Source organism: Salvelinus fontinalis, chromosome 13, assembly GCF_029448725.1.
Source record: "Salvelinus fontinalis isolate EN_2023a chromosome 13, ASM2944872v1, whole genome shotgun sequence".
Lineage (NCBI taxonomy): Eukaryota > Metazoa > Chordata > Actinopteri > Salmoniformes > Salmonidae > Salvelinus > Salvelinus fontinalis.
This window is the reverse complement of record NC_074677.1, coordinates 33,346,472-33,418,560: the sequence shown is the minus strand read 5'-3', so window position 1 is coordinate 33,418,560 and position 72,089 is coordinate 33,346,472. Positions and strand designations below refer to the sequence as shown.

Here is a 72,089-nt window from a genome sequence, read left to right as displayed (position 1 = left end):
TATTTTATTGTGCAAAGTTTTATTTTAATTTGTGATGCTTACAGAGAAGGCAGAGGCAAAAAAACAAAATCTGTTGGTACACTTTATTTGACAGTGTGCTATTTCCCTGATATTTAGAAATAATATTGCGAGATTGTAATTACACAATAATCACCTAACAATTACTGTTGTTTCTTTGGTATTGATTAAAAACAAGTATAATCGCATACCATTTAGTACTGTATCTGGTAGTTGTACAATGCGATTGAACAGGACTGTATAGTTGTTATTTCATTTTTGTGGTTCTTATCAATAAACTTAAAACTATTAAACAGTTGTATACAGTTGTGTAACCTACACCATGAACCAAATGGTTAACACGAATATTGTTCGGTTTCGTTTATAAGTGCATGATAATGAAACATTTAGCTGTTCTGCCTTCCAAAGAACAAACAATAATTGGAATTATTTTGGAATCTCTGAAAATTATCACTCTTTTTAGCCCATACTAATCTATTTTAAAGGAGATTGTATTGAATGTTTTGCTGTCAGGACAGTGTGCTGAGTGTTTTGCGGTCCCGCGATGAGACGTCTCTGTGTCGGCAGAAGGCCCTCTTGAAGGCCGCTCTCAGCTCCTTGTTCCTCAGGCTGTAGATCATCGGGTTCAGGAAAGGAGTCAGAGCCGAGTACAGCACCGACACGATGATACGCACCTACAACAATAACACAACATGAATACAACATTAAGACAACCACAATGCAACAATGATACCCACAACCACAATATAATAAACTAAAAGTTACACATTATTATACAACAACGATACGCACTAACAACATCAACACAACGTTATCTAACCTTATCACAACGTTATTAACAGTATGACCTTGATCATATTCAACCATAAACATATACATAAGATTATTAGGGATGGTTGGATTCCATTTAAATTCCAATCAATTCAGGAAGTACTCTGAAATTCCAATTATCCTCAATGCTTTTCAATTAGGAAAATGGAATTACAATTGGAATTTCGTATACTTTCTTAGTTGACTGAAATTGAAATGGAATTAGACCCCAACTTTGTTATTAGGATTTTCACAGTACTGCCACCATGACACAAATCTACAATGACTGAAGAGCATCAGTATGTTACATACAATTAATACAACAGTGCCATCTCTTGGTGGGAATGCCTTTTGCGTACCATTAGACATCAACAGTGAATGACAAATCAGAGAGGACATGGGTAACCAGAGTAATGGCACAAATATCAGTCAAACTCTTCAACTGGTGAATGTAAGATTCACAGTGTTGACTGAAGGTGACTGATGGTAGAGTTAAACAGTCAATAGAACAGAGAAAGGAGGAGGGGGAGAAGGAGGATGAAGAGGAGGGTCACCTCTGGAGAGAAGTTTCCCACACGGTAGGAGATGTAGACAAATGAGGCAGAGCTGTAAGAAATGGACACAACCGTCAGGTGGGCGGCACAGGTGCTAAATGCCTTCAGTCGCTCTGCGGCGCCCATTTTAGCTATCTTCACACCGATGAGGATGTAGGAAGTGAGGATGAGCACACCCGTGGTGAGCAGCGCTATGAGGGCAGAAGACAGTGACACGATGCTGTCCACCTGAGTGTCCCCACACACCAGCAGCCTCACTGAGGACGGGTCGCACCAGCAGTGGCGCACCACGTTGGGTCCACAGTATGAACGCTGCAATGCCATGCTAATGGTTGGGAAGGTGCAAATGGCGCCGAAGGTCCACGCCCCAATGATGAGTAGCAGGCAGATGGGGCGGGTCATCACAGCGGCATAGCGGAGAGGATTACAGATGGCCACATAGCGGTCATAGGCCATAACGGTCAGCAGGGCGCGGCCAGTAACAGACATGTGGATGAAACAGTACATCTGGAGGAAGCAGCCGGGGACGGACACAGTCTTGACCTCAGTCAGGAAGCCTGACAACATGTTGGGGATGGTGACCGTTGTGTAAATCATGTCCACGATGGACAGGTTGTGGAGGAAGAAGTACATGGGGGAGCCCAGCTTCAGGTCGGTCCGGACCTTTAGGACGAGATAAAGAAAGTGGTTAGACAGTGATGTCATAGATAGGCCCAACAGAGAGTTTTTCCTGACAACATGTCTTGACCAGGGGAAAATCTGGGCCCAAGCCATAAATCTCAAGAGTACAAAACTCCTGACTCCTGAGGAGTATAGTGTAGTCTACGGGCACTTAGAGCAAATTCTAAGTGAGAGGACCTGAACAAAACCTTTTGATTACTTACACTAACTACACCTCATGGTCTCTCTTATAACATAATCTCTATTTAATGTTATTGTGATCTGGTTCTGGCTGTGCGTGTACAATGTACAGTACCAGGTAGATGATCATGATGTTTCCACCAAGGATGATGATGTAGGCCAGCAGGAAGATGATAAACAGGACCATCTTCTTCTCCCCCATACTGGCCAGGCCCTGGATGATGAAGAAGGCGACAGGGCTGGACTGGGTGCTGTTCATACCTCTGGGCCAGTGGGCCTGATAGGACCTCAGACAAACCTGGTGCAGACAGAGAGATACATTGATACCTTGTAGCCTACAGATAGAAGAAGCTCTTTCTTAACAAACATGGCTTATTACAGTTCTATTCTTGGTACGAATGTATCTACAAAAATCCATGGTGTAACTATAATTTCTATGAAAAGTTGTTGTCTATAGAAGCAAAAAATATAACTCTTATTATTTCAGATTCTCAACCTGGGTGGTGTCAGAGTGGGGAAATCTGTGATATATTCAATGAGATAACGCAAACATGTATAATAATTCACAGCAAGTGGCTCTCAATTATGTTTCGTTACAGGCCCAATGCAGTCAAAATTCTGTTTCCTGTGTTTTGTATCATATTGTACAACAGCTTATAAAACGCAGACTGTACAAGTGTGAAGAAATTCGATCAGTGTTATTTCCTGATAGTTGCTAGTTGAAAATACAATCTACACAAGACCTTCTAATCGGGAGGTTTTGTATGGGTGGAGATTTGTATGGATCGAGGCAGTATAATGCCTCGATCTATACAACTGGGAACTTGGAACTCCAACTTCCATCTTCAAGTTGGAAACCGACATCTTTCTAGACCTCTGACTTTGCCACCTGGAGATCACTGACATCATGATTTTACCTTGTTTTTGAGTTCCCAGTTGTCCTGAAAGTAACATTTTTAAAGGTCAGCTTTAATATTGCAGATAGATTGTAACTTCCATCAATGTAATTGTCTGCATAATTTCTAATCCCCCATATATATTTTTTTGTAAATATATATACACATACATACAAAGCCACATATGCACAAATATACATATATATAGTAACATTCGTTAATATAGACCAATAACAAACAGTTCCAAACCTTTTTGCCAATAACAGATTACCGTTCAGATGACATATTCATCCCTATCCCCACTCAGACCACTACCAGACAGTCCAAGAAAAATTATTGCTTGAGAAATAGTTTTTTGCTGAAAAGCTATTTTTGTTTCTTTTTGACAATTTTTATGGAAAAATATTACAGTAAGGTACTTATTTGTTAGCCAGAAATGATTTGATATTGAAATGAAAATGCCTGCATTCGGCCTTTAACACTTCCAGCCAAAAGATTGAACACTAATCTGTTGAAATCTGATTACTATAACATAAAAGTTTGTAAACAAAACACACATTTACACTTAACGCTCATTTATAAATAATATCTCTATGAGTTATCTATACAAATTCACATAGTGTTTCCTACGGAAATATTTTCAGACAAATCCAACTGTTAAAAAACAAAATCTAAATGGTAATTTTGCAGTATTGGAGGGTTAACCTCTTACCTGAGTGAGTGCAGGTCACACTCAGTGATCTTGAAGCTGAGCAGCTTCTTAAATACAATTATTTTACCAGTATCCCATAGTCCCTGTTTTTCCACAGGACGATGTGAGAGGCCGAAGGGACTTGTTATTTATCTAGTTTGTACGTCTACACTACATTCATTAAGAACTTTCCCTGGATTAATTAAACAAGAGAACTCCAATGCAACGTATGTTTACATTAAACTCCAGGTAAATTGCATCATTACAGAATATTAATCATAAAAAGTAATTTAGCTACTGTATTTAACTGTAATTGGTGGTGTTTGTGTGTATGTGTTTACTTCTCTTGTGAGTAATTATGTATGGCCTCATTAGCTGCAAACAGGTGTTAAATTTGGATTTTGTTACTGGTAGAACTGTCCGTAAAATCATGTTTAACAACTCTTTCTGTGCACTGTCTTCTATTCCTACGGTGGATGAACAAAGGCCAGAACTGTAACACATGGCATTGTACTTGTGACTCTGAGAATATACATGTTTTACTTATGGAACAGAAACAGATAAATTAACAACTGGACATAAGCAGAAGAAAAAGAGGCCTCAAGGCAAATTTCAAATGACGTCCTCCACATTCAGTGTACACGTTTTGGGCCTCATTTGTTCTCTTGTCAAAAGTTAGGAATAAGGGCTCATTTGAGACAGACCTTCAGATAAAACAACAGGTTTACCTCTCCCACAGCCTTGTACAATATCAACATTAGAATACCCTGCTGTAACGTCCTCTTCCTTTATGTTCTCTGGTTTATCAGAGTTCTTAAATTTACAGTGCCTTTCGAAAGTATTCACCCCCTTGGCATTTTTCCTATTTTGTTGCCTTACAACTGTTAGGATTTGTTCCTTATGTCCTTCTTTGTCAATCATTGGTTCATTGGTGAAATTAGCATTATGACAATATCTTTAATTAAATCATTCAAAAACCTTTATTAATGCAATTGCAGACAGAAGTTGGCAAACAGCAACATAGCATGCATGTTTCTGAGTAAGTTCTGCCCCCACCAAAAGGTCTCCAGTGGTTTTATTAAACCCTAAGTCGCGCCCTGGTGATGTCACTGCCCTAAGTCGCGCCCTGGTGATGTCACTGCCTATATCATCATCCTCTACTCCTGGGACTAAAACCTTGCCTACAAAGCTGTATTAACAGGGCCTTTATTGTTAGCTAAACATTTAGCAGTAAATGTCCCTTCCCCCAAAGTTGACCTATTGTGGAATGTTTACCTAGTCTTATCTCGTTCACTCCCCTGCAGAGTTCTGTCTAAGGGCCTCTTTATAATGAGGCAGAGAGATAGAGAAAACTAAAATACAACTGTAGAACAATACTAAACTTCTACAATGAATATATCTATTGTTAATCAGTAGTCTAAAATCCTATGAATGTAAGGAGGGAGGGGTCTTTTAACCCCGCCCTTCTTTTAATAAAACATAAGCATAATACATTTTTTCTAATACATCAAACATTTGGGTAAAACCCTTTTTATGACCCCTAGGTGAACCCGACACAACCTGGAATTAAAACAGATTTTTTGGGGAGGTTTGTATCATTTGATTCACACAACATGTCTATCACTTTGAAGATGCAAAATATTTGCAAAACAAACAAGAAATAAGACAAAAAAACGTAAAATTTGAGCGTGCATAACTATTCACCCCCCCCTAGAGTCAATACTTTGTAGAGCCACCTTTTGCAGCAATTACAGCTGCAAGTCTCTTGGGATATGCCTCTATAAGCTTGGCACATCTAGCCACTGGGATTTTTGCCAAAACTGCTCCAGCTCCGTCAAGTTGGATGGGTTCCTGCTGGTGTACAGCAATCTTTAAGTCATACCACAGATTCTCAACTGGATTGAGGTCTGGGCTTTGACTAGGCCATTCCAATACATTTAAATGTTTCCCCACTTGAGTGTTGCTTTAGCAAAATGCTTAGGGTCATTGTCCTGCTGGAAGGTGAACATCCGTCCCAGTCTCAAATGTCTGGAAGACTGAAACAGGTTTCCCTCAAGAATTTCCCTGTATTTAGTGCCATACATCATTCCTTCGATTCTTACTATTTTCCCAGTCCCTGCCGATTAAAAATATCCTCACAGCATGATGCTGCCACCATCATGCTTCACTGTGGGGATGGTGTTCTCAGGGTGATGAGAGGTGTTGGGTTAGTGCCAGACGTTTTCCTTGATGAACAAAAAGCTAAATTTTAGTCTCATCTGACGAGAGTACCTCCTTCCATATGTTTGGGGAGTTTCCCACATGCCTCTTGGCAAACATCAAACATGTTAGCTTATTTCTTCATTTAGGCAATGGCTTTTTTTGGCCACTCTTCCATAAAGCCCAGCTCTGTGGAATGTACGGCTTAAAGTGGTCCTGTGGACAGATACTCCAATCTCCGCTGTGGAGCTTTGCAGGTCCTTCATGGTTATCTTTGGTCTCTTTGTTGCCTCTCTGATTAATGCCCTCCTTGCCTGGTCCGTGAGTTTTGGTGGGCGGACCTCTCTTGGCAGGTTTGTTGTGGTGCCATATTCTTTCCATTTTTAATAATGGATTTAATGGTGCTCCGTGGGATGTTCAAAGTTTCAGATATTTTTTTATAACCCAACCCTGATCTGTACTTCTCCACAACATTGTCCCTGACCTGTTCGGAGAGCTCCTTGGTCTTCATGGTGCCACTTGCTTGGTGGTGCCCCTTGCTTAGTGGTGTTGCAGACTCTAGGGGCTTTCAGAACAGGTGTGTATATATACTGAGATCATGTGACAGATCACGTGACACTTAGATTGCACACAGGTGGACTTTATTTAACAAATTATGTGACTTCTGAAGGTAATTGGTTGCACCAGATCTTATTTAGGGTCTTCATAGCAAAGGGGGTGAATAGACATGCACGCACCACTTTTCCGTATTTATATATCTTTTTTTGGGATAGGGGGCAGCATTTTCACTTTTGGATGAATAGCGTGCCCAGAGTGAACTGCCTCCTACTCTGTCCCAGATGCAAATATATGCATATTATTATTGCTATTGGATAGAAAACATTCTGAAGATTCTAAAACTGTTTGAATGATGTCTGTGAGCATAACAAAACTCATATGGCAGGCGAAAACCTGAGAAAAATCCAACCCGGAAGTGGGATATCTGAGGTTGGTCGATATTCAACTCAGTCCCTATTGAATGCACAGTAGGATATGGATCTGTTTGCACTTCCTACGGCTTCCACTAGATGTCAACAGTCTGTAGAACCTTCAATGAGGCTTCTATTGTGATGTGGAGCCGGGTGGGAGCTGTTTGAGTCAGTGGTCTGGCAGAGAGCCAGGTCCTGGTCATGCGCATTTCACATGATAGCGACCTGCGTTCCATTGCTTCTCTACAGACAAAGGAAATCTCCGGTTGGAACGTTATTGAATATTTATGATAACAACATCCTAAAGATTGATTCTATACTTAGTTTCTTCGACCTGTAATATAACTTTTTGAAGTTTTCGTCTGACGTTCGGCTGGACCTGCACGAGCATTTGGATATGTGTACTAAACGTGCTAACAAAAGTAGCTACATGGATATAAATAATGGACAAAACAACAATTTACTGTGGAACTAGAATTCCTGGGAGTGCATTCTGACGAAGATTATCAAAGGTAAGGGAATATTTATAATGTAATTTCTGATTTCTGTTTACTCCAACATGGCGGGAATTGTATTTATTTTCTGAGCGCCGTCTCAGATTATTGCATGGTTTGTTTTTTCCGTAAAGTTCTTTTGAAATCTGACACAGCGGTTGCATTAAGAACAAGTGTATCTTTAATTCTATGTAAAAACACGTATCTTTCATCAAAGTTTATGATGAGTATTTATGTTATTTGACGTGGATCTCTGCAATTTCTCTGGATATTTTGGAGGCATTTCTGAAAATGGCGCCAATGTAAACTGAGGTTCTTGGATATAAATATTAACTTTATCGAACAAATCATATATGTATTGTGTAACATGAAGTCCTATGAGTGTCATCTGATGAAGATCATCAAAGGTTAGTGATGCATTTTATCTCTATTTCTGATTTTTGTGACTCCTATCTTTGGCTGGAAAAATGTCTGTCTTTTTTTGACTTGGTGGTGATCTAACATAATCATATGTTGTGCTTTCGCTGTAAAGCATTTTTGAATTTGGACACGATGGCTAGATTAACAAGATGTTTATCTTTCATTTGCTGTATGGGACTTGTTAATGTGTGAAAGTTACATATTTCAATAAAAAAATATTGAATTTCCTTTTCAGCTGGATGTTGTCGAGGGGTTCCGCTAGCGGAATGCATGTGTCACGATAGTCAACGGGACTGAGAGAGGACCAAGGCGCAGCGCGTGGAAAGTACATCTTCTTTTATTTTAAAGAAGGAAAAAACAAAACAACAAACGTGAAGCTATACAAACATAAGTGCTGACACAAAACACTTCGACATAGACAATTCCCCACAAACAGCTAAAGCCTATGGTTGCCTTAAATATGGCTCCCAATCAGAGACAACAATAACCAGCTGTCTCTAATTGAGACCCAATTCAGGCAACCATAGACTTTCCTAGATACCTACACTCAACCATAGACACAGCTAGACTACTATACTAAACATAAACCCAACTACTCTAATAAACCCCCTAAACCTTACAACCACCCTAGACACTACAAAAAAACACATACATTCCCCATGTCACACCCTGACCTAACTAAAATAATTACGAAAACAAAGAATACTAAGGCCAGGGCGTGACAGCATGTCCTAGACAGGATAGATTTTAGTTTTTCAAACAAGTAATTTTTCTAATTTCACTTCAACAATTTGGACTATTTTGAATTTGGACTATTTTGTGTATGTCCATAACATGAAATCCACAGGTTGTAATGCAACAATATAGGAAAAACGCCAAGGGGGTGAATAATATTGCAAGGCACTGTATTCCAATGAAGACAAGTGTTAGATTTTCATGTATTGGTCACCTATGAATATAAGGACACAGATGCAGCCACAGAGAGTACATTTCTGAACAGGATTAGTTTCAGAATGAGGGGTGCTGTAGGTCTGCTGGTTTTGCTGTTCGGTCTGTTCGGGACATAGGCTCAGGGAGAGAGTGGAGGGGTCTGACATCACTCCACAGGCCTACAGCGAACAGGGAGTGGGGTCAAGTAACGGAGTCTGAGGAGACAACTCACAAACAGATGAAAGGTCAGACCTCTGCTGACATCTGGGCTGAACTGAGAGTGCTGAGAGACGTGGTGGTGGAACGGAGAGGGGAGCTGAGGAACATGGAGTAGCAGGTTGGGGAGCTGTAGAGAGAGAGACAACAGGCAATAAATACCCTGTTGGGGATTTGAAGTAATTTTGCAACCTATTTAGTTATGATGAAGATTCACATACTGATCCATGTCATTCATTTTGTTTTCCAGCTCAAGTAGCAGCCTTGGAGGCCAGAGTGACCACCACTGAGAGTGAAACTGTGGGTAAGAATATGTGATACAGTTGAAGTCGGAAGTTTACATACACAAGGTTGGAGTCATTAAAACTCGTTTTCAACCACTCCACAAATTTATTGTTAACAAACTATAGTTTTGACAAGTCGGTTAGGACATCTACTTTATGCATGACACAAGTCATTTTTCCAACAACTGTGTACAGACAGATTATTTCACATATAATTCACGGTATCACAATTCCAGTGGGTCAGATGTTCACATAAACTAAGTTGACTGTGCCTTTAAACAGCTTGGAACATTCCAGAAAATTTGAGTCAATTGGAGGTGTACCTGTGGATGTCCTTCAAGGCCTACCTTCAAACTCACTGCCTCTTTGCTTGACATCATGAGATAATCAAAAGAAATCAGCCATGACCTAAGAATAAAATTGCAGACCTCCAGAAGTCTGGTTTTTTTTATTTATTTTTATTTATTTAACCTTTATTTAACCAGGTAGGCAAATTGAGAACACGTTCTCATTTACAATTGCGACCTGGCCAAGATAAAGCAAAGCAGTTCGACACATACAACAACACATAGTTACACATGGAGTAAAAACAAACATATAGTCAATAATACAGTGAAAAAAAATAAGTCTATATACAATGTGAGCAAGTGAGGTGAGATAAGGGAGGTGAAGGCAAACAGATATATGTATAAATAAATAAAATATAAAAAGGCCATGGAGGCGAAGTGAGTACAACACAGCAAGTAAAATAAAAACTAAAAAAACACTGGAATGGTTGGTTTGCATTGGAAGAAAGTGCAAAGTAGAGACAGAAATAATGGGGTGCAAAGGAGCAAAATAAATTAATAAATAAATACAGTAGGTAAAGAGGTAGTTGTTTGGGCTAAATTGTAGATGGGTTATGTACAGGTGCAGTAATCTATGAGCTGCTCTGACAGCTGGTGCTTAAAGCTAGTGAGGGAGATAGGTGTTTCCAGTTTCAGAGATTTTTGTAGTTCGTTCCAGTCATTGGCAGCAGAGAACTGGAAGGAGAGGCGTCCAAAGGAAGAATTGGTTTTGGGGGTGACTAGAGAGGTATACCTGCTGGAGCGCGTGCTACAGGTAGGTGCTGCTATGGTGACCAGCGAGCTGAGATAAGGGGGGACTTTACCTAGCAGGGTCTTGTAGATGACCTGGAACCAGTGGGTTTGGCGACGAGTATGAAGCGAGGGCCAGCCAACGAGAGTGTACAGGTCGCAGTGGTGGGTAGTATATGGGGCTTTGGTGACAAAACGGATGGCACTGTGATAGACTGCATCCAATTTATTGAGTAGGGTTTTGGAGGCTATTTTGTAAATGACATCACCGAAGTCGAGGATTGGTAGGATGGTCAGTTTTACAAGGGTATGTTTGGCAGCATGAGTAAAGGATGCTTTGTTGCGGAATAGGAAGCCAATTCTAGATTTGACTTTGGATTGGAGATGTTTGATGTGGGTCTGGAAGGAGAGTTTACAGTCTAACCAGACACCTAGGTATTTGTAGTTGTCCACATATTCTAAGTCAGAGCCGTCCAAAGTAGTGATGTTGGACAGGCGGGCAGGAGCAGGCAGCGATCGGTTGAAGAGCATGCATTTGGTTTTACTTGTATTTAAGAGCAGTTGGAGGCCACGGAAGGAGAGTTGTATGGCATTGAAGCTCGCCTGGAGGGTTGTTAACACAGTGTCAAAAGAAGGGCCAGAAGTATACAGAATAGTGTCGTCTGCGTAGAGGTGGATCAGAGAATCACCAGCAGCAAGAGCGACATCATTGATGTAAACAGAGAAGAGGGTCGGTCCAAGAATTGAACCCTGTGGCACCCCCATAGAGACTGGTTCATCCATGGGAGCAATTTCCAAATGCCTGACGGTACCACATTAATCTGTACAAACAATAGTACGCAAGTATAAACACCATGGGACCACGCAGCCGTCATACCGCTCAGGAAGATGTTCTGTCTCCTAGAGATGAATGTACTTTGGTGCAAAAAGTGCAGATCAATCCCAGAACAACAGCAAAGGACCTTGTGAAGATGCTGGAGGAAACAGGTACAAGAATAAAACGAGTAAAGCGAGTCCTATATTGACATAACCTGAAAGGCCGTTCAGCAAGGAAGAAGCCACTGCTCCAAAACAGTCATAAAATAGACAGACTACGGTTTGCAACTGTCCTCTGGTCTGATGGAAAAAAAATAGAACTGTTTGAACTGGCCATCGTTATATTTGGAGGAAATAGGGGGACGCTTGCAAGCCAAAGAACACCATCCCAACCGTGAAGCATGGGAGTGGCAGCATCATGCTGTGGGGGTGCTTTGCTGCAGGAGGGACTGGTACACTTCACAAAATAGATGGCATCATGAGGAACAAAAATTATGTGGATATATTGAAGCAACATCATTCAGGAAGATAAAGCTTGTTCGCAAGTGCGTCTTCCAAATGGACAATGACCCCAAGCATACTTCCATAGTTGTGGTGAAATAGCTTAAGGACAACAAAGTCAAGGTATTGGAGAGGCCATCACAAAGCCCTGACCTCAATCCTATAGAAAATGTGTGGGCAGAACGTAAAAGCATGTGCGAGCAAGGAGGCCTACAAACCTGACTTCGTTACACCAGCTCTGTCAGGAGGAATGGGCCAAAATTCACCCAACTTATTGTGGGGAGCTTGTGGAAGGCTACACAAAACGTTTGACCCAAGTTAAACAATTTAAAGGCAATGCTACCAAATACTAGTTGAGTGGATGTAAACCTCTGACCCACTGGGAATTGTCACGCCCTGGCCTTATTATTCTTTGTTTTCTTTATTATTTTAGTTAGGTCAGGGTGTGACATGGGTAATGTTTATGTTTTGTTGGATTTGGGTGTTTATTTGGTAAAGGGGTTATGGGGTGTAATATATGGTTTTGTGTTGAGTGTAGAAGTCTAGCGTTGTCTATGTTGGTGAGTGATCTAGAAGAGTCTATGGTTACCTGAATGAGTTCCCAATTAGAGACAGCTGATTTCGGTTGTCTCTGATTGGGAGCCTTATTTAGGGTAGCCATAGGCTCTCATTAATTGTGGGTAATTGTCTATGTCAGAACGTTTGTAGCCTGTCTGTCTATGCACAACGTTTGTAGCTTCACGGTCGTTTTGTTATTTTGTATAGTTTGTATTAAGTGTTCGTCTTTCATTTAAATAAATTCATTATGACTTCATACCTTGACGCGTATTGGTCCGACCCATGCTTCTCCTCTTCAGACGAAGAGGAGGAGAACGATCGTGACAGAATTACCCACCATAGGACCAAGCGGCATGGAAAGCGGCAACAGGACCTACCTACACAGGATTCATGGACATGGGAGGAGATACTGGATGGTAAGGGGCCGTGGGCTCAACCGGGAGAATATCGCCTTCCTCGTGAAGAGCTGGAGGCAGCTAAAGCCGAGAGGAGGCGATATGAGGAGGCAGCACGGAGACAAGGCTGGAAACCCGTGAGTACAACCCAAAAATTTCTTGGGGGGGGCCTTAAAGGGAGTGTGGCGAAGTCAGGTAGGAAACCTGCGCCTACTCCCTGTACTTACCGTGGAGAGCGGGAGTACGGGCAGACACCGTGTTACGCAGTAGAGCGCACGGTGTCTCCTGTACGCGTGCATAGCCCGGTTCGGTACATTTCAGCTCCACGTATCGGCCGGGCTAGACTGAGCGTTGAGCCGTATGTCATGAAGCCGGCCCAACGCATCTGGTCACCAGTGCGTCTCCTCGGGCCGGCGTACATGGCACCAGCCTTACGCATGGTGTCCCCGGTTCGCCTACATAGGCCGGTGCGGGTTATTCCACCTCCCCGCACTGGTCAGGCGACGGGGAGCATACAACCAGGTAAGGTTGGGCAGGCTCGGCGTTCAAGGGAGCCAGTACGCCTGCACGGTCCGGTATTTCCGGCGCCACCTCCCCGCCCCAACCCAGTACCACCAGTGCCTCCTCCACGCACTAGCTATATGGTGCGTGTCTCCAGCCCTTTACCACCAGTGTCTAAACCACGCACCAAGCCTCCTGTGTGTCCCCAGAGTCCTGTGCGTCCTGTTGCTGCTCCCCGCACTAGCCCTGAGATGCGTGTCCCCAGCCCGGTGCCACCAGTCCCGGCACCACGCACCAGGCCTACAGTGCGCCTCAGCCGGCAGGAATCTGCCGTCTGCACAGCATTGACTGAACTGCTCGTCTCCCCAGCGCCATCTGAGCCATTCGTCTCCCCAGCGCCATCTGAGCCATCCGTCTCCCCAGCGCCATCTGAGCCATCCGTCTGCCATGAGCCTGCAAAGCCGCCCGTCTGCCATAAGCCTGCAAAGCCGCCCGTCTGCCATGAGCCCACTGAGCCGTCCGCCAGACAGGAGCCGCTAGAGCCGCCAGCCAGACAGGAGCCGCTAGAGCCGTCCGTCAGACAGGATCTGCCAGAGCCGCCAACCAGACAGGATCTGCCAGAGCCGCCAACCAGACAGGATCTGCCAGAGCCGCCAACCAGACAGGATCTGCCAAATCAGTCAGCCAGCCATGAGCAGCCAGATCCGTCAGCCAGCCATGAGCAGCCAGATCCGTCAGCCAGCCATGAGCAGCCAGATCCGTCAGCTAGCCATGAGCAGCCAGATCCGTCAGCTAGCCATGAGCAGCCAGATCCGTCAGCTAGCCATGAGCAGCCAGATCCGTCAGCTAGCCATGAGCAGCCAGATCCGTCAGCTAGCCATGAGCAGCCAGATCCGTCAGCTAGCCATGAGCAGCCAGATCCGTCAGCCAGCCATGAGCAGCCAGATCCGTCAGCCAGCCATGAGCAGCCAGATCCGTCAGCCAGCCATGAGCAGCCAGATCCGTCAGCCAGCCATGAGCAGCCAGATCAGTTAGCCAGCCATGAGCAGCCAGATCCGTCAGCCAGCCATGAGCAGCCAGATCAGTTAGCCAGCCATGAGCAGCCAGATCCGTCAGCCAGCCATGAGCAGCCAGATCAGTTAGCCAGCCATGAGCAGCCAGATCTGTCAGCCAGCCATGGGCTGTCCCTCAGTCCGGAGCTGCAGTCCCTCAGTCCGGAGCTGCAGTCCCTCAGTCCGGAGCTGCCATTCCTCAGTCCGGAGCTGCCCCTTACCCTGGAGCTGCCCCTTCCCCTGGTGCTGCCCCTTACCCTGGTGCTGCCCCTTACCCTGGTACTGTCCCTGACCCTGGTACTGTCCCTGACCCTGGTACTGCCCCTGACCCTGGTACTGCCCCTGACCCTGGTACTGCCTCTTACCCTGGTACTGCCCCTTAGTCTGGAACTGCCCCTGAATGCAATAGGGTTAATGTGGAGGGGGGTCGTTTGGAGGAGGCCTAGGAGGTGGTTAGGTACTGTGGTGACGTGGGGACTACGACCAGAGCCGGAGCCGCCACCGTGGAGGGGAGCCCACCCAGACCCTCCCCTAGACTGTGTATGGTGCGCCCGGAGTTCGCGCCTCAAGGGGGGGGTTATGTCACGCCCTGGCCTTATTATTCTTTGTTTTCTTTATTATTTTAGTTAGGTCAGGGTGTGACATGGGTAATGTTTATGTTTTGTTGGATTTGGGTGTTTATTTGGTAAAGGGGTTATGGGGTGTAATATATGGTTTTGTGTTGAGTGTAGAAGTCTAGCGTTGTCTATGTTGGTGAGTGATCTAGAAGAGTCTATGGTTACCTGAATGAGTTCCCAATTAGAGACAGCTGATTTCGGTTGTCTCTGATTGGGAGCCTTATTTAGGGTAGCCATAGGCTCTCATTAATTGTGGGTAATTGTCTATGTCAGAACGTTTGTAGCCTGTCTGTCTATGCACAACGTTTGTAGCTTCACGGTCGTTTTGTTATTTTGTATAGTTTGTATTAAGTGTTCGTCTTTCATTTAAATAAATTCATTATGACTTCATACCTTGACGCGTATTGGTCCGACCCATGCTTCTCCTCTTCAGACGAAGAGGAGGAGAACGATCGTGACAGGAATGTGATGAAAGAAATAAAACTTAAATAAATAATTCTCTACTATTATTCTGACATTTCACATTCTTAAAATAAAGTGGTGATGCTAACTGAATATTTACTTGGATTAAATGTCAGGAATTGTGAAAAACTGAGTTTAAATGTATTTGGCTAAGGTGTATGTAAACTTCCGACTTCAACTGTATGTGTTAAGTAATACGTTTATGATAGGCTAACATATTTTGAGGGTGGGAAAGGTGGTCTACAAATTCATAATAATAATAATTATTATTACTATTATTATATTTTGAATAAGATGGTTAGGTTTGTCCATGTTTCTCTCCATTGCAGCATTAGCTGTCAGATTGAATGTCAGCGAGAACCAGGTAGATGAGCTGAAGAGAGAGAATACAGGCAAAATGACACAAACTTGAGTTAGGCCTATTTAAATCACTTCACATTGATTGTTATTCAATTGTTATTGAACTGTCAGCCTTGCAGGACAGAATGACCGAGTAAAAGTGAAACTGCAGGTAAAGCATTGCTAAACTTGTTTTATCTAATATTTGTGAGGGGCTTCGATTATAAAAAAAATATTATTATGATTATAGTCTTGGAAGGTAGACAGTGCCAGTGAGAGCAAAGTGGAGATAAAAAAGAATTAACGTGTATTTAACCTCTACGGGATCGGTGTCCCTCCACCAGGACGGCTGAGCTAACGTGCACTAATGTGATTAGCATGACGTTGTAAGTAACAAGAACATATAAGACATAAAAATATCTTATATGGGCAGAAAGCTTAAATTCTTGTTAATCTAACTCCAATTTACAGTAGCTATTACAGTGAACAAATACCATGCTATTGTTTGAGGAGAGTTCACAACAACAAATAACTTTTATCACGGCAACCTTTTTGATACATTCACCTCTGAAGGTAAATAATGTGCTTACATTCAGTAATCTTACTCTGATTTGTCATCCTGGGGGTCCCAGAGATAAAATATAGCATAGTTTTGTTTGATAAAAGCAATTTTTATGCTCAAATGTAGGAACGTTTGAACTCCTGTTGTTCTTAGGCAAAATGCCACAAGGAGTGCCTGGATACAGCCCTTAGCCATGGTATATTGGCCATGAACCCCCGAGGTGCCTCATTATAATGATAAACTGGTTACCAACATAATTAGAAAAGTAAAAAGTAATTTTGCGTCATACCAGTGGTATATTGTCTGATATGCCACAGCTTTCAGCCAATCAGAATTCAGGAGCAAAACTACCTGGTTTATAATTTAAAATGCAGTGCCTTCAGAAAGTATTCATACCCCTTTACTTATTCCACATTTTGTTGTGTTACAGCCTGAATTCAAAATGGATTTAAAAATATTCTCACCTATCTACACACAATACCCCATTATGACAAAATGAAAACATGCTATTGAAAATGAAATTCAGAAATATCTCATTTACATAAGTATTCACACCCCTGATTCACCTTTGGCAGCAATTACAGCTGTGAGTCTTTCTGGGTAAGTCTCTAAGAGCTTTCCACAGTTGCATTGTACAATATTTGCACATTATTCTCAAAAAAAGTATTCACGCTCCTTCAAGTTGATTGTTGCAATGGCTGGACAGCCATTTTCAAGTCTTGCCATAGATTTTCAAGCCAATTTAAGTCAAAACTGTAACTAGACCACACAGGAACATTCAATGTCGTATTGGGTAAACAACTCCAGTGTATATTTAGCCTTGTGTTTTAGGTTATTGTCCTGCAAAGGTGAAATTGTCAGCCATTGTCTGTTGGAAAGCAGACAATCAGGTTTTTTTCTATGATTTTGCCTGTGCTTTGCTCTAATGTGTTTCTTTTGTATCCCCCCAAAAAACTCCCTAGTTCTTGCCGACAAGCATACTCATAACATGATGCAGCCACCACTGTCACGTTCCTGACCTATTTATGTTAGTTTTTGTGTGTTAGTTGGTCAGGACGTGAGGTTGGGTGGGCATTCTATGTTATCTGTTTCTATGTTGGTTTCGGTTTGCCTGGTATGGCTCTTGATTAGAGGCAGGTGGTTTGCGTTTGCCTCTAATTAAGAGTCATATTTAGGTAGGGCATTCTCACTGTTTGTTTGTGGGTGATTGTCTCCTGTGTCTGTATGTATGTTCGTACCACATAGGACTGTAGCGTTTGTTTGTTTCGTTTCGTTTCGATGTCGTCTGTTTCCTGTACGTAAGTTTATGTTTAGTTATGTAAGTTTATGTTCAGGTTTCGTCAACGTCGTTTTGTTATTTTGTAGTTTTGCAAGTGATTGTTTCGTTTCGTGTTGCCATCTTTATCGTTGTGTTAATAAAGATGGCTTATTTCCCAAAGCCTGCGTTTTGGTCTTCAGATCCCTCTCTCCTCACCTCGTCCGAGGATGAGGAGAGCGTCACCCGTTACAGAATCACCCACCAACACGCTAAGACCAAGCGGCAAAGGAAAACGAAACGGAGTAAGGGACAGGAGAGAAAGGAGCAATGGACATGGGACGATGTTTTGGATGGAAAGGGTTGCTACACTTGGGAGGAGATCCTGGCTGGGAGGGATCGCCTCCCATGGGAACAGGTGGAGGCATTGAGGAGAGCAGAGGCTACCTGGGAGAGGAACCGGAGCTATGAGGGAACGCGTCTGGCACGGAAGCCGAAAAAGCCCGTAAGTAATTCCCAAAAATTTCTTGGGGGGGGGCTAGGAGGTGGTGGGCCAAGGGCAGGTAGGAGACCTGCGCCCACTTCCCAGGCTTACCGTGGAGAGCGGGAGTACGGGCAGGCGCCGTGTTACGCAGTAGAGCGCACGGTGTCTCCTGTACGAGTGCATAGCCCAGTGCGGGTTATTCCACCTCCCCGCACTGGTAGGGCTAGATTGAGTATTGAGCCAGGTGTCATGAGGCCGGCTCAACGCGTCTGGTCTCCAGTGCGTCTCCTCGGGCCGGCATACATGGCACCTGCCTTACGCATGGTTTCCCCGGTTCGCCTACATAGCCCGGTGCGGGTTATTCCACCTCCCCGCACTGGTCGGGCAACCGGGGGTATTCAACCAGGTAAGGTTGGGCAAGCTCAATGCTCAAGAGTGCCAGTACGCCTCCACGGTCCGGTATTTCCGGCACCACCTCCCCGCCCCAGCCTAGTACCTACAGTGTATACACTACGCACTAGGCTACCAGTGCGTATCCTGAGCCCTGTTCCTCCTCCACGCACTCTCCCTGTAGTGCGTGTATCTAGCCCGGTGCCTCCAGTTCCGGCCCCACGCACTAAGCTACCAGTGCGTCTCCAGAGCCCTGTACACACTGTATATTCTCCCCCTACTAATCCTGATGTGCTTGTCCTCAGCCCGGCGTCACCAGTGCCGGTACCACGCATCAGGGATAGAGTAGGCTTTGAGAATACAGTGTGCCCTGTTCCTGCTCCCCGCACTAGTAGGAAGGTGCTTGTCATTAGCACGGTGCCTCCAGTTCCGGCACCACGCACCAGGTCTACAGTGCGCCATATCCGGCCAGAGCTATCCGTCTCCCCAGCGCCATCTGAGCCATCCGTCTCCCCAGCGCCATCTGAGCCATCCGTCTCACCAGCGCCATCTGAGCCATCCGTCTCCCCAGCGCCATCTGAGCCATCCGTCTCCCCAGCGCCATCTGAGCCATCCGTCTCCCCAGCGCCATCTGAGCCATCCGTCTCCCCAGCGCCGTCTGAGCCATCCGTCTGCCAGGAGCCTGCAAAGCCGCCCGTCTGCCACGAGCCTGCAAAGCCGCCCGTCTGCCATGAGCCTGCAAAGCCGTCAGCCAGACAGGAGCCGCTAGAGCCGTCAGCCAGACAGGAGCCGCTAGAGCCGTCAGCCAGACAGGATCTGCCAGAGCCGTCAGCCAGACAGGATCTGCCAGAGCCGCCAACCAGACAGGATCTGCCAGAGCCGCCAACCAGACAGGATCTGCCAGAGCCGCCAACCAGACAGGATCTGCCAGAGCCGCCAACCAGACAGGATCTGCCAGAGCCGCCAACCAGACAGGATCTGCCAGAGCCGTCAGAGCGCCATGAGCAGCCAGAGCCGTCAGAGCGCCATGAGCAGCCAGAGCCGTCAGAGCGCCATGAGCGTCGAGAGCCGTCAGCCTGCCATGAGCGTCGAGAGCCGTCAGCCTGCCATGAGCGTCGAGAGCCGTCAGCCTGCCATGAGCGTCGAGAGCCGTCAGCCTGCCATGAGCGTCGAGAGCCGTCAGCCTGCCATGAGCGTCGAGAGCCGTCAGCCTGCCATGAGCGTCGAGAGCCGTCAGCCTGCCATGAGCGTCGAGAGCCGTCAGCCAGCCATGAGCATCGAGAGTCGTCAGTCAGCCATGAGCTGCCCTTCAGCCTGAAAAGGCTAGATACCCAGAACTGCCCATCAGTCCAGAGCTGTCTCTCTGTCCGGAGCTGCCTTTCAGTCCGGAGTTGCCCCTCTATCCTGATCTCCCTCTCTATCTTTATCTACCTCTATAGTCTTATCTATCACTCTGTCTTGGTTTATCTCTCTGTCCCGGTATTGTCATTATTAGATTTGTTATTAGGAGGATTTTGTGGGGGAAGTAAGAGGGTGGACATTCTTGAAGGGAGGGGGCTAGGATGGATTATGGTGGGGTGGGAACCGCGCCCGGAGCCTGAGCCACCACCGTGGTTAGATGCCCACCCAGACCCTCCCCTAGACTTTGTGCTGGTGCGTCCGGAGTTCGCACCTTGTGGGGGGGGTACTGTCACGTTCCTGACCTATTTATGTTAGTTTTTGTGTGTTAGTTGGTCAGGACGTGAGGTTGGGTGGGCATTCTATGTTATCTGTTTCTATGTTGGTTTCGGTTTGCCTGGTATGGCTCTTGATTAGAGGCAGGTGGTTTGCGTTTGCCTCTAATTAAGAGTCATATTTAGGTAGGGCATTCTCACTGTTTGTTTGTGGGTGATTGTCTCCTGTGTCTGTATGTATGTTCGTACCACATAGGACTGTAGCGTTTGTTTGTTTCGTTTCGTTTCGATGTCGTCTGTTTCCTGTACGTAAGTTTATGTTTAGTTATGTAAGTTTATGTTCAGGTTTCGTCAACGTCGTTTTGTTATTTTGTAGTTTTGCAAGTGATTGTTTCGTTTCGTGTTGCCATCTTTATCGTTGTGTTAATAAAGATGGCTTATTTCCCAAAGCCTGCGTTTTGGTCTTCAGATCCCTCTCTCCTCACCTCGTCCGAGGATGAGGAGAGCGTCACCCGTTACAACCACCATGCTTGAAAATATAAAAAGTGATTGTCAGTGATGTGTTGTGTTGGATTTGCCCCAAACATAACGCTTTGTATTCAGGAAATAAAGTAAATTTTTTTGCAGTGTTACATTGGTGCCAATTGCAAACAGGATGCACGTTTTGGAATATGTTTTATTGTGTACAGGCTTTTTTCTTTCCACACTGTAATGTAGGTTAATATTGTGGAGTAACTACAATGTTGTTGATCCATCCTTAGTTTTCTCCTATCACAGCCATTAAAATCTGTAGCTGTGATTTGCTGAATTTTTTTTACATCCATTGTGGTATGGGTCAGATTGACCCACATAGTTTAAACACACTCAATGTTTTGCGGAGTGGAACAGGGAATCCCAAGAGCAGACTCAGACGAAGAGACTGGGATGAAGTAACCAAGTGTTAAGATATTTTATCAAGGTTTAAGATAAATTATTAAATAATTCTACTCAGAAACTTAACCATTAGGATTAGAGGTTTTGTAGCACGGACAAGGGGTAATTAAAAATGAAACCATTGTGGAAGAAAGGAATGTATGTGTGTGCCTAAAGAAAACAAAGTAGATCATTAACCTATGTTTGAACCGACCAAACTATAACTCTGTAGAGATAAGGGAAGACAGCAAAAGCCCCTCTAGGTTTTCCACATCTGGGGGGGGGGGGGGGGGGGGGACTGGAACTGTCAGCTAAGTGGTAATAAACTGTGGTGAGACTTCAGGAGATAATCCAGATATTGTGTTTAAGGTATGTGCGTTAGTGTGTTGGAATGGACTTTGGTCAGCGTTGTCCTTGTCGGAGAAGAGTAGGGACATTTAGAAAGCTATGACGCTGTGTGTGATATATACCCTAATGTACATGTTTTGAGTAGAGCTCTCTCGAGAATAAATGCTATTGATTAATTTGGTGGCTGGTCTTTGTCTATTTTATGCAAATAAGGATCTTACAAATTCTTAGAAACGGACAGAGTGTTTGCTTTGTTATAATTAAATTGGTTAACGAACATATAGGAAATCAAATTCCTTTATCAATTGGTCCTTCGAGTCGGAGCTCAAAATCTACCTCTGTCGTCCCAGGAAACTGCTGAAAGCCGTGCACGGGCGGATCTAAGATCCGTAAGACAAAGACCTGACCTCTGAGTTGAGGGTTAATTTCAGGCCAGGGGCGAACTGGTACACGACAGAGGTGGTGACGAGATCCAAAATACATTGCTTTCCCCAGTCTGAAAAAAAAAAAAAAAAAAAGGTCAGTAGTCTTTATTCTCGAATTTGGGGGGAATGATTTAAGATATCTTTGATTGGATTGTAACGGCTTTCTTCCTGGGATGAAGGAGAGGACCAAAATGCAGCGCAGTTAGTGTTCAACATGTTTAATATAATGAACTGTGAACACTTACAACAATACAAAACAACAAACGTGAAAAACCGAGACAGTCCTATCTGGTGCAGAACACAAACACAGAGACAGGAAACAACCAACCACAATCCCCAACACAAAACAAGCCACCTATATATGATTCTCAATCAGGGACAACGATTGACAGCTGTCTCTGATTGAGAACCATATTAGGCTGGACACAGAAACAGACAAACTAGACACACAACATAGAATTCCCACCCAGCTCACGTCCTGACCAACACTAAACAAGCAAAACACATAAGAAGTATGGTCAGGACGTGACATGGATGTTCTAAAAATGTTTAGAATTAATCAATAATAGGTGCTTGGTTATTCTAAACAAATACACTAGGTTTCTACTTTGTAGTTTAACCAAATTCGAAAGGAAGGAAGGCAGGTCCGAAAAGACCTGAGGTAATGTGCACTACCACAAATAAAAATAACGGAAGGAAGGGATATAATCGGTGTTGTTAGATAGGACGGTCGTTTTGTACAAATAGGACAGCCATAAATTCAAAAGACATACCTAAATTAAGTCCTAAGACCTAAATAGTCTATCTGTATATGAGAAGTAGTCCGGGAGTATGAAAAGTAGCGATAGATATATTAAAACAGGTGAGGATATAAACTAGGCTTGGTGAGAAAGGAAGGTAATTCTAGGCGAACAAAAGAACTTAACCTATTCAATACTAAAATAAATTTATATCCAAAAAGGAGGAGAGGGAGGCCTAAAGTAGCGGAGTAAGATACGAGATATTAACTTTAAAAGTCCTTTGACACAACAGAAAATAGGCTGTTAACTGGGACTTTACGACCCCGGGGAAATAGCTTATAGTTGTACGGGTAAGATTTAATGTCCAATAAATGCACCTCTATAGATAAGGTTTCCAGAAAGGAGAAACACACATTAAACATTACATACACATAGAGTGTGTAAAAAATACCATAGAACATAGCTATTGTAATTGGATAACAGTAGGAAGCACACACATAGATCATAGAGACCTAATATAGACACACACACCATAGAGTGTGTGAAGAGATCAGAGTTTTAAAAAGCACACACATAGAATAAGAAGATAATAATTTGCGTGTGCGATAGATATATTGATCATAATATAGACACACGCACATAGGGAGTAGTGACATAAACATTAATTGTGAGACACCTAGAGATAAAGTTTTACTAACAATGGGCAGAATATTCTCAAAGGAGGTCCCGGAATTAACGGGAGATGAGCGCTTCATGGAACAGAGAGAAACAGAGAGCCAAGAAACGCTGCCCTCCGCTCCCGCAGCCGAAAAAGTTAGCCAATTGGGCGGGGGTGGGAGTAAAAAACTATATCCTTCTCTAGTAGACCAAGAGGAAGGGAGAAATAATGAGCTGAGATGTTTCAATTGTAATAAAACTGGACATTTCGCCAGAGAATGTAAGACACCTTGTAAACATTGTGATAAAAAGGGCCATAATCACCGCGATTGTAAACAGAAACCTTCCAGCAAGGGAAGAAAGGGGACAGATAGAAATAATGACAAATGTTATAATTGTAGCCAGAGCGGGCACTTAGCCAGGGATTGTGAGGCACAGTGTGAATATTGTATCAAAACAGGACATAATAACCGAGAGTGTCTAACCAAGAAGGATAGAAAAGGTTTAAATTGCGATGAGACAGGATATGTCACCCGGGAGTGTAAGGCTCCCTGTAAACATTGTGACCTAGAAAATAAAAAGAAAGGTAAAGTAAGGAAGGAGACTCATCGTTGGAGAAACGCTTGGGCAAGTTAGGGCAAGTTTCTGGGAATTATCTCGGGAGAACGTGACTGATTTTACGACTAATTAGACAATTATAAATAGGGTTATATGCGAGGAGTTTTCATCATTTGAATAGTGTTGGTGGTGCAGCGTTAGAACTCTTGCCTACAACACGGGAGACTCGGGATTGCATCTCAGACTATGCATCAATAGACTAAAATTAATTCGGATTGTAATTCAACTATTGATATGTTTTGCCTGGAAAGATACGGTCGCTAGTGTTTGAATAGGATATAAATTGAACGTTTTAATAGCTTGTTTAGGTTATATTGAAAGACTCATCCATTCTAAATAATAGTAAGTCGATTTCGATGAAATAAGTTGTCTTGCCTAAATGGTCCGCTGGAATAACGGATTGTGAATGGAGTCGTATTTAAATGACAATCATAGAAGAGACAGTTACCTAAATCTAATCAATTCTAAATTATAACGGAGAGATAATTACGATAGTTGTGCCCATCGAAAGTTTTTATTCTTATAGATTGACTGACATACCATATAAATGTAGCGAAGTACATGGTACTTTTCAATTTTGGAGTAGAGAAAGTTGAAAAGTTTGATTTTACTCTTAGAACTATAGATAGATACGATAGAACTAAAGCAGAACTCAGTTTGAGGAGGGGGTATATTTTTGCCTAGAGGCAAGAATAAGAGAGTTGGGTTGCAGTGTTGCCGACTAATTTTCAGGGTAAGCTGCTGGAGGCAGGTTGAGTTGTTGCTAAATGACATTGTGGTATCATTGCGTGATAACGTAGTAAAGCTGTGTTATTACGTAGAATATACAATAACGGTACTCAAATTGATTTGAAAGTTGTTCAGGGACAGACGCCCACTCTTTTCTGTACTTCTGGCAGTACAATTTTGATTGGGAGATGTTGATTGATGTTGTAAGTTCTGTTCAAAATCAAACATTCGTTACCAACGATATTAATTGGGATTCGCTTGTCGAACCTGTAGAACTGCTGCTACAGTCAGCCAATAATGATTTGCAAATCGCTGAAATTGCTGCTGCCTGGGTAGAGACTGAGCGCCTGCTGCTGACGTCACTCACAATGCACTGGTGCAGCCAGGCAATAATGTTGTGACTGAGGGTGTGACAGAGAAAATTGTTTGTGTCATATTAGAGGGATAATGCGTGCATTATAGCTTTGAGACACTTTTCAAAAGTTGCTAAAAGTTCCAAATACATTTAAAAAAAACGTACCGTAACCTATTCAATAAAAGAGAGATAGAAAATGGAGAGCTACCCCTCTCGCGCGCAGGAACTAATCAAAGGACACCTGACTACTTTTGAAAAATCTCACTCATTTTTCAAAATAAAAGCCTGAAACTATGTCTAAAGCCTGGTCACAGCCTGAGGAAGCCATTGGAAAAGGAATCTGGTTGATACCCCTTTAAATGGAAGAAAGACGGTCAAGGAAACACAGATAAAAAAATAAAGAAAATCACTTCCGGGTTAGATTTCCTCAGGTTTTCGCCTGCAGAATCAGTTTTGTTATACTCACAGACAATATTTTGACCGTTTTGGAAACTTTGGAGTGTTTTCTAACCTAATCTGTAAATTATATGCATATTCTACGATCTGGACCTGAGAAATAGTCCGTTTACCTTGGGAACGTTATTTAAAAAAATATCTGACCCCTAGCGTCAAGAGGTTAACTTCTTATGGCTGCATCTCGCTAACGGGATCGATATGACAACAGCCAGTGAAAGTGCAGGGCGCCAAATCCAAAAAACAGAAATCTCATAATTAAAATCCCTCAAACATACATGTGTTTTATATCATTTTAATGGTAATCTTGTTGTTAATCCCACCAAAGTGTCCGATTTCAAATATGCTTTTCAGCGAAAGCACTACAAATGATTATGTTAGGTCACCACCAAACCACAATAAGCACAGCCATTTTTCCAGTGAAATATAGCAGTCAAAAAAAGCAGAAATAGAGATAAAATTAATCACTAACCTTTGATGATCTTCATCAGATGACACTCATAGGACTTCATGTTACACAATACATGCATGTTTTGTTTGATAAAGTTCATATTTATATCAGAAAATCTGAGTTTACATTGGCGCGTTACATTCACTAGTTTCAAAAACATCAAGTGATTTTGCATAGTTACATCGTTTCAACAGAAATACTCATCATAAATGTAGATGATAATACAAGTTATACACATGGAATTATAGATATACCTCTCCTTAATGCAAACGCTGTGTCAGATTTCAAAAAACTTTACGGAAAAAGCAAACCATGCAATAATCTGAGACGGAGCTCAGAACAAGAGTCAAATTAGCCGCCATGTTGGAGTCAACAGAAACCAGAAAATACATGATAAATGTTTCCTTACCTTTGATGAACTTCATCAGAATGCAGTCCTAGGAATCCCAGGTCCACAATAAATGCTTGATTTGTTCGATAATGTCCGTTATTTATGTCCAATTAGCTACTTTGGTTAGCGTGTTTGGTAAACAATTCCAAAGTCACAAAGCGCGTCCACTATAACGTGACAAAATGTCCAAAAGTTCCGTAACAGTCAGTAGAAAAATGTCAAACGATGTATTGAATCAATCTTAAGAATGTTGTTAACATAACGTTCCAACCGGAGAATTACATTGACTTCAGTTGAGCGATGGAATGGAGCTGCCTCTCACGTGAATGCGCGTTCAATGCATGGTCACCTCATGGCAGTGGTGAATCATTCCTGTCTCCTTCGGCCCCCCTTCACATTAGAGTCATCAGACAAAGTTCTATTGACTGTTGACATCTAGTAGAAGCCGTAGGAAGTGAAAACTCATCCATATCTCGCTGTAATTTCAATGGGAGCTTGTTTGAAAATCAACCAGCCTCAGAAAAAATCCAAACAGGAAGTGGAACTTCTCAGGTTTTTGCCTGCCATATGAGTTCTGTTATACTCACAGACATAATTCAAACAGTTTTAGAAACTTCAGAGTGTTTTTCATCCAATACTACTAATAATATGCATATATTAGCAACTATGACTGAGGAGCAGGCCGTTTACTCTGGGCACCTCTGTGCACCTTTCATCCAAGCTACTCAATATTGCCCCTGCAGCCATAAGAAGTTAACCTATGTTTGAACCGACCAAGCTATAACTCTGTAGAGATAAGGGAAGACAGCAAAAGCCCCTCTAGGTTTTCCACGTCTGGGGGGGGGGGGACTGGAACTGTCAGCTAAGTGGTAATAAACTGTGGTGAGACTTCAGGACATAATCCAGATATTGTGTTTAAGGTATGTGCGTTAGTGTGTTGGAATGGACTTTTGGTCTGTTTTGTCCTTGTCGGAGAAGAGGAGGGACATTTAGAAAGCTATGACGCTGTGTGTGATATATAACCTAATGAACATGGTTTTTTGAGTAGAGATCTCTCGAGAATAAACGCTATTGATTAATTTGGTGGCTGGTCTTTGTCTATTTTATGCAAATAAGGATCTTACAAATTCTTAGAAACGGACAGAGTGTTTGCTTTATTATAATTAAATTGGTTAACGAACATATAGGAAATCAAATTCCTTTATCACCAAGGTATTTATTGAAACACAAGGGGAAGATGGAGTGCAGGCCAGGGGAAGCTCGGATGGGTTGCAGGTAACCAGGTGCAGAGGCTGAGGCTGGAGCAAGAGGGGTTGGGACAGGGTAAGCAGGCCCGGAGGGGAATACAAGGGAGCTGTAGAGTGGGGAATCCAGGGCAGAGTAGCAGGATGAGGAGACGTGGGACTGGAGACAGGGACCAGAGTCAGAGCGGGCAGAACTGTAGCGGAGAGGAAAACCGTGTCAGGCAAGGAAACAGGCACAACAGAATAACAGGATCTAAATAGTAACAAATGGCTAGAAACATAGACTGACTGAGCAGAGATTACGATCTGGCAGTGTGGAAGTGGCAGGACTGAGTATTTGTAGAGGTCTTGATTATGGAACAGGTTGCAGCTGGTGGAGATCTGCTCTGGCTCCAGCACATCTGTCTCCGCCCACACATTCACACACACAGAGGGAGAGGGAGAGGGAGAGGGAGAGGGAGAGGGCACTGGGAGAGAGGCGGCAGGTCAAGGAGACACAGGATGAGCAGTAAGGGCGTGGCAGGAGCAGATGTAATACTCAAGACAGTCAAAGAATCAAGTAAAAATAGGCAAAACTTTATTTTGTCTTATCAGACCTTTCAGACAGAGGAAATACAAGAACATTTGGTTTCAAAAACTCTACATTTAAGAACTATTTATTAAACATATTTCCTTTCTCACAAACAAGCATTTTCTGTTTGGAGCTCATTTGAGTGTCTGTATCAGAGATCTGCTGCTCTTGCACTGTGAAGTAGAAGCTTGGGAAAGCTCCTTTTCACCCAAACATAATTATGAAAGTGCAACCAGAACCAATCAAAACAAAATACATCAAAGACACATGTTTATTTTGGACCTGTGCAAATATCTATACACATGAAACCTCTGGGTCAAAATGACCTACAACATCATGTTTGTATACAAAATCTACACAGACATTCCAAAACACATCCGTGTCCACATTTTGAAGTTAGATTCCTGACCGTAAATTAGGAAAAGTAATTTAGTTTCATGGAGAAAAGAAAGGTTAACTAATATTTTAGACAACTCAAAAGTGAAAATGTGTGAAAATGTGTCAAATTGAGCCGCAACATAATAGGAAGGTTAACGTCACCATTGGCCTCATGGTGAAATCCCTGAGCGGTTTCCTTCTTCCTCGTCAACTAAGTTAAAAAGGACTCCTGTATCTCTGTAGTGACTGGGTGTATTGATGCTGTCACGTTCTGACCTTAGTTCCTTTTTTATGTCTTTATTTTAGTTTGGTCAGGGCATGAGTTGGGGTGGGCATTCTATGTTGTTTTTCTATGCTTTGTTCTGTTGTTATATTTCTATGTGTTTGGCCTAGTATGGTTCTCAGTCAGTCGTTGTCTCTGATTGGGAGCCATATTTAGGTAGCCTGTTTTCTATTGTGTTTTGTGGGTGGTTGTTTTGTGTTTCAGTGTTTGCACCATACGGGACTGTTTCGGTTGTTTGTTCGTGTTTTGTTATTTTTGTTCTGTGTTCATTTTGATTTATAAAAAATCTATTATGGACACTTACCACGCTGCACATTGGTCCGATCCTTGCTACTCCTATTCAGACGAGGACGAAAGCCGTTACAGATGCACCATCCAAAGTGTAATAACTTCACCATGCTCAAAGGGATATTCAATGTCTGCTTATTTTGTAGTATTTTTTACCCATCTACCAATAAGGGCCCTTCTTTGCGAGGATTTGAAAACCTCCCTGGTCTTTGTGGTTGGATCTGTGTTTGATAATTGTATGTTTGGGGTACATAGATGAGGTAGTCATTCGAAAATAATGTTAAACACTATTATTGCACTCAGAGTGAGTCCATGCAACTTATTATGTGACTTCTTAATCAAATGTTTACTCCTGAACTTATTTAGGCTTGCCATAACAAACGGGTTGAATAGTTATTGACTCAAGTCATTTCAGCTTTTCATGATTAATTTGTAACATTTTCTAAATACATAATTCCACTTGGTCATTACAAAATCTCATTGTAATCAATTTCAGGCTGTAACACAAATGTGGAATAAGTCAATGGGTGTGTATATACTGTTTATATTTAGGTGCAGGAACTGCAATACCTTTTAGCTTATATTCCATAAGAAGTGAAGGAACAAAAGCAGTAGAAAGTCAAGCACTGACAATACAGTATGTTTTAATAAAACGTTGAAGGAATATTCGAGCTTAATAATTAAGCAAATGAGGATGATGTTTGTTATTTACAGCAATTCTGGGAAATGTCTCTCAGTGTACTCTCTCTCCGGTCTTCACAGACCAAAGATGGCATTTTCTGCTGCTCTGACTGAAGTATAGGCCCCTTCAGTTATGATCACACACTGAAATATCCTACTACCATCCACCAGGATTTTCAAATCCCTATTTTATCCAAATTATTGCACCTGAATTTGACTCTGAAAATTTGACAATCATATTTTCTCTGAAAGCTTTTAAGCAATTAATATAATGCGTACAGTCATTTTAATTCAGTAGCTAAGTGAGGAGGTAATGATGATCACAATAACTTATAGAAAAGAGTGTGAGCGTGTGTGTGTGTGAGCGAGTGTGTGAGCGAGAGAGAGAGAGAGATTGCTAGCTAGCCTAATTCTTGAAAGTTGTACCCCCTGTCATGGAAATTCTTACACAGAGACACTCAAAGTCAATCTTAAATGAATCATTGTTATTTGTCAGCCTGCTGGAGAGGTTCCAACCAACTCAATGCACCATAGTACACGTGTCTGTCAGAAAACTCTGCCGTAGCAGTCCCAACAGTTGTCTTATATACGGCTATACACAAACAAGTTATATTTGCATGATTTAGCATAATTATTAAATCATTACCATTTTGTTTCATTCATGTGACCGACCAATACAGTTTCATAACATGTGACAGACCAACACCTCACGAGGCTTCTGCTCTCTAAGCTGAGACCTTGAAACTGAGATATCTTTCGTTTGTTCTTAAAACACAATCGTTCGTTCTCAAGAAAACGTTTGGGCATACTGCCAAATTGCAGCTACTGATAGGTGTGATTTGTACAACCACTTGCATGAACACAGAAGTTGGTTTATAGAACAGCACATGAATAGAACACAGACATTAGTTATAAGAATATTATTAGTTATAAGAATAGCACAAACATAAAAATGTCCCTTACACCCCCAATATAGACGTGAAGTTTTCCTTGATTCATCAGGGATCCTTGTATCTTTGTGTATTTTGTGTTTGACAATCATACATTTTGCCTATCCCTGCTCCCCCTCAACACTCATTCTAACGTTACACCTCTCAACTGTCCATTTCAATTGTTGATTTAAAAATATATACATTTAACCTTTATTTATCTAGGCAAGTCAGTTAAGAACAAGTTCTTATTTACAGTGACGGTGTACTCCGGCAAAAGCTGGCCCAATGGGACTCCCAATCACAGCCAGATGTGATACAGCCTGGATTCGAACCAGGTACTATAGTGACACATCTTACACTGCGATACATTGCCTTAGACAACTGTGCCACTCAAGAGCCCAATCTCTCTCTTGGTCATTCTCCCTGTCGCTATCTCAAACTCACACATGCTCAGTTGCAGAGAAGAGGAAGAGATTTTCCAATTACACCCATTTCTAACAATGTTTGTTGCAGGAATAATATGATATACACAAATAACTTTTGAAAAAGATAATATTTTATTGTCTTTACACATACTTTAATTTTTGTATTTACGTTTCTTTTTTTAAGACTGCAGAGCTGTCTTCAATTGGGGGAACCTCTGTCCAGGACAATGTCCTCAGGATTATGGAGCGGTGTGTTTATAAAACGTTGATTGAATATTACAACATGTATTAGGATTAAGCAAAGCTTTACCATTTAAAGATTTAAAAATATATGTATATCTATTCAACTACGGTCTACTTTTTGATATCCTCTTTCTTAAAATGTTTCAGACTACCGATGAATGAATGTCCCACTTCAATATGAAGACACAGAGGAGCAAACATGCCTTTGCTACCACTCGTTTGTGCTCCATTCTATTTGGTAAATAAACGTGAGCAGATGAGACATTTGACATAGCCAATGAGACATTTTTGGCGCTTTTATTTACTATGCGTTACGGTTCTGTCGTATCCTGCATGCCCACATAATGCCAATCGTTTATTTATTTTCTTTTCTTTCTATGCTTACAGTGTCATGAAAAGCCAGAAAACTCAGGAGGTTGATGTGTTGCAGGACCTCTGGAAAGTCCTCAAATATGCCCCTGACCGCTGTGGTGTAGGAGGATGCAACGTATGTATATGAGCAAGTTGCTCTATCTTGAAGACATCTCTAAGTTATAACTGCCAAAAACTTATTCAACTAGTACCATGGAAATACTTCCAAAAAGAGTCCAAAAAGTTTCTTCAGGAATGTCCTTTTCTAGTTCTCTTTTAAAATCACAAATTGATAAAGTTGCAATGCACTGATTCTCTTAGCTGAATTTCTGACCCATCACACCACTCTTCAAGAGGGCCACTACGCTCCAGATCGCCTTTTTCTGCTCAGAGGTCCTTGATGAGTATCTACCCCAACCACACCACTCTTATTAATCATTAACAACAACAAAAAATCCAAAGCGTGGAAGATGCTACAAGAGAAGTTGTATAGCAGAAAGGTTTTTGTTTTTGTTTTTGTGTTTCAATTGTATTCATTTCAGTAAGAATACAAATGTGTATGTGCATAATACATATGTAGGTATGTACACTGTACAGTGCCTAGCAAAAGTATTCATCATCCTTTGTGTTTTTACTATTTTGTTGCATTACAACCTGTAATTTAAATTGATTTTTATTTGGATTTCATGTAATGGACATACACAAAATAGTCCAAATTGGTGAAGTGAAATGAAAGAATGTACTTGTATCAAAAAATTCTCAAAAATAAAAAATTGAAAGGTGGTGCGTGCATATGTATTCACCCCATTTGCTATGAAGCCCCTAAATAAGATTTGGTGCAACCAATTACCTTCAGAAGTCACATGATTGGTTAAATAAAGTGTGCAATCTAAGTGTCACATGATCTCAGTATATATACACACCTGTTCTGAAAGGCCCCAGAGTCTGCAACACCACTATGCAAGGGGCACCACCAATCAAGTGGCACCATGAAGACCAAGGAGCTCTCCAAACAGGTCAGGGACAATGTTGTGGAGAAGTACAACTCAGGGTTGAGTTATAAAAAAATATCTGAAACTTTGAACATCCCACGGAGCACCATTAAATCCATTATTAAAAATGGAAGGAATATGGCACCACAACAAACCTGCCAAGAGAGGGCCGCCCACCAAAACTCATGGACCAGGCAAGGACGGCATTAATCAGAGAGGCAACAAAGAGACCAAAGATAATCCTGAAGGACCTGCAAAGCACAGCGGAAATTGGAGTATCTGTTCACAGGACCACTTTAAGCCGTACACTCCACAGAGCTGGGCTTTATGGAAGAGTGGCCAGAAAAAACACATTGCTTAAATAAATAAATAAATAAGCAAACACGTTTTCCGAAAGGCATTTGGGAGACTCCCCAACATTGTGAAGAAGGTACTCTGGTCAGATGAGACTAAAATTGAGCTTTTTGTCCATCAAGGAAAACACTATGCCTGGCACAAACCCAACATCTCTCATCACCCTTTTATTTGATTTATTTCACCTTTATTTAACCAGGTAGGCAAATTGAGAACACGTTCTCATTTACAATTGCGACCTGGCCAAGATAAAGCAAAGCAGTTCGACACATACAACAACACATAGTTACACATGGAGTAAAACAAACATACAGTCAATAATACAGTGAAAAATAAGTCTATATACAATATGAGCAAGTGAGGTGAGATAAGAGAGGTGAAGGCAAACAAAATATATATATAAACAAATAAAAATATAAAAAGGCCATGGTGGCGAAGTAAATACAATATAGCAATTAAAAAAATAACACTGGAATGGTTGGTTTGCAGTGGAAGAAGGTGCAAAGTAGAGATAGAAATAATGGGGTGCAAAGGAGCAAAATAAATAAATACAGTAGGTAAAGAGGTAGTTGTTTGGGCTAAATTATAGATGGGCTATGTACAGGTGCAGTAACCCTGAGTACACCATCCCCACAGTGAAGCAAGGTGGTGGCAGCATCATGCTGTGGGGATGTTTTTCGTCGGCAGGGACTGGAAAACTAGTCAGAATTGAAGGAATGATGGATGGCACTAAATACAGGGAAATTCTTGAGGGAAACCTGTTTCAGTCTTCCAGACATTTGAGACTGGGACGGAGGTTCACCTTCCAGCAGGACAATGACCCTAAGCATACCACTAAAGCAACACTCAAGTGGTTTAAGGGGAAACATTTAAATGTCTTGGAATGGCCTAGTCAAAGCTCAGACCTCAATCCAATTGAGGATCTGTGGTATGACTTAAAGAATGCTGTACACCAGCGAAACCCATCCAACTTGAAGGAGCTGGAGCAGTTTTGCCTTGAAGAATGAGCAAAAATCCCAGTGGCTAGATGTGCCAAACTTATAGAGACATACCCCAAGCGACTTGCAGCTGTAATTGCTGCAAAAAAGGTGGCTCTACAAAGTATTGACTTTGGGGGAGTGAATAGTTATGCACACTCAAGTTCAGTTTTTTGTCTGATTTCTTTTTTTCCTTTTTTCTTTAATGAATATTCAAAACAATACAATATACCTGCAGTGAAGCCGCTCAATAACTACATCATACCAGTCATCCAACAGATTGTCACATTCTTTTTTATTTTTTATTTTTTTTGAGAACCATACTTAGGTAGCCTGTTTCCCACTTTGAGTTGTGGGTGATTGTTTTCTGTTTTGTGTGTATACCTTACAGAACTGTTTCGTTTCGTTCTCTCCCTTTGTTATTTTTGTCATTTCAGTGTTCAGTTTATTTTATAACATTAAAAATGAACACTTACCACACTGCACCTTGGTCCTCTTCTCCTTCTCCTTCTCCCGACGACGTTCGTTTTACAGATTCCCATTCAGAGAGACACACAGAACCATCCAGGGTCAAAGCCCTGCTCAAGGGCATGTTGACCGATCTACCACCAGGCCAAATAATGTGAACCCAAATCCTCCAAGATCCCCCCACAGTTCCCCAATAGCTGTCCCTCAACTATTCGAGACCCCTCCCACAGTTCACCTCCCAGGAAGAAAAAAAAGTAAAAATACAATTAACTCCATTCCCCACACAAAATAACCCCCCCAATGCACCAACAACCAAGAGAATGAACTAAAGAGAAAAAAGGAAAAGACAGAAGAAAACAGCAAACAACAATGCAAAAATAAAAAATGAAAAATAAATAAAACAAAACAATACATTTAAAACAAAGGATATCAAGGACAACTAAAATCATAAAAGCAATGCCAACTGTTTGTGTGCATGTCTGGCACTATTACATGTATGTGTGTGTTCTTGTATGTGGTTTTTTGAATGAGAGTGTGTGTATATGCATGTGTACAAACACCTGCACGGCATCAGCCTCAGGCAAACCGGCATTAGTTGTAAAAACACTGGCACTTAGTACTTTATATTATGTTTTATTTTGACTTTTTATTGGATTCTTTTCTTACTTTTATCTTTGACCATCATTCTATCTCTCACACAGTAACTCCATTCCCACTTGTCTCCAATTTCTAATACCAACCCTCAGCTTCCCTCAGCCCATCCTCTTGAATCTTTATGTCATTACAGCACTCTCTGATTACTTTACAGGTAATAAAGACAATGTAAAGCAAAGGTATTTTGTTGTATTAGTTGACACATGTACACTTAAGAATCTAGCTGTAGGAGAAATGGTCAGTTCAGGAAGAAAGAGAGAACAAAAGGCAAAGTATATAAATAGGTAGAAAGAAGCAGACAGACAACCAGAGAGGGAAGGAAAGAGAGAGAGGGAACAGGATTCTGAGTCAGGGGATCAGGCTCTGGTGGTAATCAGGGCAGAAGTGCAGCATGGCTGTTTCTCCTCCACTGGCAAGAACCGCTGAGAACCATCTCAAGGTCGAAATCCCCCTTCACAGAGTGGCAGTATGATTTTAAACACCGATTCAATAGAACCATTGAGAGTTAGACAACCTACAGGAGCACTGACCCTCTCAACACAATGACTGACAGATTTAACAAGGTTTATCATTAGAGAGATATAGATTTAAAGAATTTACTTCCCTGTATCGGAGCTATATGATGAAATTATTTTGAAGGGTAGGTCTAGTTCTGGAAACACAGGGAATGTTAAAACATGTAGGCTTCCATTTGGATATGGTGGGGGAATGAATTTGAAGGGTAGTTCACTTATAGGTACAGATGTAGGTACAGATGTAGGATCTTACTATGATCACTCTTTTGTTGCTGATAATTTTCCTGTAATACAGGAACTGCAAACTTCTAAGTTGGTCATTTCCACTGTCAAATTTCCGACCTAATTTGCCATAAAGAAAAATGTATCAACCCCTAAATAAAAATTCCATTAATTATAATCTGCATAATAATTCACATTTCCTGTTGCTGCAGCATTATTTTCCTGCTCTAGCAAGCTGCCTGAAATTAAGATCCTACATCTGTAACTATAACTCTGGTCCGAAAATTGTGTCTGCCTTTGGGAGGGCCACACACATTAACAGCAGAGGGAACACTCACTGCACAAGTCGTGTTTTTTCCACGCCCTGATCTGTTTCACCTGTCCTTGTGACTGTCTCCACCCCTTCCAGGTGTCGCTTATTTTCCCCGGTGTATTTATCCCTGTGTTTTCTGTCTCTCTGTGCCAGTTCGTCTTGTCTTGTCAAGTCAACCAGCATGTTTTTTCCGTGCTCCTGCTTTTTCTTCTTTCTCTTTTGCTAGTCCTCCCGGTTTTGATCCTTGCCTGCCCTGACTCTGAACCCGCCTGCCTGACCATACTGCCTGCCCTGACCTCGAGCCTGCCTGCCACTCTGTACCTCCTGGACTCTGACCTTGTTATGATCATCTTGCCTGTCCACGACCATTCTCTTGCCTGCCCCTTGGATACTAATAAATATCAGAGACTCGAACCATGTCTGCATCTGGGTCTCGCCCTGTGCCCTTATAGTTTTCGTCAGTTTGTTATATACTGGAATTACAAGATTAAGGCTTTATTTGCATTATTTTCCAAAGAGACAGAGATTTAGTGAGCGAGAGAAGGGGTGCCAGAGATACAGAGAGGGGGAGTTTGCTATTCCCCAATAACCTGGCAGCATGCAAGTGTGTGCATTCATGTGTTTGCTTTGTGAATATGATAGTGAGGTCATAAGGGTTCATGATAGTTAGTGGGGTTTTAATTAGTAGGAAAAGTGTGTTTATGTTGACACTGCCCTATTAGTCTTCACTTCAGAGAATGTTCAATGCAAACACCTGGGGCCATCACCTCTCTTAATGAGCTATTACATCAAACAGACTCACGCACATACATTTTTACATTTTAGTCATTTAGCAGACGCTCTTATCCAGAGCGACTTACAGTAGAGTGCATACATTTTATTACAATTTACATACTGAGACAAGGATATCCCTACCGGCCAAACCCTCCCTAACCCGGACAACGCTATGCCAATTGTGCGTCGCCCCACGGACCTCCCGGTTGCGGCCGGCTGCGACAGAGCCTGGGCGCGAACCCAGCCCAGCCTGGGCGCGAACCCAGAGACTAGGCCCTAGACCACTGCGCCACCCGGGAGGACACACACATGTACACCCTAAGGACTCCATGTGCTACATTCTGCCCCAGGTTAACTCTCAAACACTTGTGTGTAACACTTAAGCCCGATTCCTCACTGACCTTTGACAGCCACATCAAACAACTGTAAAATGCCATTCAACACCCGAGGAACATTGCCAAAGTTCGTCCCACACTCAGTCTGACTCAGAGGAGCTTGTCCATGCTTTTATCTCCTCAAGGCTGGACTATTGACTAAAACCGAAAGATTGGAAAGCTGCCCCGGTCATCCCCCTCTTCAAAGGGGGAGACAGTCTAGACCCAAACTGTTATAGACCTAAATCTATCCTACCCTGCCTTTCTAAAGTCTTCGAAAGCCAAGTTAACAAAAAGATCACCGACCATTTCGAATCCCACCATACCTTCTCCGCTATGCAATCTGGTTTTTGAGCGGGTCATGGGTGCACCTCAGCCCCGCTCAAGGTCCTAAAAGATATCATAACTGCCATCAATAAAAGACAGTACTGTGCAGCCGTCTTCATCGACCTGGCCAGGGCTTTCGACTCTGTCAATCACTGCATTCTTATCGGCAGACTCAACCACCTTGGTTTCTCGAATGACTGCATCGCCTGGTTCACCAACTACTTCTTAGAGTTGTCCGGACCTCTGGCAGTCTCTATGGGGGTGAAACAGGGTTAAATTCTCGGGCCAACTCTTTTCTCTGTATACATCAATGATGTCGCTCTTGCTGCTGGTGATTCTCTGATCCACATCTACACAGACGACACCATTCTGTATGCTTCTGGCACCTTCTGTGGACACTGTGTTAACTAACCTCCAGACGAGCTTCAATGCCATACAACACTCCTTCCGTGGCCTCCAACTGCTCTTAAATGCAGGTAAAACTAAATGCATTCTCTTCAACCGATTGCTGCCCGCACCCGCCCTGTCACGTTCCTGACCTTATTTCCTTTGTTTAGTCTTTGTTTAGATGGTCACGACGTGAGCTGGGTGGGCATTCTATGTTTTGTGTTTCTATGTTGTGTTTGTTGTTTGGCCTAATATGGTTCTCAATCAGAGGCAGGTGTTTGTCATTGTCTCTGATTGGGAACCATATTAAGGTAGCCTGTTTTCACTGTTTGTTTGTGAGTGATTTTTCCTGTTCCAGTGTACCAGTGTTTAGTGTTCACGTTACGGGACTGTATTGTCTTCGTTCCTTTTTTGTCGGTTTGTTGTTTTGTTTGGTGTTTAAGTATTTCCCATTAAATATGGATGATATTCACGCTGCATCTTGGTCCTCCTCTCTTTCACCCGAAGACAGTCGTTACACGCCCGCCCTTCTATCATCACTACTCAAGACGGTTCTGACTTAGAATATGTGGACAACTACAAATACCTAGGTGTCTGGTTAGACTGTAAACTCTCCTTCCAGACTCACATTAAGCATCTCCAATCCAAAATTAAATCTAGAATCAGCATCTTATTTCGCAACAAAGCATCCTTCACTCATGCTGCCAAACATACCCTTGTAAAACTGACTATCCTACCGATCCTTCACTTCGGCAATGTAATTTACAAAATAGCCTCCAACACTCTACACAGCAAATTGGATGCAGTCTATCACAGTGCCTTCCGTTTTGTCATCAAAGCCCCATATACTACCCACCACTGCAACCTGTATGCTCTGGTTGGCTGGCCCTCACTTCATATTCGTCGCCAAACCCACTGGCTACAGTTCATCTATAAGTCTTTGCTAGGTGAAGCCCCACTTTATCTCAGCTCACTGGTCACCATAGCAGCACCCACCCATAGCACGCGCTCCAGCAGGTATATTTCACTGGTCCTCCCCAAGCCAACTCCTCCTTTGGCCGCCTTTCCTTCCAGTTCTCTGCTGCCAATGGCTGGAACGAATTGCAAAAATCACTGAAGCTGGAGTCTTATATCTCCCTCACTAACTTTAAGCATCAGCTGTCAAAGCAGCTTACCGATCATTGCACCTGTACACAGCCCACCTGTAAATAGCCCACCCAACTACCTCATCCCCATATTGTTATTTTTATTTTTTGCTCCTTTGCACCCCAGTATCTCTACTTGCACATTCATCTTCTACGCATTTATCACTCCAGTGTTTAATTGCCAAATTGTAATTATTTTGCCACTATGGCCTATTTATCGCCTTACCTCCCTAATCTTACTACATGTTGCACGCAATCTATATAGATTTTTCTATTGTGTTATTGACTGTACGTTTGTTTATCCCATGTGTAACTCTGTGTTGTTTTTGTCGCACTGCTTTTCTTTATCTTGGCCAGGTAGCAGTTGTAAATGAGAACTTGTTCTCAACTGGCCTACCTGGTTAAATAAAATAATAATAATAAATTGCAACACACTCTTCCTCGGGATCCCTGGCAGGAGTGTCCAGAATCTCCAATACATCCAGTAGAGCCTTGCCAGGATCTTGATGAGAGTGCGGAAACACCATCACATCTCCTCCCATCCTACATCTCTGCACTGTCTCCCCATCTCATTCTGGATTGAATTCAAAAACCCTCCTGCTGACTTTCCAGTGTATTCATCGCAATGCCCTTCCTTATCTTAAAGAACTGCAATCCCTCCGTAATTCCACCCTCAGATCAAGCGATAGCCTGCTCCTCCACGCCCCCAGGACCAAGCGCCGCTCCTTGGGGTATCGACTGCCCCCAGCCTCTGGAATGCCCTCCTGGACCACCTGAAGGCACCACAAACTCTGGGCTCCTTTAAAACGGCTTAAAGACATTTCTCTTTAGGAAGGTTGTCTGTTGTTATCTGTGCTCCTTGGTGTGCTTGTACTTTATAGTGTCAGCTGTGTTCTTTGTGTCAGTTGCCCTATCTAGTTGTGTCCACAAATAAAATAAAATGCACTAATATGCACTTTTGAGATGATTCTGTATAATGAAAAGTGCTTTACAAATGTAATAAATCATTATAATTCACAGCACATCCACCGACACGAAGACAAACTGTATTTTGAAATAGGCAAACATACACAAGCATGATGTTATTCTGTAATTCCCTGCTACAGAAAAGTGTGTTGTTGGTAACAAGGTTTATAATGACTGTTGATATGAGCTTGGAGGTGATGAGACACCCACAGGACTCATTAGGACTCTATCTGGAGGAGGGAGTGGGTGTCACGAGGGGGCAGTGTGTGTGTGTGTGTGTGTGTGTGTGTGGGGGGGGGGGGTGGGGTCATTAAAGAGTGACTGCCCCTATAAACCAACTAATCCCTTTGTGGCATCGATATGAGTCAGAAACATTTATTCCAGTGTGACAATTGACTACAAAGTGTAAATAGGATAATTTGCGTCATGAAGTCAGTCTTGTCTAAAACGGAGTTTGGAACCTCTGTGCTTCACAACGAGTAAATGAAAGTTGGGTTTGGATTACAATTATGTCAACAAATCAAGCCCCTTTTTGCCAGTAACAGTAATGGCAACATTGCCATCTCTGACAGAAGTTGTTTCCTACTAATTATTTACTTACTTTAGTAATGTCATCATATTTCCATGCCACTCTAAGTTAGTGGAATTCAGAACTAAACAGTCCATAACCTCTGAGGTGCAACCCATGTCTAGGGCACAAATACAGAAGGTAACCCACTTCATTCATTTGATATCCCAATTGTGAAACATAATTGATGTAAACTGACATTATTTGTTGCTTATTTTCTATTACCAGGGCGTAAACTGGCCTGGTGGATTCAGCCTGATCGCTGTGTTCTCCATTCTATTTCACTTCACATTTTATGATATCTGAAGTGAAATAGAAAGGTGAACACAGCAATCAGGTTGGTTCCATTATACAGTACCTCACATGTGTAACAGTCCTGACCTGTTTTATGTTGTTTTTTATGTGTTTATGGTCAGGGCATGTGTTTTGGGTGGGCAGTCTATGTTATCTGTTTCTATGTTGGTTTCGGTGTGCCTGGTATGGCTCTTGATTAGAGGCAGGTGGTTTGCATTTTCCTCTAATCAAGAGTCATATTTAGGTAGGGCATTATCACTGTGTGTTTGTGGGTGATTGTCTCCTGTGATGTCTTCGTGTCGTTATCGATGTATATTCACAAACGGGACTGTTTGGCTGTTCGTTTTGTTTCGATGTCGTCTGTTGCCTGTTCGTGAGTTTACGTTTCAGTTATGTAAGTTTATGTTCAGGTTTTCGTTCTACGTCGTTTTGTTATTTTGTAGTTTGAAAGTGTTTTGTTTAGTTTTCGTGTTGCCATCTGCATCGTTTGTAATTTATAATAAAGATGGCATATTTCCCAGACTCCGCATTTTGGTCAGAAGATCCTTCTCTCCTCACCTCTTCCGAGGATGAGGAAAGCGTCAGTTCTTACAGAATCACCCACCAAAATACAGAGACCAAGCGGTATGGGAATGCTCGACGGAGCAATAAGGATTTCTGGACTTGGGAGGAGATATTGGACGGTAGAGGACCTTGGGCTCAACCAGGGGAATATCGCCGTCCTAAGGAGGAGAAGAGGGCAGCCACAGCCCAGGAGCGCTGGTATGAGGAGGCAGCGCGACGACGCGGTTGGGAGCCCGTGAGTAAGACCCAAAAATTTCTTGGGGGGGGGCACACGAGGAGTGTGGTAAAGCCGGGTAGGATACCCGAGCCAACTCCCCGTGCTTACCGTGGAGGTAGAAGGCGTCGTACTGGTAAGACACCGTGTTATGCGGTAAAGCGCACGGTGTCCCCAGTACGCGTGCTTAGCCCAGTGCGGGCTATTCCACCTTGCCGCACTGGGAGGGCTAGGTTGGGCATCGAGCCGGGTGCCATGAAGCCGGCCCAACGTAGCTGGTCTCCAGTACGTCTCCTCGGGCCGGTGTACATGGCACCAGCCTTACAGGTGGTGTCCCCGGTTCGCCTGCATAGCCCAGTGCGGGCTATTCCACCTCGCCGCACTGGCAGGGCTACGGGGTTCATTCAACCTGGTAGGGTTGGGGAGGCTCGGTGCTCAAGAGCACGTGTCCTCCTTCACGGTCCGGTATATCCGGTGCCACCTCCATGTACCAGTCCTCCGGTGGCAGCCCCCCGTACCAGGCTGTCTCTCCGGGTTCTCTCTCCTGCTGTTTCCTCCTCTCCAGCGCAGCCGGTGCCTAGACCACGCACCAGGCTGTCTCTCCTTCTCCTCCCTACAGAGCTATCTGTCTCCCCAGCGCCATCTGAGCCATCCGTCTCCCCAGCGCCATCTGAGCCATCCGTCTCTCCAGCGCCATCTGAGCCATCCGTCTCCCCAGCGCCGTCTGAGCCATCCGTCTGCCATGAGCCTGCAAAGCCGCCCGTCTGCCATGAGCCTGCAAAGCCGCCCGTCTGCCATGAGCCTACAGAGCCATCCGCCAGACAGGAGCCGCTAGAGCCGTCAGCCAGACAGGAGCCGCTAGAGCCGTCAGCCAGACAGGATCTGCCAGAGCCGCCAACCAGACAGGATCTGCCAGAGCCGCCAACCAGACAGGATCTGCCAGAGCCGCCAACCAGACAGGATCTGCCAGAGCCGCCAGCGAGCCATGAGCAGCCAGAGCCGTCAGAGAGCCATGAGCAGCCAGAGCCGTCAAAGAGCCATGAGCAGCCAGAGCCGTCAAAGAGCCATGAGCAGCCAGAGCCGTCAGTGAGCCATGAGCAGCCAGAGCCGTCAGAGAGCCATGAGCAGCCAGAGCCGTCAGAGCGCCATGAGCGTCGAGAGCCGTCAGCCTGCCATGAGCGTCGAGAGCCGTCAGCCTGCCATGAGCGTCGAGAGCCGTCAGCCTGCCATGAGCGTCAAGAGCCGTCAGCCTGCCATGAGCGTAGAGAGCCGTCAGCCAGCATGGACCTGCCAGAGCCGTCCAAACAGGACCTGCCAGAGTCCTTCAGCCGGGATCTGCCCCTTGTCCCGGTGTTGCCCCTTGTCCCGGTGCTGCCCCTTGTCCCGGTGCTGCCCCTTGTCCCAGTGATGGTCCTTATCCTGGTGCTGCCCCTTGTTCTGGTGCTGCCCCTTGTCCCGGTGCTACCCCTTGTTCCGGTGCTGCCCCTTGTCCTGGTGCTAGCTGTTTATTTAGGGGAAGGTAGTGTTAGGGTGGGCATTAGAAGGGGTAGAAAGAAGAGGGGAGTGACTATGGTGGTATGGGGACAGCGTCCTGAGCCGGAACCACCACCGTGGTCAACTGCCCACCCGGACCCTCCCCTGGACTTTGTGCTTGTGCGCCCGGCGTGCGCATCTTGAGGGGGGGGTACTGTAACAGTCCTGACCTGTTTTATGTTGTTTTTTATGTGTTTATGGTCAGGGCATGTGTTTTGGGTGGGCAGTCTATGTTATCTGTTTCTATGTTGGTTTCGGTGTGCCTGGTATGGCTCTTGATTAGAGGCAGGTGGTTTGCATTTTCCTCTAATCAAGAGTCATATTTAGGTAGGGCATTATCACTGTGTGTTTGTGGGTGATTGTCTCCTGTGATGTCTTCGTGTCGTTATCGATGTATATTCACAAACGGGACTGTTTGGCTGTTCGTTTTGTTTCGATGTCGTCTGTTGCCTGTTCGTGAGTTTACGTTTCAGTTATGTAAGTTTATGTTCAGGTTTTCGTTCTACGTCGTTTTGTTATTTTGTAGTTTGAAAGTGTTTTGTTTAGTTTTCGTGTTGCCATCTGCATCGTTTGTAATTTATAATAAAGATGGCATATTTCCCAGACTCCGCATTTTGGTCAGAAGATCCTTCTCTCCTCACCTCTTCCGAGGATGAGGAAAGCGTCAGTTCTTACAACATGTGACTCATAATAATACAAAGCAATTAGCCTATTCAAATGTTTATCTGACTACATAAAGATAATTTAAACATACAAGCAAGCATTCGGAAACTAGTGATGTTGACTAGAAAATAATTGGTCTGAGATATAAAAGGTAGATATTTAATTAACATTGTACACAAACAAGACATACAGCTTACGCTACAAGCAATACAATATTCTGAGTATATTTATTTTTTACCTTTATTTAACTAGGCAAGTCAGTTTTAACTTTAGGATCTATATTTACACTTTGGGGTGGCAGGGTAGACTGTGGTTAGAGCATTGGGCTAGTAACCGAAAGGTTGCAAGTTCAAAGCCCTGAGCCGACAAGGCTGTCATTCTGCCCCTGAACAAGGCAGTTAACACACTCTTCCTAGGCTGTCATTGAAAATAAGAATTTGTTCTCAACTAACAGGACAAAGCATGAACAAAGAGATGCTTACTAGGCCAGAGGCCTATAAGCATAGGAAATGAGAATTGATAATACAACCTTCCTCAATGGACTGGATACAGGATAACAGAGAGAACAAAGGCAGTTAATTCTAACATCTGAAGGTGTAACCTTTCAACCCAAAACCAACAGCCATTGGCCAATCAAACAATACCAAGTTTACAGTGTAATCTGACCACCAAGGCCCACTCTCCACAGATTGTCACAGCATCTAAAAACTTGTGAGGTGGATAACACCAATGTAAATAAGACATAATTCATGAGAAGATAATAAAACCCCTTTCCATAATGTAATTCAGAGTTCACCCTGTACAGATACAAGTAACCACAGAGATAATACATCCACATATATAGCATCAGAGTTATCCTCAGTGAACAACTTCAGATAGAATAATGCTATATTATCCGTGTTTGGTATCTATCACTCATTCAATAGTTAGTCCTCTGAATACTGTAACAAAAATGTTTTGAGGGGGAAGGGCTTACTAGTCCTTGTGTTCCTGGACCATTTTCCATGCAACTCCAGGTGACAGATCACATAAATTACAGTCTACTGTTTGTCTGTGACCAACCAGTATCTTTGATGAGGGGCCGGGAGTTGATCTATGCCCATCAATGGGGCTCTGGCAAAGACCTCACCTCCAGCCTCACCACTTGCCTGCTCATCAACGGTTGTCTCATCAACGGTATGTGTTCACAGAAACATGTATGAAGACTTGCAAGATGATGTGATGAAGTCCAGACTGACAGACAGGCTTGATAGTGGTGTCTCTGAATGGAGAGAAACCCGACACCCGGCATTACATTTTTACTAGACACAACTTTTCCCTGTATTGTCTTTTATAAATCATTGAATGGTATCAGTCAATATGGGGAGGGAGAAGCCATTTGTATTCTGCACCAGGATCAGGGTATACCAAACATTACACTAAGTATACCAAAATATTAGGAAGGTGTTCCTAATTTATGTTGCACCCCCCCTTTGCCCTCAGAACAGCTTTAATTCGTCAAGGCATGGACTCTACAAGGTGCCGTAAGCATTCCACAGTGATGCTGGATCCATGTTGACTCTAATGCTTCCCACATGTGTGTCATGTTGGCTGTCTGTCCTTTCGGTGGTGGACCATTGTTGATACACACGGGAAACTGTTGAGCGTGAAAATCTCAGCAGTGTTGCAGTTATTTACACAAACTGGTGCGCCTGGCACCTACTGCCATACCCCGTTCAAAGGCTTTTAAATATTTTGTCTTGACCATTCACCCTCAATGGAACACATACACAATCCATGTCTCAATTGTCTCAATTCCTTCTTTAACCTGTCTCCGCCAATTCATCTAAACTGATTGAAGTCGATTTAACAACTGACATCTATAAGGGATCACAGCTTTCACCTGGATTCAGCTGGTCAGTCTGTCATAGAAAGAGCAGGTTTTCTTAATGTTTCGTATACTCAGTGTTTACGGGACACCACACAGAAATGTATGACCACTCTGACATGTTTGCCAAGGTAGCCCCATTACCACCAGACAAAATGTTGATAGGCACAGTATCTGTATCAGCTGGGAATGACAATGAAAGATGAAATGTGATGGGTAAAGGTGGTAAAACAGTTGCGTAGGGCTGGTTCATGATATACCACTATCTCCATTGGCCATGGCGTTTCTCTGTGCTCTGTAAACAACTGTTCCCTCTTATAAAACATATCACTGTAGTAAGTAACTCAAATTGCTTTTAAAGGTTATGGCCATAAAGCTCACTAATCCGATGGATGTCACGCAGGCACGAATGCACACGTCACTATTTGGCATTTTTTGTGTGGGAGGGATACGAAGGTAACTGTTTTTACATGGATTCAGCGTTAAGGGAATTTAAAAGCTGCCAAAACATCCACTCTCATTATTGTCCCAATGGTTATTTGACATCATCAGCTCAAATACCAGCAGAATCATTCAGGAGTTCAAAATGTTGAGGATACATACAGGTAACTGCCAAAATAATGAAAACACTTGAGTGACTGATGGATACAAAGTATATTGACAGCAGGTGTTTCTAAACACGTGTGGTTTCAGAGTTAATTAAGCAATTAACATCCCATCATGTTTAAGCTCATATGTAAAAATGCTGGGCAGGCCGTTATTTTGGAAACCATTGCTATGCCCCTATAGAATAACAATGCGCCCATCCACAGGGCATGAGCGGTCACTGAATGGTTTGATGACTATGAAAATTATGTTAACCATATGCCATGGCCATCTCTGTCACCAGATCTAAACCCAATTGAACACTTACGGGAGATTCTGGAGTGTAACGTTCGTCGTCTGGAGGAGAAGAAGAGGACCAAGATGCAGCGTGGTATGTGTCCATAATGTTTTAATAATAAAACTGAACACTGAAACAAAACAATAAACCGACAAACGAACAGTCCCGGAGGTGAAACAAAAACACTAAACAGGAAATAACCACCCACAAAACACAACAGAAAACAGGCTACCTAAATATGGTTCCCAATCAGAGACAATGACTAACACCTGCCTCTGATTGAGAACCATATCAGGCCAAACGAGAAACCCAACATAGAAACCCAAAACATAGATAACCCACCCAACTCATGTCCTGACCAACTAAAACAAAGAAATAACACAAGAACTAGGGTCATAACGTGACATGGAGCGGTGCCTCAGACAGCGTTTTCCACCACCATCAACAAAACCCCCAAACTTATGACATTTCTTGTGGAACAATGGTGTTTCAATCCTCCAATAGAGTTTCAGACACTTGTAGAATCTACACCAAGGTACATTGAAGCTGTTTTGGCTCGTGGTGACCCAAAGCCCTAAACTTTTCTCAATAGGGGGTGCTGTTTGCACTTTGTAATAATTTCGTTCCCAAATTAAACTGCCTCGTACTCAATTCTTGCTCGTACAATATGCATATTATTATTACTATTGGATAGAAAACACTCTCTAGTTTCTAAAACCGTTTGAATTATATCTGTGAGTAAAGCAGAACTCGAGTTGGAGCAATTTTCCTATGAGGATGTGAGAATGCTGAAATCTGCAGGCTGTTCTGAGGTCGGTTTATTTATTTGCCTGTCTTCTATTGGTTGAGATGCACTGCATACGCCTTCCCCTGGATGTCAGCGAATAGTGAGAATTGAAATGGAGTTGCTAGGCAGATCTGAGGCCTTACAAATGGGCTGGCAACGTGGGGTTCTCCCTTTCTTCTCTTCGCCATGACGCAAAAAGGACCTCAGGATGTCGTTCTAGAAAGCTCCCGTTATAGCCCTTAGATATATCCGGCTCTGTTTTTATTCGATATAGGTGTTAAAGACATCATAATGTTGTTATTTTAAACCGAGTTATATCAGTTTATATCAGTATATTGCGATTTTCGGATATTTCTTAGTGCTGCGTTATAGTGAGTTGGACACGTCTTTGCCACATGGCTAATGTCTACTGCTAATTCCAACGTGGAAGGCAACAATCTACAACCGAGCAACGATTCTTTTGGAAAAAGGACAACTTGCCCAAGATTCTGATGGGAGCTCATCAAAAAGTAAGAAGTATTTATGATGTTAATTCATTGTTCTGTTGGAAAATGTAAAAATACTATTCCGCCATTAATTTCGGTGCGGTCTCGCTTTAACGCACGCTGTATGTCGTAGTAACGTTAATTTTAAAAATCTAACACAGCGATTGCATTAAGAACTAATGTATCTTTCATTTGCTGTCCAACCTGTATTTTTTAGTCAAGTTTAGGATTAGTTACTGATTAGATTAGTTGCCTCTCCCAAGATTTCTCCCGACATATTGTTGGCAGCTTGGCTACTTTTCTCATTGTATAACCACGGTTTGTGCCGCTAAATATGCACATTTTCGAACAAACTCTATATGTATTGTGTAATATGATGTTATAGGACTGTCATCTGAAGAAGTTTGAGAAGGTTAGTGAAAAAATTTATATCTTTTGCTGGTTTATTCGTTATCGCTATTGTTGGCCTGAATCAATGCTGTTGTGTGGTTGGCTATTGTAGTAAGCTAATATAATGCTATATTGTGTTTTCGCTGTAAAACACTTAAAAAATCTGAAATATTGTCTGGATTCACAAGATCTTTGTCTTTCATTTGCTGTACGCTGTGTATTTTTCAGAAATGTTTTATGATGAGTATTTAGGTAATTCACGTTGGTCTCTGTAGTTATTCTAGTTGCTTTGGTGAGAGTTGTGATGGTGGCTGCAATGGTAAACTGTGATTTATACCTGAAATATGCAAATTTTTCTAACAAAACATATGCTATACAATAAATATGTTATCAGACTGTCATCTGATGAAGTTGTTTCTTGGTTAGTGGCTATTTATATCTTTATTTGGTCGAAATTGTGATAGCTACCTATGCAGGAAAAAAATGGTGGAAAAAAAAGTTGTGTCTTTTGCTATCGTGGTTAGCTAATAGATTTACATATTGTGTCTTCCCTGTAAAACATTTTAAAAATCAGAAATGATTGCTGGATTCACAAGATGTGTATCTTTCATCTGGTGTCTTGGACTTGTGATTTATTGATATTTTGATGCTAGTATTTACTTGTGACGCTATGCTAGGCTATGCTAGTCAGCTTTTTTACTGATGGGGGTGCTCCCGGATCCGGGATTGTGTGCAAGTAGAAGTTAAGACACTTTATGTTGGTGTTTCCTTTATTTTGGCAGTTACAGTGAGCTCCAAAATTATTGAGACAGTAACGTATACACCGGGAGTCAGGTGCAGAAGGTGAGTCAAATCAAATGTTATTGGTCACATACGCATGGTTAGCAGATAATGTGAGTGTAGCGAAATGCTTGTGCTTCTTGTTCCGACCATGCAGTAATATCTAACAAGTAATCTAACAATTTCACAACAACTACCTTATACACACAAGTGTAAAGGAATGAATAAGAATATGTACATATAAATATATGGATGAGCGATGGCCGAACGGTATAGGCAGGATGCAGTAGATGGTATAGAGTACAGTATATACATATGAGATGAGTAATGTAGGGTATGTAAACATTATATAAAGTGGCATTGTTTAATTTGACTAGTGATACATTTATTACATACCATTTTTAATTATTAAAGTGGCTAGAGATTTGAGTCAGTATGTTGGCAGCTGCCACTCAATGTTAGTGATGGCTGTTTAACAGTCTGATGGCCTTGAGATAGAAGCTGTTTTCAGTCTCTCTGTCCCAGCTTTGATGCACCTGTACTGACCTAGCTTTCTGGATGATAGAGGGGGGAACAGGCAGTGGCTCAGGTGGTTGTTGTCCTTGATGATCTTTTTGGCCTTCCTGTGACATCGGTTGGTGTAGGTTTCTTGGAGGGCAGGTAGTTTGCCCCGGGTGATGCGTTGTGCAGACCTCACTACCCGATAAACTGAACAAACATGGGTGAACACAATACTACCTAATGACTGACACTACTGAGGACTAAATAAAGGGAGAGTAATCAGGGTGATGATGAAGTCCAGGTGTACGTAACGATGGGGAGCAGGTATGCGCAATGATGATTGCCAGGTGTGCGTAATGTGGGTTGCCAGGACTGGTGTCATCGTGAGCAGGACCGTTGATGTTGAGCGCCGGTAGGAGGGAGCAGGAGTAGGTGTGACAGACAGTGACATTTTATTTTGTTTTTTTGGCTCTCCACTCCAGCACTTTGGATTCAAAATGATACAATGACTATGAGGTTAAAGTGCAGACAGTCAGCTTTAATTTTAGAGTATTTTCCTTGATATTGGGTGAAACGTTTAGAAATTACAACACTTTTTGTACATAGTCCCACCAAATGTATTGGGCCAAATTCACTTGTGCATTAAAATAGTAAAAGGTTAAGTATTTGGTCCCAAATTCCTAGCACGCAATGATTGCACCAAGCTTCTACAAACTTGGATGCATTTGCTGTTTGGGTTGTTTCAGATTATTTTGTGCCCAATAGGAATGAATGGTAAATAATGTATTGTGTCATCCTGGAGTCACTTTTATTGTAAATAACAATAGAAAATGTTTCTAAACACTGCTACATTAATGTGGATGCTACCACGATTACAGATAGTCCTGAATGAATCGTGAATAATGATCAGTGTCTCCTGAAGTCCACAATCAGCTCCTTCATTCTTTTGACGTTGAGGGAGAGGTTATTTTCCTGGCACCACTCCACTAAGCAAGTTTAAGCGGTCCGGTTCAAAGCCTATGAAAGTCCTGTTTTCTACAGTGTGTGTAGTTTGGGAGAGTATATGAATGGTTTGTCATCGTGAGCAGAATTAGTGTCTGGCAGTGGATGAGGGTGTCAGGTTTTGGCCAGGACTGTTCTGGTTTTGGTCACTAGATGTCCCCATTGCACCTTTTTTGAACCTTTTGTTTTTTCCTTGCTCTAATTATTGTTTGCACCTGTATGTCGTTCCCTTGTTAGTATTTAAACCCTGTGTGTTCCTCAGTTCTTTGCTCAGTGTTTGTATGTTAGCACCCAGCCCCAGCCCTGTTGTGAACATATATTTTCTCTTGTTGGATTTTCCAGAGGTTCGCTGGTTTTGTTCTTGTGTATTTTGGATTAGTCTTTTGAGGTTTGTTTTTTCCCTTGCTGTTCTTACCACTTTGTGGATTTTCTTTGTATTTTGGAAGATATCCATTTTTTGCCTTTTGGCTTTATTTTGGACATTGTGGATTTATATTCTTTGCCTGAAGATCTTGTTCATTTATTAAACCACCATCTTTAGTACTGCTGTGTCTGCCTCATCTTCTGGGTTCTGCCGATTTATTAGTGACTGTTTCTCGCACCGGGTCCTGACAGAAACACTGAGCCATTAATATGAACCCAGAGGCAGCCAGTACCCAGGACTTTTTTCCCATGCTGTCCCACCACGAGGGGACTGTCCAACGTCACGAAGCTGCTCTGGTTCAGCAAGAGGCCTTAACCTGTTGGGGATGGGGGCGCTGTTTAGACTATTTATGCTAATGTGGCTAATTTTTTAAACGGCTTCCCACAAAATCCTTGATCGTACAATATGCATATTATTATTATTATTGGATAGAAAACAGTCTATAGTTTCTATAGGAGTTGAAATTTTGTCTCTAAGTGGAACAGAGCCCATTCTACAGCAATTTCCCTGACATGGAGTCAGATTTGAGAAACGTTGGCCACTTTTCTGAAGTCATTTAAAAGGGCTCTGTCGTTGCTATGACTATACGGACACTTCTTACGTCTTCCCCTGGATGCCTTTACGTGATGACGATTCCAACGGGCTCGATTGCTCGTTCACAGGCCCTACAAATGAAAAAAACCTTTAGCTAGCAAGTCTTTTCTTGCTGCGTAACGCGCGTGGAAGACACCGACCCTCTCCTGTTCCAAGCGTTAGTTTAGCCTGTTATATTTCTCCGGTCATCTTTTCACTCGTTATAGGAGTTACAAACATCACAAAGTAGTTAATTTAAAGCGTTTTATAGCAATTTATATCCGTTTAGTGCGATTTTGGGACATTTATTTTTGCAACGATGTGAAAAGTTGGGTGCGCTTTTCAGTTCATCCCGAACGTAGTTGACATTTCCACATGGCAAGAGGACAGCTTTCCACCAAAAGACGATTTCTCCCAAGAAAGGATCCTTTGCCCAAGATACTGATGGAAGAACAGCTCAAGGTAGGACATTTTTATTATGATAAATCGTGTTTCTGTCGAAACATTTTAGTGGCTTAGGACGCCATGTTTTTTGACGTAGCTTCGCTTGGCGCAAACTGTATTGAAAAGTAAGGATAAATTAAAAAATGTAATAACGCAATTGTATTAAGAATTAAATTGTCTATCAATCCCTGTCCACCCTATATTTTTTAGTCACGTTTATGAGTATTTATGTATAAGAGTAGATCACTGTCTAAGTGGCGCAAGGACGTTTTCTTTACCAGCTTGTCTACATTTCACATTGTCTAACCATGATTTTGGTGGCTAAATATAAACATTTTCGATCAAACTGTATATGCATGTTGTAATGTGATGTTACAGGAGTGTCATCGGAAGAATTCTGAGAAGGTTAGTGAAAAAATTAATATCTTTTGGCGATGTTGACTTTTATCGCTCACTTTGGCTAGAATCAATGCTGGGCTGCTAATTGCTATGTGCTAAGCTAATATAACGATTTATTGTGTTTTCGCTGTAAGACACTTAGAAAATCTGAAATATTGTCTGTATTCACAGGATCTGTGTCTTTCGATTCGTGTATGCTGTGTATTTTTACGAAATGTTTGATGATTAGTAGTTAGGTAAACACGTTGCTCATTGTAATTATTCTAGTCCATTTGTGATGGTGGGTGCAATTGTAAACTATGAAGTCTACCTGAAATATGCACTTTTTTCTAACAAAACCTATCCCATACCATAAATATGTTATCAGACTGTCATCTAATGAGTTTTTTTGTTGGTTAGGGGCTATAAATATCTTAGTTTAGCCGAATTGGTGATGGCTACTGGTGTTGGTGGACAAATAAAAGATGGTGGAATATGCTAATGTGTTTTTAGGTAATAGATGTACATCTTTACATATTGTGTCTTCCCTGTAAAACATTTTAAAAATCGGAAATGTTGACTGGATTCATAAGATCTGTGTCTTTCATTAGCTGTATTGGACTTTAATGTGTGAAAGTTAAATATTTTAAAAAAATATTTTTTTTGAATTTCGCGGCACTGGTTTTTCAGTGGGGGGGGGGGGGGTGTGCCGCTAGCGCCACGCTGATCCTAGACAGGTTAATGGCTGGACATTCTCAACTTCTGTCGGAGATGATGACTTCCATAAAGCAGATTTCTGATCAACTTTCCCCTGCAACCGCTTCTGCTCCAGTTCATAAGATTCTAGTGCCCGTGGCAGTTAACCCCCTGGCTGAACCTCGTCTGCCGCCTCCCCAACGGTTCTCAGGTGATCCGAGTGTTTGTAAGGGGTTTTTCACCCAATGTTCTCTCTCCTTCGAGCTGCAACCCTCGTCGTTTCCCACCGACCGGTCCAAGATAGCATATATCATCACCCTGCTGTCGGAAAAAGCCCTAGCCTGGGCTACTGCTGTGTGGGATGCCCAAAGTCCCCTGCTGTGCCAGCTACTCTACCTTTGCTGAAGAATTCAAGCGAGTGTTTCAAGGTCCTACCAGCGGTCCTGACTCAGCCAAACAGCTCCTGACTCCGCCAAGGTCGGCGCAGCGTGACGGACTATGCCATCCAGTTCCGCACGGTGGCAGCAGCGAGTGGCTGGAACGACGAGGCGCTCAGTGTGCTTTTTGAAGGGTCTTTCCGACACCATCCAAGATGAACTGGCCACTCGGGAACCACCGGACAACCTCGAGTCCCTGATCAAGTTGGCTTCACGCATAGACCAACGTCTGAGAGGGAGAGAGCTCAACCGTAGATCTCTCACCCTAGCTCCTATCGGTCCCAGCTCCGAGTCTCCACCTTTATCCTCGCTGACTCCACCGGAACCCATGCAGGTTGGACACATCTCCCAGGCTGAGAGAGACCGCCGGATGAGGGAGCGATGCTGTCTATATTGTGGCAAACCGGGCCATTTCCTCTCCACGTGTCCCGAGCTCCAGGGAAAACACACTCTCCCGTGCAGGCCTGGGAGGACTGTAACGGGAAACATAACCTCCTCCCATCCGTACAACTCCCGCCTGCTCATTCCAGTTACCCTTTCCTGGGACAACCACGAGCTTCCCCTTCAAGCCTTGGTAGACTCTGGAGCCGCAGGTAACTTCATGGATGGTGTCTGGGCGAAGGAGAATGGCGTTCCCTCTGAACCTCTAAGTGACCCCATAAGGGTTACTACGCTGGATGGAAGCCCTTTGGGATCTGGACTTGTCACTCGTGTCACTACCCCCTTGCGACTTTCAGTTTCCCAACACCAGGAAGTGATGAACTTTCATCTGACCTCGTGTTCCGAGTTCCCTCTCGTCCTTGGATACCCCTGGCTTCACAGCCATAACCCTCACATCGACTGGTCTGTGGGCACTATCAAGCAGTGGGGTCCTACGTGCCAAGCCACTTGTATCTTCCCGAGTTCCCCTCCTGAGTCTCTAGAATCCATCGACCTGTCCCGAGTTCCCGAGTGTTACCATGACCTCAAACCGGTATTTAGCAAACAGAGGGCCACCAAACTACCACCCCATAGACCTTACGATTGCCCCATCGACCTGTTTCCGGGCACCTGCCCCCCAGGGGTCGGATCTTTTCCCTATCTCCTCCCGAACGAGCGGCTATGGATACCTACATCAAGGACGCTCTGGCTGCAGGCCTCATGCGTCCATCCACCTCGCCGGCGGGAGCAGGTTTTTCTTTGTGGCTAAAAAAGACGGGGGATTACATCCTTGCATCGACTACCGGGGACTTAATGCCATAACCGTCCATAACCGCTACCCGCTACCCCTTATGGCCACAGCCTTTGAGCTGCTCCAGGAAGCAGTGGTCTTCACTAAGCTTGACCTGCGGAACGCATACCATCTTGTGCGGATCAAACCCGGTGACGAGTGGAAGACCGCTTTCAACACGCCTACTGGTCACTACGAATACTTGGTGATGCCCTTCGGCCTGACCAATGCCCCAGCTGTGTTCCAAGCGCTCATAAACGATGTGCTTAGGGATATGCTTAACATTTTTGTGTTTGTTTACTTGGATGACATCCTCATCTTTTCGAGCTCCCTTCAAGAACACACTAAGCATGTCAGACAAGTGCTCAAACGCCCCCTAGACAGCCATTTGTACGTTAAGCTTGGAAAAGTGTGAATTCCATTCCTCTCGAGTACAATTCCTGGGATTTGTAGTGGAACCCGGTCAAGTCCAGATGGACCCCAAGAAGGTAGGGGCGGTAGCGGATTGGCCCACCCCCAAGTCCGTTAAGGAAGTTCAGCGTTTCCCGGGCTTCACTAACTTCTACCGCAAGTTCATCAAGAACTTCACCTCGGTGGCAGCCCCTCTCTCAGCTTTAACCAAGGGTGGCAACACAAGGTTTCTGTGGGGAAGAGAAGCTGAGACGGCCTTCCAAGGACTCAAGCAGCGCATCCTCTCTGCTCCCACCCTGACACTACCGACGGCGGATGAACCTTTTGTGGTGGAGGTAGACGCATCAGAGGTTGGTGTTGGAGCTGTCCTGTCTCAGAGGGGTGAAGACAAGAGGCTTCATCCTTGCGCCTTCTTCTCTCACCGGCTTACCCCGGCAGAGAGGAATTACGATGTGGGGGATCGTGAACTCCTAGCGGTTAAGATGTCATTGAAGGAATGGAGACACTGGCTCGAGGGGGCTTCTCAACCGTTTCAAGTGCTTACGGACCACAAAAATCTGGAGTATATCCAGCAGGCGAAGCGCTTGAACTCCAGACAAGCTCAATGGTCTCTTTTCTTCAGCCGATTCCAGTTTATCCTCACCTATAGACCCGGGTCGAAGAATCTCAAACCGGATGCCTTGTCACGAGTCTACTCTCCTGCCATTCGAGAAGATACTGACATGACTGTTCTTCCTGCCGCTAAGATCGTGGCTCCAATCTCGTGGCAAGTTGAGGATACCGTGAGACAAGCTCAAGCCATCGAACCGGGTCCTAAAGGAGGTCCTGCCAATCGGTTGTTTGTTCCCAAGGCAGCAAGATCCCAAGTCCTTCTGTGGGGGCACTCCTCTCGCCTCACCTGTCACCCGGGCGTAGGTCGCACCTTGGAGTTCATTCAGCGTAAGTTCTGGTGGCCCACCATAAAAGAAGACGTTGCCACTTTTGTCAAGGCCTGTTCCGTGTGCTGCCAGGGCAAATCTTCTCACCTCCGCCCTCAAGGACTCCTTCATCCTTTATCTATTCCCCACCGACCCTGGTCCCATATCTCGTTGGACTTTATTACTGGCCTTCCTCCGTCCCATGGTAATACTACTATCCTAGTCATCATCGACAGGTTTTCTAAGGCGGCCAGGTTTGTTCCCTTGACCAAATTATCTTCTGCCAAGGAAACAGCTGAGTTGGTGATTAACCATGTGTTCCGAGTCTTTGGCATCCCGCAAGATATGGTTTCCGACAGAGGTCCCCAGTTCGCCTCAAGGTTTTGGAAGGCCTTCTGCCAACTCATAGGGGCCACGGCCAGTTTATCGTCAGGGTACCATCCGGAGTCCAACGGCCAAACTGAGAGGATGAATCAGGAGCTGGAAACCACCCTCAGATGTATGGTTTCCAACAACCCGTCCACATGGTCATCCTTCATTGTTTGGGCCGAGTACGCACACAACACCTTGTGCTCCTCCTCCACTGGTATATCCCCGCACGAGTGTCAGTTTGGCTATGCTCCTCTATTGTTCCCGGACCAGGAGGCAGAAGTCAGAGTGCCTTCAGCCTCGAGGTTCATCAAACGCTGTCGGCTTACGTGGAAGAAGGCCCGTCTTAATCTTCTGCATTCCTCACAGCAGTACCAACGACAAGCCAACAGACGTCGCCGTCCCAGTCCTACCCTGTACCCCGGCCAGAGAGTATGGCTCTCAACAAAAAACTTACCGCTACGGGTGGAGTCTCGCAAGCTGTCCCAGAGATTCATCGGTCCGTTTAAGATTGCCAGAAGAGTCAATCCCGTTACTTTTCGCCTGCACTTACCCAGATCCCTTAAGATTAATCCCACATTTCACATTTCTTTATTAAAACCTGTTGTTTTTTCTCCCCTTATCCCGGCAGGCAGACCTCCCCCTCCACCCCGTATCATCGGAGGCCAGTCGGCTTATACCGTCCACCGGATACTGGACTCCCGCCGGGTGCAGCGGTCCTGGCAGTATCTGGTGGACTGGGAAGGCTACGGTCCCGAGGAGCGCTCCTGGGTTCCTGCCAAGGACATACTGGACCCTGACCTCATTCGTCAGTTCAGGGCCCTCCACCCTGAGAAGGCTGGTAGGAACGTCAGGAGCCGTTCCTAGGAGGGGGATTCTGTCAGGTTTTGGCCAGGACTGTTCTGGTTTTGGTCACTAGATGTCCCCATTGCACCTTTTTTGAACCTTTTGTTTTTTCCTTGCTCTAATTATTGTTTGCACCTGTATGTCGTTCCCTTGTTAGTATTTAAACCCTGTGTGTTCCTCAGTTCTTTGCTCAGTGTTTGTATGTTAGCACCCAGCCCCAGCCCTGTTGTGAACATATATTTTCTCTTGTTGGATTTTCCAGAGGTTCGCTGGTTTTGTTCTTGTGTATTTTGGATTAGTCTTTTGAGGTTTGTTTTTTCCCTTGCTGTTCTTACCACTTTGTGGATTTTCTTTGTATTTTGGAAGATATCCATTTTTTGCCTTTTGGCTTTATTTTGGACATTGTGGATTTATATTCTTTGCCTGAAGATCTTGTTCATTTATTAAACCACCATCTTTAGTACTGCTGTGTCTGCCTCATCTTCTGGGTTCTGCCGATTTATTAGTGACTGTTTCTCGCACCGGGTCCTGACAGAAACACTGAGCCATTAATATGAACCCAGAGGCAGCCAGTACCCAGGACTTTTTTCCCATGCTGTCCCACCACGAGGGGACTGTCCAACGTCACGAAGCTGCTCTGGTTCAGCAAGAGGCCTTAATGGCTGGACATTCTCAACTTCTGTCGGAGATGATGACTTCCATAAAGCAGATTTCTGATCAACTTTCCCCTGCAACCGCTTCTGCTCCAGTTCATAAGATTCTAGTGCCCGTGGCAGTTAACCCCCTGGCTGAACCTCGTCTGCCGCCTCCCCAACGGTTCTCAGGTGATCCGAGTGTTTGTAAGGGGTTTTTCACCCAATGTTCTCTCTCCTTCGAGCTGCAACCCTCGTCGTTTCCCACCGACCGGTCCAAGATAGCATATATCATCACCCTGCTGTCGGAAAAAGCCCTAGCCTGGGCTACTGCTGTGTGGGATGCCCAAAGTCCCCTGCTGTGCCAGCTACTCTACCTTTGCTGAAGAATTCAAGCGAGTGTTTCAAGGTCCTACCAGCGGTCCTGACTCAGCCAAACAGCTCCTGACTCCGCCAAGGTCGGCGCAGCGTGACGGACTATGCCATCCAGTTCCGCACGGTGGCAGCAGCGAGTGGCTGGAACGACGAGGCGCTCAGTGTGCTTTTTGAAGGGTCTTTCCGACACCATCCAAGATGAACTGGCCACTCGGGAACCACCGGACAACCTCGAGTCCCTGATCAAGTTGGCTTCACGCATAGACCAACGTCTGAGAGGGAGAGAGCTCAACCGTAGATCTCTCACCCTAGCTCCTATCGGTCCCAGCTCCGAGTCTCCACCTTTATCCTCGCTGACTCCACCGGAACCCATGCAGGTTGGACACATCTCCCAGGCTGAGAGAGACCGCCGGATGAGGGAGCGATGCTGTCTATATTGTGGCAAACCGGGCCATTTCCTCTCCACGTGTCCCGAGCTCCAGGGAAAACACACTCTCCCGTGCAGGCCTGGGAGGACTGTAACGGGAAACATAACCTCCTCCCATCCGTACAACTCCCGCCTGCTCATTCCAGTTACCCTTTCCTGGGACAACCACGAGCTTCCCCTTCAAGCCTTGGTAGACTCTGGAGCCGCAGGTAACTTCATGGATGGTGTCTGGGCGAAGGAGAATGGCGTTCCCTCTGAACCTCTAAGTGACCCCATAAGGGTTACTACGCTGGATGGAAGCCCTTTGGGATCTGGACTTGTCACTCGTGTCACTACCCCCTTGCGACTTTCAGTTTCCCAACACCAGGAAGTGATGAACTTTCATCTGACCTCGTGTTCCGAGTTCCCTCTCGTCCTTGGATACCCCTGGCTTCACAGCCATAACCCTCACATCGACTGGTCTGTGGGCACTATCAAGCAGTGGGGTCCTACGTGCCAAGCCACTTGTATCTTCCCGAGTTCCCCTCCTGAGTCTCTAGAATCCATCGACCTGTCCCGAGTTCCCGAGTGTTACCATGACCTCAAACCGGTATTTAGCAAACAGAGGGCCACCAAACTACCACCCCATAGACCTTACGATTGCCCCATCGACCTGTTTCCGGGCACCTGCCCCCCAGGGGTCGGATCTTTTCCCTATCTCCTCCCGAACGAGCGGCTATGGATACCTACATCAAGGACGCTCTGGCTGCAGGCCTCATGCGTCCATCCACCTCGCCGGCGGGAGCAGGTTTTTCTTTGTGGCTAAAAAAGACGGGGGATTACATCCTTGCATCGACTACCGGGGACTTAATGCCATAACCGTCCATAACCGCTACCCGCTACCCCTTATGGCCACAGCCTTTGAGCTGCTCCAGGAAGCAGTGGTCTTCACTAAGCTTGACCTGCGGAACGCATACCATCTTGTGCGGATCAAACCCGGTGACGAGTGGAAGACCGCTTTCAACACGCCTACTGGTCACTACGAATACTTGGTGATGCCCTTCGGCCTGACCAATGCCCCAGCTGTGTTCCAAGCGCTCATAAACGATGTGCTTAGGGATATGCTTAACATTTTTGTGTTTGTTTACTTGGATGACATCCTCATCTTTTCGAGCTCCCTTCAAGAACACACTAAGCATGTCAGACAAGTGCTCAAACGCCCCCTAGACAGCCATTTGTACGTTAAGCTTGGAAAAGTGTGAATTCCATTCCTCTCGAGTACAATTCCTGGGATTTGTAGTGGAACCCGGTCAAGTCCAGATGGACCCCAAGAAGGTAGGGGCGGTAGCGGATTGGCCCACCCCCAAGTCCGTTAAGGAAGTTCAGCGTTTCCCGGGCTTCACTAACTTCTACCGCAAGTTCATCAAGAACTTCACCTCGGTGGCAGCCCCTCTCTCAGCTTTAACCAAGGGTGGCAACACAAGGTTTCTGTGGGGAAGAGAAGCTGAGACGGCCTTCCAAGGACTCAAGCAGCGCATCCTCTCTGCTCCCACCCTGACACTACCGACGGCGGATGAACCTTTTGTGGTGGAGGTAGACGCATCAGAGGTTGGTGTTGGAGCTGTCCTGTCTCAGAGGGGTGAAGACAAGAGGCTTCATCCTTGCGCCTTCTTCTCTCACCGGCTTACCCCGGCAGAGAGGAATTACGATGTGGGGGATCGTGAACTCCTAGCGGTTAAGATGTCATTGAAGGAATGGAGACACTGGCTCGAGGGGGCTTCTCAACCGTTTCAAGTGCTTACGGACCACAAAAATCTGGAGTATATCCAGCAGGCGAAGCGCTTGAACTCCAGACAAGCTCAATGGTCTCTTTTCTTCAGCCGATTCCAGTTTATCCTCACCTATAGACCCGGGTCGAAGAATCTCAAACCGGATGCCTTGTCACGAGTCTACTCTCCTGCCATTCGAGAAGATACTGACATGACTGTTCTTCCTGCCGCTAAGATCGTGGCTCCAATCTCGTGGCAAGTTGAGGATACCGTGAGACAAGCTCAAGCCATCGAACCGGGTCCTAAAGGAGGTCCTGCCAATCGGTTGTTTGTTCCCAAGGCAGCAAGATCCCAAGTCCTTCTGTGGGGGCACTCCTCTCGCCTCACCTGTCACCCGGGCGTAGGTCGCACCTTGGAGTTCATTCAGCGTAAGTTCTGGTGGCCCACCATAAAAGAAGACGTTGCCACTTTTGTCAAGGCCTGTTCCGTGTGCTGCCAGGGCAAATCTTCTCACCTCCGCCCTCAAGGACTCCTTCATCCTTTATCTATTCCCCACCGACCCTGGTCCCATATCTCGTTGGACTTTATTACTGGCCTTCCTCCGTCCCATGGTAATACTACTATCCTAGTCATCATCGACAGGTTTTCTAAGGCGGCCAGGTTTGTTCCCTTGACCAAATTATCTTCTGCCAAGGAAACAGCTGAGTTGGTGATTAACCATGTGTTCCGAGTCTTTGGCATCCCGCAAGATATGGTTTCCGACAGAGGTCCCCAGTTCGCCTCAAGGTTTTGGAAGGCCTTCTGCCAACTCATAGGGGCCACGGCCAGTTTATCGTCAGGGTACCATCCGGAGTCCAACGGCCAAACTGAGAGGATGAATCAGGAGCTGGAAACCACCCTCAGATGTATGGTTTCCAACAACCCGTCCACATGGTCATCCTTCATTGTTTGGGCCGAGTACGCACACAACACCTTGTGCTCCTCCTCCACTGGTATATCCCCGCACGAGTGTCAGTTTGGCTATGCTCCTCTATTGTTCCCGGACCAGGAGGCAGAAGTCAGAGTGCCTTCAGCCTCGAGGTTCATCAAACGCTGTCGGCTTACGTGGAAGAAGGCCCGTCTTAATCTTCTGCATTCCTCACAGCAGTACCAACGACAAGCCAACAGACGTCGCCGTCCCAGTCCTACCCTGTACCCCGGCCAGAGAGTATGGCTCTCAACAAAAAACTTACCGCTACGGGTGGAGTCTCGCAAGCTGTCCCAGAGATTCATCGGTCCGTTTAAGATTGCCAGAAGAGTCAATCCCGTTACTTTTCGCCTGCACTTACCCAGATCCCTTAAGATTAATCCCACATTTCACATTTCTTTATTAAAACCTGTTGTTTTTTCTCCCCTTATCCCGGCAGGCAGACCTCCCCCTCCACCCCGTATCATCGGAGGCCAGTCGGCTTATACCGTCCACCGGATACTGGACTCCCGCCGGGTGCAGCGGTCCTGGCAGTATCTGGTGGACTGGGAAGGCTACGGTCCCGAGGAGCGCTCCTGGGTTCCTGCCAAGGACATACTGGACCCTGACCTCATTCGTCAGTTCAGGGCCCTCCACCCTGAGAAGGCTGGTAGGAACGTCAGGAGCCGTTCCTAGGAGGGGGATTCTGTCAGGTTTTGGCCAGGACTGTTCTGGTTTTGGTCACTAGATGTCCCCATTGCACCTTTTTTGAACCTTTTGTTTTTTCCTTGCTCTAATTATTGTTTGCACCTGTATGTCGTTCCCTTGTTAGTATTTAAACCCTGTGTGTTCCTCAGTTCTTTGCTCAGTGTTTGTATGTTAGCACCCAGCCCCAGCCCTGTTGTGAACATATATTTTCTCTTGTTGGATTTTCCAGAGGTTCGCTGGTTTTGTTCTTGTGTATTTTGGATTAGTCTTTTGAGGTTTGTTTTTTCCCTTGCTGTTCTTACCACTTTGTGGATTTTCTTTGTATTTTGGAAGATAGCCATTTTTTGGCTTTATTTTGTACATTGTGGATTTATGATCTTTGCCTGAAAATCTTGTTCATTTATTAAACCACAATCTTTAGTACTGCTGTGTCTGCCTCATCTTCTGGGTTCTGCCGATTTATTAGTGACTGTTTCTCGCACCGGGTCCTGACAGAGGGAGATTACCCTTGTACCGTCACAACAGAACTCTCCAATGGGTTTTAAAGTTAAGGTTAAATGGCTTTTCTAATTCATTCACAAAGCCCTAAGGATTTTAATTAAAGGGTTATTGGATTACATTACTACATGTCCTAATGTACCGTCCCCCTCATTCTCTTCCATGTATCCTGTCCTATTCCTCACAACTGGAAGGGATGAGTGTATAACAGTATTCCTTTCCCTTTCATGACTCACTCTGAAATGTTTGCCTGGGGTTAAGAAGTTTACAAAGTTTGGGATTTGGATATTATTAAATATTTAATACATGTAATGGCTTACTTGTACATATGCAATATTCTTTATGGTACAAGACAAGTGATAAGCATTGGATACATTATTCTTCTTAAGCATGGACCATTACTATTATTTTAGCATTGTCATTCTATATATCTACAATTCAAATCTTCAACAGTATCAAGTGCACTCAAAGAAAGTGTGCACTTCTCAGGTGTGCACTCATAAAGTACTGTGGTTCTCATGTAGTGACTGGCAGGCCTGAGAAGTACACTTAAAAATTCAATTGTCTAATGGATTATTCACATACAGTAAATCAGTAAAAGGATGAAGAGCGGTAAAAGTTATTTTGATATAAAAATGTGGACTTGTTAAACTGTGTGTGTGTGTGTTTTTATAATAGTCGCCAGGTGGCAGAAGAATTGCTTTGGCTCCATTTCACAGATTAAGTTTGTTCCGGTCTCCCCTACAAACACTTTAGACTCACAGAAAACGACTTCTGTATGAAATGAGATCAATTAAGTCTACCTTACAGTGCTGAATATAAACAGCTAGTATACGTACAAAAACCCACACACAGTATCTCCTGTGGTAAACTCTGAATGGTTAAGTTGGGGTAGGATAAAGTTACCATTAGACACTGATCTAAGGTCAGTTTGGGATCCCCCTTAATGGTTAAAGTCAGCATTTGGGAAGGGTAGGATCTGATCTTAGATCTGTGCCGGAGGGTCACTTGTACTTGGAGACTTCTCCCTCTTCTCTCTGCACGTGCTCATACGGCCTTGCCCATAATGAGGAGGCTCATGAGGAAGACCATGATAAAGAAGAGCCACATGAAGAGTCGGTCCATGACCTTGGCCACCTTCCTCCACTCACCCGTACGTCTCTGAGTGGAACGCTGGTCATGATAGCAGCTGGCGATGTACTCGATGTTCCTGCGGAGCGCCTGGCGCTGACACACACACTGGACGCTCACCATCACCTCCCTCCTACCCCTAGCCTCTGCGCCTCCTAATGATCCTTTCCTTCTTTCTCCTCCTCCTTCCACACAGCCTCTCTCTCCTCCTCCTCTTGCACCTCCTCTCTCTCCTCCTCCACCTTTGCCTCTTTTTTCCTCTGCCCCTCCCATGCACCCAATTTTCCCTCTGAAACGTTTCTCTCTTTCTGCCTCTCCTCATGCTGCTCCCTCCTCCTCCTCTTCTGCATCTATACTTACAAACAGGTCGTCTTTCCACCTACTGGGCTCAAACATTTGGTATGACCCTTTTTTCACATTCAGTCTATTCCCCTCCTCTTTTTCTTCCGGTGTCTTTACGCCCACCCATCCCACTTCCTCTTCACCCCTCCCTTCCATGCCTCCCCAGGCCTGCCCGTTCACATCCCAGTTAGTACCTCTAGTTTGGGGGTTGCTATTGTGGTCGGGTGGGGGCTCAGGCGAGGCCTGTTTCTTGGGGGATGCCAGTGAAGCAGTTCTCTCCCACCTCGAAGACGAAGCAGATCCGTGCCAGGTAGTGCAGGATGAAGCGGCGGGCCCACTCAGGGACAGGACGCGCCTCCGGACCACAGTGATGGATATTCATGATGAAGATAGTCAGGGCGGTCGATGCGGTGATCATCGTCATGGTAGCAATGTAGTACTTCCCTGTGGAGAAATAGTGATCCGCAATACAGTCTATTCCATGTATAACAACTCAACATTCAAACATAATCATTCAATGTAATGGTGTACATTGGCTAACATAACATCACTGCCTTGCAGGATTCTAGACAGTGTTAAATAGACAGACACGCATAATTGCTCCAGAGAGAGAAGGCAGGGTATAGGTTATCAAGCTGTGATTGCAGCACATTAAATTATCTGGACAGCCAATATCGACTTGCCTGGCCTCTGTACCATTACATCAACATCATCCTACATACACCAACACAATTTAGTACAGCAGCTCTCTAAGCCAAGCACACACAAATGCTACAACTCAAATCATTCCTGTATTGAAATACAACTGCAAAAATGCCTACACTCTTGTTTAACTCTGCATGCATTTCAAAGTTGATTCAAATGTAATAAGTGCTTTTTGCTCATCCCAATACTATCACAATAAAATATGGAATAATATAGTGAATGTACATAGAAAATATGCTTATTCAGTATTCATAAAAGGTCTCCCTGCTGTGTATCACATCTCCACGATTCCAGGCAGTTAAATGGAGCAGCAGAGAGAGGCTGTATGAGGACATTGTGCTGAGCAAGACCCATTCAATATTCACTAAACATTTCTGCCTGAGTTTATGGGAGAAGATCGATAAAAGTCTCTGAGCCGAGCTGGTCAGTCTCTGTTAGTGTTGGAGAAGGAGATAAAATGACCTCAAAAGCCCAGAGAAAAGCATATATTCTAATGTGTCTCTTTCTCTCTGATTGCTGTACTCATGGCAAGCTGTTTCTTTCTCCCATTCTCGTTCTCTTTTTTGTTACTTATTTTTTGTTACTTTTTTGTTACTTATTCTTTTATCCAAAGCGACTTACAGTCAAGTGTGCATAAATTGTTAAGTATGGTACCACCTCCCATACATTACAATAGCTTCATCCTTGACTGGCCTTTTCTTAGCAAGATAACAACACATTGATTGTCTTTCAACCTGCCCTTAATAATGTCATAGCTTTTCTGTTGGTTATAGATTCAGTCAACACCATAAAACCCACATTGGACTGACTGTAATGGGAGGTACCGTAAACAGACAACAGATGAGTTACAGTACCTGAGAGATGAGACAAACTGAGAGCTTGTTGCTTGGAAACGGTTTGCCTCACAGAGTGCACAGGATGTGCCCCAATGTTAGAGATTCAACACCTAACCTAATAAAAGGTGGTGATGTTTTTGACTGGCCTCAGTTGTGGGGTTGTGTGTCAGACCGGGTGAACAGGACACGCAGACAGTCCAATTGTCTCTTTCTTTGCCAATGGTAAGAGATGTTAAAATAGTATTACAGTATGATCAAATAAGGATATTTGATTTATTGGTGCTGTATCTGGTGTATTGTTGACTGTGTGGTTGACTGATTCATATTGTCGTATTTTCTCTAGGCTCTCCATAGCCTGGAATACACGCTAAATATTGCTACTGTTCACTACTGTTCCTGCTCCAATTGAGAAGGACTTGGAATCAGCAAAAGAATTGCAGGTCCAATTAGCATTACTTCAGAAACAAGCACAAAACCCCAACTGTTTCAGTGAAGGTATGCATGGACGGAATCATTGAGGTGAAACAATAGTGTAACGGAGCACATTTCAGTTGGTATTTTAGTCTCGGCTCTCCGCCCCACAGATGGAGAACCACACATTCAGCATGGACCTTCTCAAGCTAGAGGGGGTTAAAGTCATTTATCAGTCCACCTACCCTGCCTTCATCCTCCTCCTTATCATCTACATCTTCACAATGGTGGCCAACATCGGCCTCACAGTGCTCATCTGCATGGAGAGGAGCCTGCACCAGCCCATGTACATCCTCCTTTGCAACATGTCTTTCAACGATGCTCTCAGTATCACCACCTTCATACCTCGAGTGCTGTTCGACATTTTAACACCTAGATCAGACAGATATATTACCTACAATGAGTGTTTCACCCAAGCATTCTTGGGTCACTGGTTTGGTTCAAACTTCCATACGATACTGACGATCATGGCTTTTGACAGGTATGTGGCCATCTGTAATCCTCTGCGATACGCCACCATCATGAACAACAAAATGCTGGTTAAGCTGTGTGTGTTTGCCTGGGTGGTGTCCCTTGTCTTTGTGGCTGTCCTCCTGGGCCTCACCCTCCGCTTGTCACGCTGCAGGTCGGAAATCACCAACCCTTGGTGTGACAATGCCTCATTATTCAAGCTCTCCTGTGAGAGTGTGCTTATAAATAACATTTATGGACTATTTTTCACCAGTATCTTCTTCATCACCTCCATGGGGAGTGTGGCTCTGACATACATTAGAATCGCCATGGTGTGTGTGAGGAGTAAGAGCAAGTCGCTGAACAGCAAAGCTCTGCACACCTGTTTCACACACCTGGCTGTATACCTCATTATGCTGATGACAGGTTTCATCATTGTCTTTCTTCATCGGTACCCACAGTGGTCAGACCACAGGAAACTTGCATCAATTATGTTTTATGTGGTTCCTCCTGCACTGAACCCCATTATCTATGGGCTGCAGTCCAAAGACATTCGCAAACTAGTTGTAAATATCTCCCATTGCAAGAAAGTTTCTCCATTAGTTTAACACACATTATATTGTTCACATACGTACAAACATACGTATATGTATGTATGTACTGTATGTATAAATTAAATCGTATGCCAAGAGGAGAGAAACATTTACATTATTACTCATAATTTGTCATTATCATCCTCAATCCTCATCCTCAATACTCGACCTCAAGCACCAGTGTGGTTTACTGAGGCTAAGGGTGAATAGGAGGAACTGTTCCCTTTGCGTCCTTGACACCAAGTAGGTGAGCTCATACAGGTATCCTGGGTTTCACATTGACAGCATGCTGTGTTGGTGCACCATGTGGAGAACATGTGCTCACGCATCCAACAGCGCCTGTACTTCCTGTATCGACTCAGGGTCTATGGAGTAAACGAGAACATAATGCTTCTCTTCTATAGAACAACCATTGGAGTCGATCCTACGCTACAGCATTTTTACTTGGTTTGGCATCTTGAAAGTTCAGCTCAAAGCCCAAATCCTGAGACTGACCTAGACAGCAGAGAAGCTCATAGGCATGACATATATCTGGCTAGCAGGCTTTAATAATGTAGAACTGCCAACAAGTGACAACCTTTCCATGGCATACATTTTTTTTTGTGTGGGTGGGGAGGAGGGTGTAGGATGATGTATTCTATGTAGTATGATTATGTATTCTATGTAGAAGCAGCAGCACTTTTTAATTGTCCACAACAAAGTATCTATCCTCTCCTAATCTCCCTATCCTCAACCCCACATCTATATATAAATATATATACAGTGTATGTATAATCAATGTCAGTATAGCAATAATTGAATGTAATATATGAATTATAGCATATCATTTATATTTTTATATTAAAATAAAGGGTCTTTCCAAAATCTGAATGAGTTATTTATTCTATCCCAGCATTGTCACTATTTAGGTTGAGTTGCCCTCTGCGGTTGACTATTGAACAACGCAAAAGTATTCAGGGGTATTCTGTGAATCATTTAGTACCCCATCATCTAATCTTTTCAAATAAACACATGTCAAATATGGGTCTACATGTGAAAGCCACATTGATAGTAATTTCAGGACCAAATCTTGCATGGGATAGCTAGCTGGCTAATTGATGAATGTTGACACATCACACACATGATCATTGTGTAAAGCTATGGCAAGTGGCTCGACGATTATGCTGAAGAGAGGAATGGACAGTGGACAGTGGTCAGCCCTTCCTTGTGCCACGCTGTAAATGAAAATATTGAGAAAGTATTTGACCCAACTGAATCCAGAAAACACGAGTGGACAGTGGTCAGTCCTGCCTCGCGCCATGAGGTTTATGAAATATTATTAAATTTATAACTGAATCTACATCATCTGAAATGACCACTTTTGATTTGGTAGATGGTAGAAGTAAATAATAGGCAGAATCTATAATATTGAGACCTTGGGACTATAAGGTTCTATTTGGCATTTTGGTCAAAAATTCTATTCACGTAGAATTGCTCTTTAGGTGGTCCTTCACATGTGAGATACTGTATGTCAGATTTTTTTTTCCATCTGCGCAAACATCTTTGAACTTGCTTCTATAAGGTTCTAATACTATAATATAAGGTGATGTACTTATTGAGTCATGAAAGAGGAAGACATCACAAAATAGTTCAGAGATCTGCGACTTGAAAAGTACTAAATATCTCAAACCTATACATTTTCCAGATAGAACCTTATAGTCCCAAGTCCTTGATTATTCATAGCATTGGTTCTGGTCCTCATTTGCAATTACTCCAATTTTTTCCACCACTTTTTCAGAAGAATGGCCATAACTTAAGCTTTTTCTGGTAAAAACAAATAAATACAGGTGTCTTAGAACATTTAAATGAAAGGCCCATTGGAGAGGCATTGATATTTGTTTTATATCAATATGAAAACCTCCATGGAGGGGGTATTTTCCTAAAATTACAACTTACAACATGTTACATCCTATAACATCCTATAATGGCGCTGGAGGAGGTGGTTGTTGTTTTACGGGCTTATAACAAATTGTGCTATTGTGGGAGTTTTTTTGCATTATTTGTAGCTTATTTTGTACATAATGTTTCTGCCACCGTCTCTTATGACCCGAAAAGAGCTTCTGGATATCAGAACAGCTATTACTCACCTCGTACAGGACAAAGATTTTTTCTTTAAATTAACGAGTCGGGCGCAAAGGATTTACTTCAGACACAGGACAAGGCCCAAATCCCCGCCATTCGCATGAAGAAGAGACAGAGATATAGGGGTCGTAGGTCGGGGTGCCATGTAAGAATCCAACGGCGAGTGGGTAACCCGCCTCTACCATCAATCGTATTAGCCAACGTGCAATCATTGGATAATAAACTGGCTGAGCTCCGATCAAGACTATCGTACCAATGGGACATTAAAAAGTGTAATATCTTATGTTTCACCAAGTCGTAGCTGAACAACGACATGGATAACATACAGCTGGCTGGGTTTTCCGTACATCGACAAGATAGAACAGCTGCCTCCGGTAAGACAATGGGTGGCGGTCTGTGTCTATTTGTTAATAACTGTGCACGAAATCTAACATTAATGAAGACTCAAGGTTTTGCTCACCTGAGGTAGAGTATCTCATGATAAGCTGTAGACCACACTATCTACACTATCGAGCAGCTCACAGATTACTGCACCTGTACATAGCCCATCTATAATTTAGCCCAAACAACTACCTCTAACCCCTACTGTATTTATTTATTTTGCTCCTTTGCACCCCATTATTTCTATCTCTACTTTGCACATTCTTCCACTGCAAGGGAACCATATCAGGCCACCATAGACATACAAATCCCCTAGACCTACAAAAACCCTAGACATACAAAAAACCCTAAACAATACAAAAACTAACGTACCCACCCTAGTCACACCCTGACCAAAAATGAAAGAAAACAGAGATATCTCAGGTCAGGGCGTGACACTACCATTTCAGTGTTTTACTTGCTATATTGTATTTACTTCGCCACCATGGCCTTTTTTTTGCCTTTTACCTCGCTTATCTCACCTCATTTGCTCACATTGTATATAGACTTCTTTTTCTACTGTATTATTGACTGTATGTTTGTTTTACTCCATGTGTAACTCTGTGTTGTTGTATGTGTCGAACTGCTTTGCTTTATCTTGGCCAGGTTGCAACTGTAAATGTGAACTTGTTCTCAACTTGCCTACCTGGTTAAATAAAGGTGAAATATATATATTTTTTATCTACCAAGAGAGATTTCATCTATATTTTTCATAGCTGTCTATTTACTACCACAAACCGATGCTGGCATTAAGACCGCACACAACTAGCTGTATAAGGCCATAAGCAAACAAGAAATTGTACCAGTGAATCACTCAATAAGGAAGTGGTCAGATGACGTAGATGCTAAGCTACAGGACTGTTTTGCTAGCACAGACTGGAATATGTTCCGGGATTCTTCCGATGGCATTGATGAGTACAGTCACTGGCTTCATCAATAAGTGCATCGATGACGTCATCCCCACAGTGACCGCACATTCATACCCCAACCAGAAGCCATGGAATACAGGCAACTTCCACACTAAGCTAAAGTGTAGAGCTGCCACTTTCAAGGAGCAGGACTCTAACCTGGACGCTTTTAAGAAATCCCGCTATGCCCTCCGAGAAACCATCAAACAGGCAAAGCGTCAATACAGGACTAAGATTGAATCCTACTCTACCCGTTCCAACGCTTGTCAGATATTGCAGGGCTTGCAAACTATTATGGACTACAAAAGGAAGCACAGCTGTGAGCTGCCTGGTGACACGAGCCTACCAAACAAACTAAATTACTTCTCTGCGCGCTTCAAGGTAAGCAACACTGAAGCATGCATGAGAGCACCAGCTGTTCCGGACGACTGTGTGATCATGCTCTCCGTAGCCGATGTGAGTTTTTAAACAGGTCAACATTCACAAGGCCGCAGGGCCAGACAGATTACCAGGATGTGTACTCCGAGCGCCGACCAGTGAAGACACCAACTGGCAAGTGTCTTCACTGACATTTTCAACCTGTCCCTGACCGAGTCTGTAATACCAACATGTTCCAAGCAGACCCAAGAACACCAAGGTAACCTGCCTAAATGACTACCGACCCGTAGCACTAACGTCTGTAGTCATGAAGTGATTTGAAAGGCTGGTCATGGCATACATCAACACCATTATCCTAGACCAACTCCAATTTGCATACAGCCCCAACAGATCCACAGATTATGTCATCTCTATTGCACTCCACACTGCCTTTTCCCACCTGGACAAAATGAACACCTATGTGAGAATTCTATTCATTGATTGCAGGTCAGCATTCAACACCATAGTGCCCTCCAAGCTCATCACTAAGCTAAGGACCCTGGGACTGAACACCTCTCTCTGCAACTGAATCCTGGACTTCCTGATGGGCCGCCCCCAGGTGGTAAGGGTAGGTAACAACACACCTGCCACGTTGATCCTCAACACGGAGGCCCCTCAGGGGTGCATGCTCAGTCCCCTCCTGTACGTCCTGTTCACTCATGACTGCATGGCCAAGCACGACTCCAACACCATCGTTAACTTTACCGACGTCAAGACAGTGGTAGGCCTGAGCACCGACAATGATGAGACAGCCTATAGGGAGGAGGTCAGAGACCTGGCCGTGTGGTGCCAGGATAACAACCTCTCCCTCAACGTGATCAAGCCACCGTGCTTCCTAGCCACTGTGCTTCTACACCTGCATTGCTTGCTGTTTGGGGTTTTAGGCTGGGTTTCTGTACAGCACTTTGAGATATCAGCTGATATGAGAAGAGATTTATAAATACATTTGATTTGATTTGATCAAGACAAAAGGAGATGATCGTGGACTACAGGAAAAGGATGGCCGAGCACGCCCCCATTCTCATCAACGGGGCCGTAGTGGAGCAGGTTGAGAGCTTCAAGTTCCTTGGTGTCCACATCACCAACGAACTGTCACGGTCCAAATACACCAAGACATTCGTAAAGAGGGCACAACAAAACCTATTCCCCTTCAGGAGACT

At 43.9% G+C, this 72,089-nt stretch overlaps 2 protein-coding genes and 2 pseudogenes across 2 annotated transcripts in view; 2 read left to right on the top strand and 2 right to left on the bottom strand.

The window, feature by feature from the left end:
• Positions 1–2,502, bottom strand: part of LOC129867829 (olfactory receptor 5AN1-like) — a 2,553-nt gene extending 51 nt beyond the window's left edge. Inside the window, exons 1-3 of the mRNA XM_055941319.1 lie at positions 2,359–2,502; positions 1,383–2,045; positions 1–692 (exon numbers count right to left, since the gene is read on the bottom strand). The exon at positions 1–692 is cut by the window's left edge and continues 51 nt beyond it. Coding sequence (XP_055797294.1) covers positions 528–692; positions 1,383–2,045; positions 2,359–2,502 — 972 coding nt within the window. The 3' untranslated portion in view covers positions 1–527. The remainder of the gene's footprint in view (positions 693–1,382; positions 2,046–2,358) is intronic.
• A 47,305-nt stretch (positions 2,503–49,807) lies between these two features.
• On the top strand, positions 49,808–60,048 carry LOC129867828 (uncharacterized; annotated as a pseudogene).
• Positions 60,049–63,582: 3,534 nt separating this feature from the next.
• On the bottom strand, positions 63,583–64,707 carry LOC129867827 (neuronal acetylcholine receptor subunit alpha-9-like; annotated as a pseudogene).
• A 530-nt stretch (positions 64,708–65,237) lies between these two features.
• On the top strand, positions 65,238–67,078 carry LOC129867826 (olfactory receptor 7C1-like). Its single transcript, XM_055941318.1, has 2 exons — positions 65,238–65,263; positions 66,133–67,078. The coding sequence occupies exons 1-2, from the start codon at positions 65,238–65,240 to the stop codon at positions 67,076–67,078; spliced, it is 972 nt and encodes a 323-aa protein (XP_055797293.1).
• The last annotated feature ends 5,011 nt before the right edge of the window (positions 67,079–72,089 follow it).

Excerpts from the sequence above, each read along its gene's own strand:
- LOC129867826 (XM_055941318.1), top strand. The coding sequence starts at position 65,238 with ATGGCAAGCTGTTTCTTTCTCCCATT. Across the intron at positions 65,264-66,132 it reads AGCTGTTTCTTTCTCCCATT|GATGGAGAACCACACATTCA; the intron begins CTCGTTCTCTTT and ends CTCCGCCCCACA.